The sequence below is a fragment of the Nuphar pumila genome, chromosome 10 (assembly GCF_984573655.1).
Source record: "Nuphar pumila chromosome 10, dmNupPumi1.hap1.1, whole genome shotgun sequence".
NCBI lineage: Eukaryota > Viridiplantae > Streptophyta > Magnoliopsida > Nymphaeales > Nymphaeaceae > Nuphar > Nuphar pumila.
The window spans coordinates 98,198,159-98,270,247 of NC_143258.1; the positions used below are offsets into that span (position 1 = coordinate 98,198,159).

Here is a 72,089-nt window from a genome sequence, read left to right on the forward strand (position 1 = left end):
TTAAATTTTCATCTGTCATTCGGATAAAAAATCAGAAACCTGTTGAATTTTCTTTCACATGATTTTACAGATTTTTGATCAACTTGATTATATGAGATCTTCCTTATGGAAGATCATTTTCTAGATCTGTAAATTGAAGATTTTTCCTTTATATGTCTAGTTTATCTCTCTAAATTTTCAAAAATTTATAAGAAGTTTTCATATTTGATTCTGATCAAAAGTCGGAACACTATCATTTTACCCTTTTAAGCATTTCTCAAGCTTCACTTCAACTTGTTGAATTTTCTTTCACAGGCTTTTACAGATTTTTGATCAACTTGATTAGATGAGATCTCTCTTATGGGAGATCATTTTCTAGATCTGTAAATTAAAGATTTCTCCTTTATATGTCTAGTTTATCTCTTTAAATTTTTAAAAATTTATAAAAAGTTTTCATATTTTATTCTGATCAAAAGTTGGAACACTATCATTTTACCCTTTTAAGCATTTCTCAAGTTTCACTTCAACTTGTTTTGATGTGTCCTCTTTAATGAAAACTCATTTTCAAAATTCGTAAAATGGGTTTTCTTTAATTTTAGTTTTAGTTTATCCATATAAAATTTTTGACATGTTTATGGATTTTTTTTTTGGGGGGGGGGGGCATAAATAGGCAAATCTTGGATTTTATTTTAATTTTTCAATAATTAAAGAAAATTCATAAAATGCCTATATTTATTTTTAACATATTTGTTCATTTTGCAAGATTTTCTTTTCTTTATTTTTAATTGATGTAAAGTGTTGTAATAATTCATTAATGAGAAATTTACTTTATACTAAGTTTAGAATGAATGAGCATATAGATTAGTTTCAATTTCTCATAATGAATTATTATATTTATTTATTTTATTTTATTTTTAATTCACTATGAAAAAACATGAATGGCACGTGCAACATTTAATAAAGGATAAATAATGTTAAGAAAAATTTGTATTCACTTCCATAGTCGGGATATGAATAATACTTAAAATTGTTATTCTTTGTTAAAATATAATTCATTTTAAAAGATCATCATATTTCAAATATATTTTTCTTCATTTATTACAATCTAAAATAAAGATTAAATCAAAGTATATTCATGGTCATAGTCATAAATATACGAAAATTAAATCTTGTTTTAATTCAAAAGCATAAAAATTTATTTCATTCTTTATTGGAATTTAGATAAAGATTAAAATTAGAATATGTTTGTGACCATAGTCATGAATATATTAAAGTTTTAATCTTGTTTTAATTCTATTAAAAATGAAATTTGATTTTAATTCTAATTTCAAATAAATTCTTTTTAAATACATTCATCATTCAGGATAGAATTGTATCATTTCATTATTTTTCATTCTTTTAAATCATTCAAAGTATTATTTCAAAGTATTTTCCAAGTGATTTTTGAAATATTTTCAAAAATTATTCAAAGTATTTTCAACTTTTTGAGTTTTTATAAAAATCCTCTTTTCAAAATAATTCTAACTTTCAATATCGATTTTCCACTTTAAATCAAAAAAAGAAAAGAAGAAATTCAAATTTTTACTTTTGATTTCTTTATTTTAGATCTCAAATTCAATTTTCTAAATAAACCTCAAATTCAATTTTAATTTCCAAACTTCCAAAATTCAAAGCAAATCCATTTTTAATTTCAAACTTGAAATTTTGATTTCAATTTTTCATTTTGAATTCTAATTTCAAACTTCATTTTCTCAAAAAGATCAAATTTCAAATTTCGATTAAACTTTCATTTTCAAATATTAAATCCAAATTCAATTTCAAATTTTAAATCTTTCAAAATCTCAAATTCCATTTTCAATTTCATTCTTTTCAACTTTCGATTTTCATTTGTCAAATTTTGAATTTAAATTTCAATTCTTAAATTCAAAAATTCAATTTTTACTTTCAATTTTAATTGCAATTTCAATTTTTAAAAGTTCAAATCACAAAGTTCAAATCCCAAGTTGTATTATCAGTCTCATCAATTTAATGAAACCTAAGTGATCTTCAAAATCATTCTAAAAGTCTTTAAATAAGTTTTCAATGCATATTTTCAGATCAAAATTTGAAATTCACTTGAAAATTAAAAATATTCTCCAAACATCTCAAAATCAAAGCAATTATCTTCAAAAAAGCATGCATTGTCATAAAACACAAGCTTGATTCAATATGCATCTAGGACTTAGAATAATTTCTTAAACAAATTTAGGCAAGTCAAAGGCATAAATTTGATCCTTGGTTCAATTACCCTTGGTAAAGGCGCCAGGAACGGTTGAACCTCATACCGATGAGTGAATCTTGTCTCACCATTTTCTTGCAAATTTCAAAACGGAGGCGAGTAATTTCAAAACATCTTTACAAAAGGTCAAATGAGACCTTGCGAGAGTTTTTTTCTTTCTTCCCCTAAAAAGGAATAAAAGAAAAAAAATTTGCAACGATCACAGGTTTTCCTTTGCCTGAGGAAGAAAAAAAAGTGTATAATTACAAAATTTAGACTTTAGGACCAATGTTGTAAGTATCAGTATCGGCCCTAAATCGTTTGGCCAACTATTCAGCTGTATCAGCCGATACTCAAGTGAATTGTTCTGTATCGACAAAAAAATAATAAAAAACACTGTGTCAATCAGAACATGACACATGTTAAAATCAACCATTAAAATAATATTTTAAAATAAAAATAATAAATTTTAGTATTTTTTTACATTTATTAAAAAATAGCCGATTCAAGGGTGATATGAATGCATCATATTAAAAAGCAATAAGGTGAGAGAAGTCCGTAAGCAGCATGTCCCACCTCTTTGCAAGGAAAATAGTTCACAAGAAAGGCAGAGCGGAAAAAGTTTCTAGAAATTTATACCAATCCTATTAATGTCGATTCCCTTATATGATAAGGAAACAAACAAAAACTTAAGGAACCCCTACAATTGCACTTTGCCTGAACAGTTCAGGCTCATCCATACAAAAGAAAATGGCTTTTTAGGTATTAGTCTCTAACTCGACACCAAGCTTGAGTTGATCCATATTATTTAATTTTGTTTCATGTTGACAAAGTAGAGGCTTATTTGAAAGAACAATGTAGCTATTGTTGTAACTTGAGTCTTTTTCATGTTGATGAACCCCGTGTGGTTGACCCATTAATGAACCTAGTCTCGTGCTCAAGTTTGGTTCACATGTTGTATGGGTGTTATGAATTTTAGACCCAATCTGAAAATATTTTAGAGATTTAAAATAGAAAATTTTAATGTGGTTTGTGATTATTACAAAGAGTTTGAGCCCTTACCACCAACCTCTTTCGGGGGTGCAGGCCCCTGCAGTATGGACCTGTTTAGTTTTGTAATTTTCTTTTTTGTGATTGTCAGTGTATTGTGTTTTTTCTAACATATATTGCCATCTTTGTTTTTGGGTGTATTGGAGATTAGGGATTTGAGAGCTATGCATCTTGCCATTGTATTTCTACACATCTTGCTACTGGATTTTTTGTTTCTTTTTTTACCGTATATATATAGGCTTGAGTGTCGAAATCTCATCTTTTTTTGTTTTTTTATTCAATTTATCTTGTGGCTTACTTCATGTTTATTTATGGTTTACATAACACAACCCATAAAACCAGCTCACTCAACTCATCTGTTAAATGTGCATCAACACACATTTAAATACATTCCTCTGAAAAAACTTATCTTTAAATGTGCATTAACACACATTTAAATAAATTCCTCTAAAAAAACTCATTTGTGAAATGTGCAAGATTGAATTTTTCAGCTTTTTGAAGCCCAAGCTACTTAAGATCCGTTTGGTGGCAAATCTACGTATTTATGGCATGTTTGGATCTATTTTTTTTATTGCTTACCAATATAAATTTAAGCACATTTTATAGAGAACACTACAAGAAAAAACCCTATTTAGCGACGGACATTTGCAACAGACAAAATCTGTCGCAAAGTGCCTACGAATTAGCAAGAGATTAATATTTGTCGCCAAAATAGCGATTATTTACGATTTTAGCTACGGAAACTTTTCTGTCGATAATCCGTCGCAACCGAGCGACGAATTAGCGATGGATTTTATTTTGTTGCCATATTCATTACAACTTAAAGATGGATCAACGACAAACCTATTTCGTCGTTGAGTCATCGCCAAATAGCGATGACTTAGCGGCGAAATGTGGCCTAAGCCAATTTTCTCGTAAATCCCTAATTTTTTTCCTTTCTTTCTCTTTTCTTTTCTCTCTCCGCCGCGTCTCCCCGTCCAGCATCCCATACCCCCCCGACCCACCTCCGGCTTTCCTCCCGTCGGCCTACTGTTACCCCACAGCCCACCGGTCATCGCACCCCTTCCCGCCGCTGTCGACCCCCCCCCCCCCTGTTGCCCCACGGTCAACCGATTGTCGCCTCTCTTCTCGCCGTCTATCAACCCACCGCCCCCCTTCCCGCCTGTTGTAACTCCCCCCCCCTGTTTCCCCACGTCCAGTCGCCCCTCGCCCCCCTTTCCGTCGTTTGTCGACCCGCCTCCCCCCTTCCCACCTGTCGTAACTCCGACCCGCCGCCCCGCTTCCCGCCTCCTCTCGCCCCCCATTCCCCTCTCCTCTTGCCCCCCAGCTCATCGCCCTGCTTCCCGCCTCCTCTCGCCCCCCATTCCCTTCTCCTCTTGCCCCCCAGCTCACTGCTCATCGCCCCTCATTCCCCTCTCCTCTTGCCCCCCAGCTTGCTGCTTGTCGCCCCCCTTCCCGCTACCTGTCCCCCCCCCCCCTTCCCCTCCTCTTGCTCCCCAGGCCCTTGGCCCACTGACACCCCCATCCAGACATCCCCTTTCTCCCTCTTTTTCGCTCGTGTTTGGGACATCCCTGATGCTTTTATCCCATCTCCGACGACCTCGCAGGTAACCCCTCAGCCCTTCTCCCTGTATTGTGTTGTATATTTGTACTTCACATGTATGTTGCTCAGCCAAAGACACGTGATGCTTAGTGCTAAGCATCGTATATGGCTAAAAATGCAATGCAAAAAGAAATAAGAAAAAAAAATGCAAAGGCATAAGCAATTCAAATTGGGTAAATACTCATGGTGAGTAAGTGATGTTAGTGCATCACATGTTATTTAGTTTATTGGATGTAACACTTTTTTGTTCACATACTCACTTAGTTGTTGATATCTAGGACTGTTTTGATGGAGTTTGGAGATCATGTTGAGCATGATTTTAATGCATGAGAATAGAAATGTTCTTATTTTTTGGAGTACAGATTTCATGCTAGGCATGGTAGTTGTTAGCAAGATATTGAAGTGTGTTTGTTGTAGGTACATGTTTGATATATATTTTGATATGAATGTATTGTAATGTTTGATGTTTCTGTATCCATGCTTGCACGAAGTTTTTTTCATTTGATTATGCCATCCATGTGGAATTCTATCATGAATTTTTTGTTCAAATGAATGTTTCGTTATATGTAATGCGATTTCAAATTTCTAAATATCCTTTTGATGTGTATAAATATGATGTGATGGTGTATTGCACACAAAAATCTACGTTTTAATGTAAACAAAAAAATTGCATTACAAACAATCACCAAACAAGAATTAATAGATAAATTAGATATTTGTTTCATCATAGCATTATTAATATTTTCTTTTAACTGGTGATGATAATATCTGTAATATTATAGGACAAAATGACTGTAAACCGTGAATGGATGTATCGTAGGATAGTTGATAATGAGATCTCGCATGAATATATGGATGGTGTTGACTGTTTTATTGAATTTGCAATGGCAAGTGTCAGTACAGTGGATCCCACCGGTCGGATCAGATGTCTCTGCAAGATGTGTAAGAACAATCAATTTGTAGAACCTCATGGCGTTAGACATCACCTATACAGAAAGAGTTTTGTTAGTGGTTATCAAATTTGGATGCTTCATGGTGAAGAATTTTGAAATAATTATGACGCAAGGGTAGATATGGTGCACAATAATTTATATGTGGATTTGATATTTGATGTCGCAGGACCGGAAATTGGTTATGCTGTGGAATATAGTGATGCACAAACTGGGGTAGAGGAAGAAGCAACAAATGATGTAGCTAGTACATTTTATGACTTACTTAGAGATGTTGATGAACCACTGTTGAATGGTTGTGAGAGTCATACTATCTTGTCTGCAGCTCTTCAACTACTGAGTTTGAAGTGCGAGTTTAATTTGAGTCAATCATGTTTTGACCATCTATGCTTTATTGTGAAGAGTATGTTGCCCAAAGATGAGAAATTGCCACAAAATCTCTACCGTGCGAAGGTCATAGTCAATGCTTTAGATATGGGGTATCAAAAGATAGATGTTTGTCTCAATCACTGCATGTTGTATTTTAAAGATTAAGAAAAAAGCAGATCATATCTATCATGTGGACATCCTCAGTTCAAGCCAAAGACAAAGGAAAATTGTAGAATAAGGTCAAAAGAAGTGTCATATAAGTTACTCTGCTACTTCCCTCTCACCCCTAGATTGCAACATCTTTATATGTCTTCGAGGACAGCTAAACAAATGATATGGCATGCAAATAAAGTTTGACATGATGAAGACAATATAACACATCTTGTTGACGTAGAAGCTTGGAGGCACTTTAATCGTGCTCATCAAAACTTTGCTTTCGAAGTGAGAAATGTTAGGCTAGGTTTATGTACAGATGGATTCAATCCATTTGGGGGTAGATCAACCCCATACTCGTGTTGGCCGGTATTTGTCACCCCATACAACCTTCTTTCAAGCTTGTGCATGAAGCGTCAAAATCTTTTCTTGTCTCTATTGATCCCTGGTCCGACGTCTCTCAGCCAAAATCTGGATGTATATTTGAGGTCATTGATTGATGAACTGAAAATACTGTGGGATGACGGTGTTCTCACGTACGATGCCCATAAAAAATAAAACTTCAATATGAAGGTTGTTGTTCTATGGACAATCAGTGCCTTCCCTGCATATGATATGTTATCTGGTTGGAGCACACATAGGAGGTTAGCATGTCCGTACTGCACGGAGGATACAAAATCGTTTAGATTGACGCATGAAAGGAAGTTGTGTTGGTTTGATTGTCACTATCGATTTCTACCCAGTGATCATCTATTCTGACGATAAAAGAATGTGTTTCGAGTATGCATAACTGAAATGAAAGGTTAATCAACAAGGTTGTCTGGCATAGAGATTTTAAGAAGATTGTAATACTTCCCATGTGGACTTATAGATGCCTGTAGGGCAACGCTCTTTATTGAATTTGGGAAGGATCACAATTGAATAAAAAAAATCTATATTTTGGAAACTACCATATTGGCCAACCTTATTGATACGATATAATTTGGATGTCATGCATGTGAAGAAAAATATGTTCGATAATGTGTTTAATACAATAATGAACGTGAAAAGGAAAACGAAGGATAATCCGAAGGCACATATTGATTTAAAAGTGGTATGTAAAAGACCAGAATTGAAACTCAAAGAGTACAATGGCAAAGTACTAAAACTAACGGTATGGTATGTGTTTGATCCAGATCAAATAAAGCTGGTATGTCAATGGTTGAGACAGTTGAGATTTCCAAACGGCTACGTTTCTAACATTTCTCGGGCTGTGAAGATAGATGATGGACAATTATATGGGTTGGAGAGCCATAATTGTCATATCATAATGCAATGGTTGATACCCCTAGCATTCCATGATATGTTAGACAAACCTATATGGTGGGTATTATTTGAGTTGAGTAAATTTTTTAGAACATTGTGAACAAAAGTTATAGTATCTGAGGTAAAGAATCTCGAGAAATCTGTTGTAACTACTATTTGTTAGCTAAAGAAGATATTTTTACCAACATTTTTTGATGTTATGGAACATGTGGTTATACATTTGCCATATGAACTTAGGGTTGGTGGACCTGTGCAATATCGGTGGATGTACCCATTTGAAAGATATATGTTTATTTAAATTTTTCTTTTCAATACTATTGAGAAATTCATTGTAATCCGAAATGTATATTGTTGACAGATGCATGTTTGAACTTAAAAAAAAAAGTTCAAAATAAAGCAAGAGTAGAGGGCTCTATTTGTGAGGCGTACACCTTGGAAGAGATTTCAAATTTCTCATCTATGTACTTTGAACCTCACATTCTAACACGTTACACATGCCCATCTCGTAATGATGATAGAGAACAATTATCTGTAACTGACAAATTGTCTATATTTCAACCATTTGAACATGCATTTGGCAGTTGCCGATCAAGACTCTTGGAAGATCGAGAGTAAGATGCAACACAAATATATATCCTTTTTAATTGATCAGCAATCGATCCATACATTGAGTAAGTATACGTAATACGTAACATTAAGTTCTATACGTGTGTACATGGTTCGGTAAAATAAGTTTATGTTAAATGCAGACAATTTGATCGGAAGTTGCGAAGAAAACTTCCACAACTCATTGATGCAGAAGTACAGAAAGAATGTGAAAATAAATTTGTGGCATGGTTTAAAGAGTTGGTAAGGACGATTGTATACATTCTTTCCCTTTATATAACAATAAGATACTTAATTTATCGTGATCATAGTCCTTGTTTGTGCTTGTAGGTCTGCCATGGTGATGTTAAAGATTAAGGAATATGTGATTTACAAAATGGTCCATCTAAAGTTGTGCAATGTTACAATTGGTATATCGTAAATGGTTATCGATTCCATACAAAAGACTATGGTGTCAACAAGTCAACGATAAATAGTGTCGTGTGCATCAAGGGTAGCAGCTATTGTGAAAATGAACATGACTACTACGGTGTTATAGAAGAAATAATGGAGTTGACTTACTTAGGCACAAATAATAGCTTAACTTTATTTAAGTGTCAATGGTTTGATCCCACAACAACAAAAGTCGACAAAGTCTCAGGCATTGTAGAGGTGAATCATAAATCAAGGTTTGGAACATATAAACCATTCATATTAGCCTCGCAAGCTCAACAAGTGTACTATACTTCATATTCGAGCACAAGGAAGTCAGATAGAAATAAATGATGGACAGTTTGTAAGGTGAAGTCTAAACTATACCCCGAGTATGATCAGTTACAGGAAGACAAGATTGCTGAAGAGGGTGAATACTATCAATCAGATGATATGTATGACTTCTCTTATGGTCATGATGTCGCACATGGTATGCATGGCATATCTCCATTGTCTGATGGCACATGCATGAAAGAATGTGATCCAAATGATATATGAAGTGGATGAACGCTAAATAAAGAAGAAGAAGATGATGACGAAGAGGAGGAGGAGGAAGAAGAAGAAGAGTATGAAAGTCAGACAAGTGATGATGAATCATTCACGAGCTAGTAAAATACAACTTGTAATACAATTTGATCTGAATGATCTAAATGATTAGAATGATTTAAATGTATTATATTGATTTGAATATATTGAAATGTATTGCAATGTTTGAATGCCTTGCATGAAGTTTTTTTCAATTTGATCTGAATGATTTGAATGATTTGAATGTATTGAAATGTATTGTATTGATTTGAATATATTGAAATGTATTGCAATGTTTAAATGTCTTGCATGAAGTTTTTTTCAATTTGATCTGAATGATTTGAATGTATTGAAATGTATTATATTGATTTGAATATATTGAAATGTATTGCAATTTTGAATGTCTTGCATGAAGTTTTTTTCAATTTGATCTGAATGATTTAAATGATTTGAATGTATTGTATTGATTTGAATATATTGAAATATATTATAATGTTTGAATGTATTACATGTCTAAGATATTTTTTGAATTAATTGTGTATGTTCAATAGGTATAGAGTTATGAATTGAATGTACATGTAATACATTAGAATTATTTGAATGTATTGCAATATTTGAATGCCTTGCATGAAGTTTTTTTCAATTTGATCTGAATGATTAGAATGCTTTGAATGTATTTAAATATATTGTATTGATTTGAATATATTGAAATGTATTGCCAGTATATTTTTATTTATTAGAATATGGTTCAGGGAGGACACACTCGTTGAGCACCCAATGGTAGCCAGTTTGAACCTTCATCTTTACGGGCTCCTTCGATAGATATATCATTTAAATAATTATATATTTGATTAGTTGAAATGCACATTATGTGAATTTCTAACTCATTGTTCTGTAGGTACTGTTTTGCCTACACATGACCCACCTACGCCGGATGCATGGTCTTCTCAGTGTGACCCACAACAAGTAATTCAAATAGTGTATATCGATGGTCGACCGTAGGTATTTCATTGTCACTTGTTCAATATTTAACTTATAAAAAATGTATATTGACGGTTAATTGTTAATGTGTATCTTTTCATGTGCAGTGCGAGGTTTGAACAGCAAGAAGTAATACGAGGAATTACGAAGTCATTACTGCATTATTTTCTAGGACCGATAGTGCAATGAAAAGAGTACCTGAGAGAGGTGTTGGACAACTTAATTTTCCCATTCATGGTATGCAATCATTTATCAAAACAACCAGTGTTTTATATTTATGTATGCTAACGTTCTGAAAGTATTTGTAGGTCTCCCATCGCTTCATGAGTGCAAACGAGGAGAATGACGCGAGGGTAGTATGGTAGAAGATGGCTGCCAATCAATTTATTGACATGCTGCACAATATGAAGACTGCAACAAAAAAATAGCTGGTGGGATAGATGATCCACTGCAGTGGAAGGGCCATGGGCCGGCTACTGCCAGGAGAGATTATTGGGAGGGCATGTGCGATAAGTGGGCGAGCAATGATTTTTGAAATCGCTCAACAAAAGCTGCACAAAATCGAGCAGTGATGCCCGATGCACAGCTACACGCAAGTGGATTTAAGACTTTTGGGAGCCACCAGAAGAAAATGATAAGTCATCAATATATATATATATATATATATATATTGTCAAATTTGTAAGTATTTCTGCATACTTATTAATCGATTTTTTATATCATGTCAAATTGCAGGAAGCAGAAAAAGGAGACATTGTGCCTTACAAGGATGTGTTTGTTGAAACACATAAATGTAAGAGCATGAGAGATTTTGTATCAGAGAAGGCGAGAGCGATAACGATATGTATTTATTGTATTAATAAACATTGTAATATACAAGTTACTTTGAATTATGTTATCATAAATATTATAATCCTTAATTATTACTTTGTAGGAGTCATACAAGCAACAAATGATATAGCGATACGGCGATGACTCCACTCAGCATCCGTCTTTTGATCCTGCAGCATGGGTGACTGCTACAGGTGAAAGGGTCGTGTGATCGAGTTTGGGAGTAACATGAACACCACACCAGTCATTGCCTCCTGTAGCCCGGGCTCACAGAGTTCTCCCGCCAGCATCAACTCTCAACGTCCTATTGACCCTGCTATGTCTTAGGATGGTGTCTGTCAGTGTCTTGACGAAAAAATGCAACAGTTTTTAAATCAAGCCATCCCCAACATTGTCCATAATGAGTTATGCAACTTTTTTCAGAACAGGAGAACTTCATGTGCATTCAACATGAGCTCAGATGCCCGTCAGGTATGCATGATTAACTACTATAAATTTTTCTTTATAATTTTGCTAATGTGCTTAAGTTTATTACTAGTCTATGTGTCATTCAGCCATTTACTTTGTTGCATTATATTAGGTGTATTACAAATAATTTATTTCATTATGTTTTGATTATAAATACTAACATTTTGGTTCTCTTTTGTAGGATGATGGAGATGATCAACGTAGAGGAGCTGATGGAGGCATGGAGGGAGGGGCAAATCGAGAAAATGAAGAGGATGATGCCCAAAATCTTGGCGAGGATTAGATTTTTTTGTTTAATTTGTTTGACAAACTTGTAACCAATTATAACTTCGCAAGGACAGTATTTGATTGTTAAAGTTTGCTTAACTTAGCATTTGTGTTTAATTTGTATGTATTTTTTATGTGTACTATTTTTTTATAAGCAAGATATATGATTTGTATGAGAATTTTTTCTCGAGTTTCAAAATATTTCAATTTTTTTTTTAAATTTTTTATTAGAAATTAGCGACGGATTAGCGACGAATAATGTCCGTCGCTACTCCATCGCTAATTTGAAGCAGTCGTCGGTTTGCGACGGAATGCAAGTCGTCACTAATAGTCGTTGATAAATAGTAGCAATGAAATAACGACAGATTATATTCAGTTGCATAACCAAATCAGTCTCTATTTAGCGATGAATTCGCGACGTACATGATCCGCCGCTAAGCTGTCGCAATATAGTGAAGGAGTGGCGACAGATAAATTCTGTCGCAATTTAGCAACTAGGGTTATGCGATGGATGATATACGTCGCTAGTCCGTTGCAAAATCTATCGCAAAGATGTTCAACGACAGATTAACAACGTATATCATCTGTCGCCAATGCGCATTTTCCTTGTAGTGGAATAATCTTGCCTTTACTTTTAATTAAGGTGAATGTTTGGATCATCATTATTTAAATTACAATAAAGAAGAAAAGAAGATTAGTGAGCGGGTGTGATGATGACGATGGCAATGGTGATAGTGGTGGTGGTGATGGCAATGTTAATGGTGGTGATGGTGATGATGATGATGTTAGTGGTAATGGTAATAGTTGTGGCAGTGGTGATGACAATGGTGATGGTGGGGATGATGGTCATAATGGTAATAGTAGTGGTTGTGGTGATAACAATGGTGGTGGTAGGGGTATCATGTGGTCATGTTTGGTTAGAACCTAGGTGGAATCAGACTTGGATTAGATTTTTGAGTATAGTATCAGGTTTAGACCCGAGTATAATCGAGTCTATTATAAGATAAACCATACTGGGACCTGATAAAAATTACATGAACCAGACTTGATAAAATAATATCTTTTATCATCTTTACATTGAAAATTTGCAGGGCATAATCGGAACTCAGGTTGGGCCTGGGTTTGGTATAAAATTTTACAAACTATACTTGGGTTCATGTATTAATCGGACATTTGAGTTCGGACCGGAGTCCTAATCGGGTCTTATTATTTGTCACCGTACCCAGACCCTATAGGGTTTGGTCCCAGCTGAGTCTGGATAAACCAAACCCATTGACACCCCTAAGTGGTGATACTGGTGAAAATTACAAAGGTGGTGGTGGTGGTGGTGGTAGTGGTAATGATAATGATAGGTGGCCGTGATGGTAATGGTGGTGATGGTAAAGGTAGTGGTGGTGGAGGTGGTGGTAATGGTGGTAGTTGTAATAGTGATGGTTGTGTGGATTATGGAAGAAAATAAGTGTTTCCGAAAAAAAAAAGGTAAACTTTTCCTTTTGAAACAAAAGGTGAAATTTATAAAAAAAATCATTCAAAAAAGTAAAAAAAATATCCTAACACCAAAACGTGCTCTTTAAAATAAGCATAAATGGCAACGAGCAATTTATATAAGGCGATAGAAACACGGGGTTAGTTTTCTTTTTTCTTTTTTTAGAACCTCGTACTCTTAAATTCAAAAGTGATATACTGCAATTCAAAGCCTGAAAAAAATATGAGAGGATTCTGTCAAACGCTGTGTGAGATTAGCAATCTCACCCAGCGTTGGTAGGATCCGCTCTCAAAAAGTATCCGGGTTTTAGTTTGATATATATTTTTGATAGCTTATTTGAAATCTCTCTCTCTCTCTCTCTCTCTCTCTCAAGTACGCAATTTGCGTGTCCGATAATAGTTTCGTGATGTATTTCACTAGGCATGATTGTGGTGTTCAAAATTGAACAACTGAACTCCACAGTTTTTAGTAACAGCTGATTATAACACGCTTACCTGGTGTGCTGGTTTCCTTTATTATTTAATGTATAGTAAAAGAATTACCTTCTTCTGTCTCAATTCTCAAACAGGACAACTTTGAAGCTGCCCTCATTCCTTGGTAGCATCTCTGTTTTCCTGTGATTTGCACCTCGCATATGGGTTCCACCCAACACTCAAACTTAGGCGTCCAACTGATGGCTAGGATTGGTCTGCATTCTCACCTGGATGTCGTCTGATCCCAGCCGTCCATATGCATCCGCTGGATGTCTAGGACCGAACATCAAAGAATGAGATCCTTTGGGTTTAGGGAAACCGGTAGGCATGATCACCGGCCTACAACTTTTCTTCCCTAAGCAGATGGCGGGCTGAGGATTTTACAAAGTACCCAGATCACACAACCCAGAAACCACTGCTGGCACAGGTTGTAGTTGTACTGTTAAGTAAAACACAGAAAATGGGGGTGAGAGTGTCCATTATTAAGTCTGATGCTCACAAATCCGACCACAAAACTGACTCGGATTCTATTATTTTTTGGGATTCATAACTAGAAGAAATCGCACCCAGCACTAAGACCTGATCGCGCTGGCTCAGCCACCTATGCTAAGTGTTGGCTTGCGTAGAAGGGCGACCCCCATGGGAATCGAAACTAGATCTAGCAGCCAAGTCCCCACCCCACTCAGATTCTATTCTACAATCAATATCCGAAAAACAAAATGCATCGTTCGCATTCGGGTCTAAGGTTCAACTTCGTATGATTCATTCCATTTGTAACCCGAGCCCTAAGACGTTCTCTCTACCTCACTTTTCTTCTTCTTCTTCTTCTCTAAGGCCTCTTTTGTGAACCTCTCTGTGAAAAAACTATGAACAACACACGGTCACAGTGCCAACAACTCGTTTGAGTTTTGGGGGTGAAAAAAGAGAAAAGTGCAAGGATGGCGTGTTACGGGTCGAAGGTCTTGCAGAGCAGACGGAGAAAGGGAATGCATTCGGAGGCTCCAAGCGAAGACGACGTGCCCTCCAAGCACGGGAGCACGAGAGGCAGCAGCAGCAGAAACAGGAAGCCCATGAATGGGAAACAACGCGCAGATGGGGACCAACCCACCAGAAAAGCTTCATCGGGAGGGTCCTCTCACCAAACCCACTCTTCGCAGCCGACTCCGAGTGCACCATCCTCTCGAGATACTGCTCTCAGGTTGTTCTCGTCCCTACGAAAATGATTCTTTCTTGAACATCATTTGGACATGCCGAGGCTATAGAGGTTTAGGCCTTTTGATGGCTGTCATTTTCTGTTTTTTTTTTTGCTGTGAGTCCACTTTTTGTCGTTCTATTGAGTTCAAACGTTCGTATTCATAATGCCCAATTTGATTCCCGTTGTTGCATGTCGAGTTCTCTTAATGTTAAGCATTTTGGTAATTTTGGGTCCTCGTAGAAAAGATGCGCTGAATGGGATGGTGATTCAATTGTTTGATGAGAGAAAACTGTGAATTTTGGCGTTTGGAAACGACACCGTTCACCCGTTCTGCTCCTCATCTTTGAAGCTTTTTTCCATGACTTTTTAGCATTCTTTGATTCTAGAAAGGAAAGAAAGAGGGGAAATCTAATGAGACATGTTGAAGTTTGTATGGTGTTAGTTTGGTTACTGGCCAGTATTTCTTTCGTTGTTAACTGAGTGGCTGCTACAATATGTGAACTTGGTATTGAAAAAGTCATTCTCTTACGCTTCAAATGTGTTTAGCAGGTGTATTGATAATTCTGATTTCTCTTAGTTTGGCTAATTTTGAGCTTCAATGTGTTAGCCTTCTCTTGCTTTGATATGATTGTTGATCTTAGTACGCTGGACCTTTTTATGTTGTGCCAATTTCGTCACATCGTCAGTGCGACTCAATTGATGCAATTTGGTATATACTTTGTGATTTCTTTACCGGGAGATGTGGTAGTAGCTTTGAGATCGTTGTTGATGCCTTGTAGCTGTAATATGCTACTTTTGCAGCGGCACAAAATGAGATTATTTGAAGGGTTCTTCATAATTCAGGTGTTAATTACTACATTTTGCATCAAATATGACCACATTTACTTCTGGGCAATGAAGATCTCAAATTTAATAAGTTGGAAACTGAAGCTAGTTCCCTTCTTCGCGTATATTTAATTAACATTTGATTGATGTAAAATGGATGGTGTCTGAGCTTAAATTAAACATGGTTCTGTTTACCGATATAAAATGGTTGAGCTCTGAGCTTAACTTAAACATGGTTCTGTATTTGAGGTGAATTATAGATGCAACATGAATGAACCAACCCTTTCAAAATCGATGTCTGGCTTTGCTACTGAAGAAAAGGTGCAAGCAAGCGAGATGCTTTGCACTGTTTACTTATTTTCTATAAAATATACTGTAGTTGCATTGACTATGGCCCGACAATGTTTATTTCAAAACCTCTAGTAAAGAGATTGTTAATTTCACCCCCGATCTTTTGAATTTCTTGTAACGACAATATTATCAACATAACCAGAATAGGAACTTTATGCTGCTGACAAACTGTGGTGGTCAATTGGTGTAAAACACGTCAAAAATTTTGATTCGTGTTGGATCCGGACCCGACCCGAGGCCACCCGCCTTCGTGCTTATAAAATGAAACGAGGAGGGGAGGGGTTTCCGGTACGAAACCCTCTCCCCCTCCGTTGCTCTCTCGTTTCTCTCGGTACCTCGACTCCCTCTCCCCTCTCACCTCGCGCCGGCGACCTCCCGTCCGGCAGCCCTCAGGTGACCTCCCCTCACCTCTCCTGGCTTCTCCTGTTGACGGGATCGGCACAGGCGACCCCGACCCGAGCTCCCTTCGGACCCTTCCGGAAACCCAAGGTCGGTAGCCCAGGTGCGCACCCCTCTGCCGCCTCCTCTTCCCCTTTTCTTCTTCCTTCCGTCGACCAACAGGGCCAGTCGGTCTTTTACGGCAGGGGCTTTAGCCCCTGCCACTTTGCCGACAGGTCGGCAGGGGTAAAACCCCTGTCGCATGTGAGAAAGGTTCCGTCTGGGGGTTTGGGGCCTCTGCCTGCCTTTTCTTTCACCAGGGAGGGTCGAACCCCTCATTGCTTTCCTGTTTTGATGCGCAGGGGAGGGTTGGACCCTCCCTGCCTCTGTTTGTCGCAGGAGAGGGCTCGAGCCCTCCTTGCCTTCGAGCTACGCGCGGGAGGGGACCCTCCCTGCCTTAGTAGTACGCAGGAGGAGGGGTCGAGCCCCTTCCTCCGTCCCTTTTACACAGGGGGAGGGGTCGAACCCCTCCCTGCTTGTCTTTTACACAAGGGGAGGGGTCGAACCCTTGCCTGCTTCCGTGTTTCGCTGGGAAGGGGCCGATACCTCCCTCTATTGGTCAGGGGAGGGGTCGAGCCCCCCTCACTGCACCCTCGTTGTTAGGGGAGGGACTGAGCCCTCTCTCTGCACCCTCTCTCGTTGCCTTCGCCAGTTTTAGGCAGGCAGGAGCGGATCCCCTACCTCTCTCGTTGCCTTCGTAAGCCCCTGCCTATGCTTCCTTCGGGTCAGAACAATGGCAGTGCCCTTGGCCTTCTATTTTGGTGTTAGCTTGCTAAGGATGTCGCTTTTGCAGCTCGGCTCGTACGATGGATCCCGCTCGCGCCCCCGTGGCTTAAGCCGTCAATCTCTTATGCCCGCAAACACCATCAAGCTCGCAACTTCATGAGGTAGGGGAAGATTGCACGGAGGATTTGGACAATTGAATTAAGTTCAATTAATTAAAAAGGATATATATATATATATATATATATATATATATATATATATATATATATATACGAGTATGCAGTTAACTCAAGGATGTGATTTCGCGATCTTTGTCCTTTACTTTCTCTCATGTCTTTTTTTACTGTCGGGCTTTGCGCTCAGGCTTTGCGTTTGCACTCCTGTTTTCAGTCTTTACTTTGCCGTTGCGCTTTGCGCCCAGGCTTCTGCTTTTGCAAATGTTTCGTTACTGTCTTGCCATTGTAGATGACGCTCAAGTTTTTGTTTATTGCATCCTCGTAAAGGATGCAAAGTCATTTACCACTCTTTCTCTTGCGACAAGAGTTGACTCGGGGGCTTAACGATACATCCTCGACTAAGGAGAGGGATCCCCAACAAGAATCCTGGCTTTTCGAGTGAGCAGTCTTGAAAAGTAGACTTGATAAATTAGGGAGCTGCTCAAAAGCATCAAAGACTGCCTAAATTGAAGTATTTGGAAGGATGTGATTGGTTGATTTTGTTTGTCTATCCGACATATCTCGGTTTACCCCGAATTGGGGCTTGAACGAACTTCTTAGCGGGGGTTATGTTGAGAAACTCGTATCCCGTTTATTGAGGCCAGTATCGAGTTATGCAAGGCATGTAGATACTACGATAGCGGATGAGATTCTGGAAACTCGCATGCCAAATGTTGGCACAAGCTGATGACTGTTTCAAAAGATAAAGAATGTCAAAAGTAAAGTTTGAGAAACATTAGATGTTTGCGAAACATTTCTGTTGAGGCTCATATTGAGGAATTATATCCCTTTCATCCTAGAGTACTTGTAGTCGTGCACTGTACGCTAGTACTGCGATGATCGGATGCGACGGTCGAGCGACCTCGATCAATGCTAAATGCACAATGTTGTAATCACATAAAATGGTGATTGATCGCCTTCACAAGCAAGATGCTCGAGCGGTTGAAAGACCAGAGCATGTAGAATGAATCGTTAGTTAAGCAACGCCTAACACACTCATTCGCCTTTTGTTTCTGTCAAGGGAGAGGATGGATCGGTACAAAAACTTCAATGAACAGATTGTTAACAACCACCTCACGGGCAAAGATCTGGCCTCCCCAGTCATTGGAGTTAGGAGAAAGGGGACTACCAAACATTATCTTAGGTGGTAGATCACATGAACTTCTGCAGAAGTTGGATGCATCCGTTGCCAAGTAACTGACTGCTTTTGGGGAATCCTTTCTCGGCTGAAAGCCGTCCCCTTAGGAGCGGACTCAACTAGCTATTCGGGTTATTGAAAATACATAGAATAACAGTCGTTCAAACTAGTCTCAGTTGTTTCTACAATTCGTGGCTGCGCGTACCCGTAGGCAAGTAATATCGAAACGTAAGTCTGTTCACACTGGTTGATGGGTCATAAGACTTGCTAATTGTTGGGTAGTTCACAGCTTACGATCAAATGAATTGTTATGCTGCGTTTTGACAGTTGTATTGCTTATCTGTTTAACTGCTTATCTGTTTAAATTGTTATCTACTTTAAACTGCTTAGCATACTGAATTAAATGTACTTAATTCAGTTTTCTGTAGTCTCTCTTGTGCACCTACTAGTTTTTCGCAAAACTAGCCTATTTTATGGGTACAAGTGTTGATTAGGTGCATCACAGGCGATGACATGATTGCGAGATGACTTCAAGATTTCTTTTTCCTGCTTTAGCTCGCGTCCTGGATGTTTTTTGGTTTTGTCACGGATTTTCCTTGGGATGTCCAAATATTGTAATTTTGAGAACTTATTTCAATAAAAGTGGTCTTTTCAAGTGTTTTGCAAGTAACATGTGAAGTGAGTTTTGGTCCTTTAGGCTAACGTGCCCAAAGTTGTCAGCTTGCCTTTCTGAATTCAACAAAAGAATCATCTTCCGCTGATTACATGGACTCTGAAAGGAAAGAGATTTTTTCTAATCTCTTGCTTGTTTTCTGAAAGGTTCACAAGTTTGAAATTTTGGGGTGTTACAATTGGAATGTTCAAGCTAAAAATTAGTTCCGCTTTTGTTTTGTCTCTTATTTATATTTTTTGTCAGTCCTTAAAGTAAAAGATTCATGGCCCATCTGAGTTTTTGGGTTGTCCTGCACAAGTCATGAGTTGTGACTGAAGGAGTCAAGTGAAATGTTACAGATTCCTGAATTTGGATAATGAAGAAGATTAGATTGTTGTATAAGAAAATTGAAAATAAAGTTCGACGCAATAATGCACGATCGAGATTGAAAAATAGTATTGTTCATGCATGGGAAATGTCTCTAGGAGATCGTAAGATGGCATTTTAATGATCCGGCCGTGTGTGTGGAGGGAACATATTGCTATGATTGAAACATATTTGGTGGAGGATTCTAAAAGATTGCAATTGAGCATGATATACAAGACTGAAGCAGGTTGCTTGATCTTGGAAGGATTTGGGATAAATGTGGATTCAGATTGTGATAGCAAAATAATGTAGATTTGAAAATTGGAACTAGAAGCACAGAACAAGATTGGATTTTAGTATTTAAAAACCAGGGAAATGTGAATTGCAAGTAAGAGTAACATCTCTCTCTCTTATGCGGGTTACATTTTTCCTGTTTTACAGAAAAGGATAACAGTGTGAGGGTAAATTCCTCATTCTTCCTCTTCTTTTTATATTTTCCCTTTCTTTATAAAGAAACTGCCGTAAGAAACTTATTGAGAACAAGCGAAATCTAACTGAAGATTTCAAGAATTTTTGTTTTGTTTTTTCTTTTTGTGAAAGCATAATTCATAGTTACTCCATTACATATTTGCACTTGTTTACAGAATTGTAGTGATCAATCTTTTATGATTCAGATTCTTACCTGAGAAACTTTTGTTGGATGGCCATGATCTTAAAGGAGGGAGTAATAACTAATAGTTTCCAATATTGTGTTAGGAGGAACTGAGTTCTTAAGTCTCACTTTTTATTTGAGTTTTATTGGTGTATGGGTCGGTTTTCGTTTTCCTTTATAATTGGGTCTAGGTATAATCTTTGAAGCTGAGCATGGGTTTGGTCTTGTGGGTTGGATCAGGGCCCAACTAGACAGGATCAATCTAGGGCATCACTGTTTAGTGATGTAGTGATGAGTTCTAAACTAAGGAAGACTGCTTTTGATGCCAAGGAGGCCAGGGTTCCCTCCAAGCACCCTCTCTCGTTCCCTCTTGTTTTTTCCCCTTGTACACCATCTTTTTCCTCACTCTCTCATGTCAGCCACCTTTGTGTCGAGATCGCAAGTGATTCTCTTGGTGCATCGGGTGCTAAAGATTGACCAATAGGTTGTGTTAGCCTGCTCCCTTGCTGTATTCACAGTTGGGTTGAGCAGCTGGTTCACCTACCAATAGGTTGAGAGAGGAAGGCTGCAACATATTTCTCCTGTTTATAGATGCAAATTGTGTCCTTTTCTGTATACAAGTGTTTTTTCTATGTTTATTCTAGAGCCTTTTATTCTTACGGCTAAACAAAGCATACCTCCCTCAAGATCCTTTATATCTGTGGTTGAGTTGCATAAAACCAATTCGGGTCCAACCATTGGTTTATGAGAAGATGCAATTGTTTTTACTTGGCTGCATTTGTTTAATTTCAGTGTGACTGATCCACTTTGTGCTTACCAAAAATTGATGTAGGAAAATGGTTGATCCTGAGGCTGCAAAATACTTCTCTGAGATTGCCTCTCTTCTTGAAGGGAGTGAAATGGATCTTGAAGAAAGAACTGTTGTATGCAGTAATGCCCTTGAAGAGACAAGGGGAAAGGAATTACAGCTTGCATCTGACAAGATTCTTAGCCGAGTAATGGAAACACTCCTTGAAAACTGCAACATAGATGAATTGTGTAGTTTCCTTCAAAGTTGTGCCAAACAGTTTCCAGCCATCGCCATGGACCAGGCAGGATCACATGTTGCTGAAACTGCTCTGAAATCTTTGTCTAGTTTTCTTCATAACGAAGATAATTATTCTGCTATTGAATACACATTGACTAAGATCTGCCAGGTGTGTGATTTTTCACTGGTTGTGCTGTATGCAACATTATTCTACTGGTAAAAAAACTGGTGGTATATAAGTGTAACGTGTTAGTTTTGTTGTTTTTTCTTCAGGAGCTGGCTGTAACTTCTGGCAATGTAATTCTTAGCTGTTATGGATCACATGTCTTCCGGAGTCTCCTCTGTCTCTGTAAGGGAATACATCTGGATTCTTCAGAAAGTTTCCATGTGACAAAGTCAGCCACCATTTTAGCAGAACGTTTGAGTGGGAGGTCAGGTCAGTCAGCTGGGAACTGCCTGGTCCAAGGTCATCAAGGATTTCCTGAGGAGTTCAAATGTTTAATAAGGGGCATCTTGGGATATGCCAGAGATGACATTGCAACTTTGCAAGTTAGTAGTTATGGTACTCTTGTCCTCCAGGTATGCTTACAAAATCTTGATATCATAAGCTATTTCAATTGAAATATGTTACAAACAAGGAGAAAAAAGGGATCATATTTGTGTTATTGCTTAAGCTTGTACTCTGTGATTTACTATGTATGAAGGTCTTGCAAAGCATAACTTTGTCTGAAATGCCAGCATTTTGGGGGCTTTATTGTGTTTCTCCATTCATACTTACTTTGACATAGACATATATACTAGGTTTCTTTCTTCTTCTATTACTCACTTATATGAGCACATTTTTGCTGTTTTTCTTTCTTGATTTTATTTATTTTTCTTTTTTTTAACTGTACTGTCTTTAGTAAATTCTCGAATACTATCTTGGTGCCTGGACTTGGTTGGAACTTGGAACCAGCAATGGTTGTTTTATAAGTTTACAAAAGTTCAATCATCTTTCCGAAAGTGTTTGGTTGTCCTGAAAAGTACATTATAGACTGTTAGAAAGTGAGTTGGAATACATTGGGTTCAATAATGAACCCATATTTATGCACGTGAAGTGCAAATATACCCATTAAAGGGAAACAACACAAGCACATAATGTGCTAACCCATAAAACCCATAACAAGGGAAAAATATGACATAAAGTCATAAGTTGCATATCATTGAAGAAACAATGGACAAGGGGTAAAAACCCCATTACAATGGAGCATAAGCTCCCTCAAGAAGTAAGAAATACAAAGGGGAAAGCCCCTATTTATAACAACAAAAAGGAGCCTTGGAGGGGCTCCACTCATAGACGTTGGAGCCCCTCCAACGGTCACAAATGTGACCGTTGGAAGGGGCCCAACGTCTATTTGAGTGGGCCCCCCAAGGTACCTTTTGGTACTTGAGAAAAAAGAAAAAGAAAAATAAAATAAATTACAATCACATCCATAAAGTGAATGTGCGTAAAACAGAGGAAAAGACTAAAATACCCCTACGACTAAACAAAAGGAAAATATATATTTTATATATATAAATAGGAGGATACACATACATATATACCATATATGTATATGTATCATCTTTTATATATATAAAATATATCTAATTACAACAATTGATTGGTACATTTTAACACCCCCCTCAAGCTTTGCAGGGAAACAAAAAGATTGAAAAAAAAAGGCAAAACTCCACGATGCTTCAGCGACTCCAAGAGGCTTCGGCAAGGATGCAATGAAACTTGAAATAGCCTTCCTCCAATTGTCTTCAAATGATAAACCCATTTCCCGAACCATCCAGGGTACTTCCCTTTGTCCTATCTCCAAGATTCTGAGAAAAGAAAACAACAAAGAACAAGTAAACAATATCTTTGCACTTTACTCAAAAAGGAACATTCCTAACAAGGTGCAAAATTTATGCATAATATGATAGTTACTTTAGTATGAAACGAAAAATTTAGAAAACCAAAGTTTCTAAAGCATACATTATGTTAAAACAAAATGAGCGGAAGCAAATTATGCAAAAATTGCAAGAATGCATAATGCATTCATAAGGTCCACCATTGGACAAATATAACCCCATAATGGGGAATAACAAAATGGTCCACTAAGGGACACCACAATAAGCCTACGAAGAGGCATGATATACATAAACATTATTGAATGAGGGCCCAAAAAGGCCATAAAGAGCATATGCATATACTTATCATGAAATGAATTAATACTCAAAGAACTCTTTAATAAACATGCTTCAAACATGTAATGAAGTGCCAAACAAGAGAACCAAAGTTTCCAAGCATACTTTAGGCAGAATAAACCCAAGAGTTCACAAGGTTTTAAAATCATTTATAAAAGACATACTTAATACACATTTTTGCATATAAGGGTGGCAAAAACCATAAGCACTTAATATATGGATTAAATGCTAAGAAATCAACTTGATATGCATATCAAAAATATGATTTGCTTGAAAAACACAAGTCATGAATGAAATTTTGCAAATTTCAACAAAAGTTTATCCATTACAAACATCTTCCTCATTAGTCTTCCAAAACCCATAAATCAAGTGTATAAGCTACTAGATCAAGAATATAAAGCCATTAAAGGCCAAAGACACACACAAAGGTGTGTAAAAGAACCTCTTGTCTACATATAATAATACTTGAAATAAGTGCATCTACGACAAGAACAAGAGAATACATGCCAACATGGACTAAAAAGTATCTCTTGTCTACGTAAAAAATACACTTAAAACCAAGTATGTTCAACTACTAGAACAAGAGTAATAAGCCAACCATGGGCTAAAACATAATACATCTCTTGTCTACATATGATAGCACTTGAAATGAGTGAAATAAGCCAACCATGGGCATACATCTTAAGCGACTAGAACAAGGACACAAACGCCAACATAGGCTCAAAATCACACACCATAGTGTGAATCAACGTGCCTTGTCTACATATAAAAACACTCAAGAAAAGTGTGTTCAGCTACTAGACCAAGAGAGCAAAAGCCAACAAAGGGCTAAAAACACACGAAGGTGTAATAAAATTCTTGTTTAAATATGATGACACTTAGATAATGGGCATAAAAGGAAAAGACTTTTGAGGCAATAAACTTGTAATGAAAATAAACCTCGAATAAAACAATGAATTCTCATAACAATAACATGCATGTAAAAAATATCTTCAACAAGATACTATAATCGATAAAATAAAATTCTTGAGAACAAATGTGTGAACATACACATACCAAGAATACTTGTGAAAAAACACAAGAACACGTGCACAACGAGCACAACATACGGAATCACAAATGTGCAAATGCACTCATAAGATTCATAAAATAAAAGGTTGGGCTATAATCCCAAAACATCTTGATTTTAAATGTACCTTAAAACATTTAAGGTTTCAAATACCATATGTCCATCACATAAAAGCATCCATAATATCAATGGCACAAGAGAAAAAATGAGTGACATGCTCATAATTAGAGATCAAATAACAAATCATTTTAGAGTCCCAAGGTGCCCATAACTCACCTCAACAACCATCTATAATATGGAAGGTGGACAATCTAAAAATGATACAACACGAGGTGCCCATAACTCACCTCGTCAAACATCTCTAATATAAAAATACTAAGGCCAAATAAATGATGCATTAAATAACATGTGATGGACAAACATAAATGCCACAAAAGGGCAATAAACACATAAGGAATCATTTTCTAAATAAAAGTTTTTACAAAGAGGACCGATTAACAAATTGAATCAAAGGTCCAATATAATCCATCAAAACAATTTTGCATAAACACGAATTATGCTTAATCTTCAAAAGAAGTCTTGTACACCAAAAAAGGCTTACTATGCAACATAATATGAAATATTAAGCAACATCATGTGTATGAACCGATTTGGAACAAACAAGCCTTAACTATGAAAGACATAAGGTGCAATTAAACGGTGAAGTTGGTGAAGTTCAAAAATAACAAACTTAGGCCAATATAGGCATTCATAAAGATGGTGAAGTTCGAAAAAACTTATGAAATCTACTATTGCAACTTAAAAATGATAAACAATCATGAAATCTTCATAAAAGAGTATATACTCACAAGAAGATCATAAGGACCGAAAGGCCCCTTAAGGAGAGTTTGAACAAAAAAACATATACAACTCCCAAGAAGGAGAAAACTCCATTAAAGTGGGAGAAATCCCAACAAAATAGATTCATTAACAAAACCTTATGATAAATAAGATTGTACTATGGCTTAAATAAAAATTAAACATTTATTGAGGAAAAATTTAACACTCTTAAGTTTTATAAAAAAAAAACATGACTTAATAGATTATTACCTATTCCTAATGAAATAAGTACACACTAGACATTAGTGAAGACCATAACTTTTGTAATGAAATATGCGGAAAAGCAATAGAGTGCATTAAGCACTTACAACATTCACTAATGAGCAAACAAAAGGGCAAACACCAAAACCCACAAGAGACAATCACAACATAAAATTATAAATGTCTCTTATTGAAAAGAGAGAGAACTCTCTAAATGTTGAAAACATCCTTAAGAGTGTAAAGATGAAAAGAAAATCATCATATTCCATAAGATCATTTTAAAACTTAATTCAACCGGTATTATAAAAAAAAACTTTCTTAATTAAATGTTGCTCATATAAAACGGACACATAATATGGAATTTTTCATATATGCCAAACATTTTTCAAAAAACTATATTTCACAAGCATTTTAATCTTAACATACCTTTCTTTAAAGACTAAACATTCATATAAAGGTATTTTCATAAACAAGATTAGGTTTAAAATGTAAATTCAAAGTTCCAACGGTCATAAATTTTTACCGACCCATTAAAGCAAGTTTTGAGCAATCATATATCTAATTTTTCGCCAAACAAGTTATCATTTAAAGTTTTTCAAAGAAAAACATACGAAAACGATTCAATGGAGTAGCAAGTAACTCAAAAAAGACATAATGACAAAAAGCACACATAAAGAAAAGGACATATTACATTCTTCATACAATACTCAAAGAAATAAAATGCATACCGAATAACTATAAGAAAGACAATAGAGAGAAACGAACACTTCACCATTTTTCTTTAACAAATTCTTGAATACCACGCTTCCCGATGCACCAAAGAGCAACTCGATCTCAACCTTGCTCTGATACCATGTTAGAAAGTGAGTTGGAATACATTGGGTTCAATAATGAACCCATATTTATGCACGTGAAGTGCAAATATACCCATTAAAGGGAAACAACACAAGCACATAATGTGCTAACCCATAAAACCCATAACAAGGGAAAAATATGACATAAAGTCATAAGTTGCATATCATTGAAGAAACAATGGACAAGGGGTAAAAACCCCATTACAATGGAGCATAAGCTCCCTCAAGAAGTAAGAAATACAAAGGGGAAAGCCCCTATTTATAACAACAAAAAGGAGCCTTGGAGGGGCTCCACTCATAGACGTTGGAGCCCCTCCAACGGTCACAAATGTGACCGTTGGAAGGGGCCCAACGTCTATTTGAGTGGGCCCCCCAAGGTACCTTTTGGTACTTGAGAAAAAAGAAAAAGAAAAATAAAATAAATTACAATCACATCCATAAAGTGAATGTGCGTAAAACAGAGGAAAAGACTAAAATACCCCTACGGCTAAACAAAAGGAAAATATATATTTTATATATATAAATAGGAGGATACATATACATATATACCATATATGTATATGTATCATCTTTTATATATATAAAATATATCTAATTACAACAATTGATGGGTACATTTTAACATAGACATGGTAGTACTTTTCTTGTAAACATAATTTTTACAAGTATATCAATTAATGCAAGGGATTGCCATGCAATTTTGAAATTTGTGAGGTAACAAAGGTTCACAAGCTGTTAATTTTTTACTACAAGCTGTGAATATATGCAGCACACTCCAAGCTATATGTGTGGAGAGAAACACAGGAATGCCAGGGTAATATAACATTACACCACATTATAAATAATACAAGTGTTGGCTGGAAATTTTCAGAAATTCCAAACCATGTGTTGACAATACTTACAAAAAAACTTTTCGGAAAAGGAATTTAAATACAGAAACCCAGTTAATGATGCAGACCAAGAAAGGGCAAAAGGACCATTCTAGCATGGAAAAAATTAAAATTCTGCTCTATTTTTTATTAGAATATTCTTGCAGTTTCATCCAAGTTTCTTCCTATTTGACAAATGCTATCTCATTTGAATACTACATGGGATTGTTAGTAATTGCATCATTTTCTTGTAGACAATACTAAAGTTACTAGCAGGAGATGATCAGGAGTTGTTCCATGTAATCCCTATCCTCCTTGGCTGCCATAAGTCTAGCACATCTAAACCAGGTGAATATTTGGAAGCTGCAAAAGTGCGTGAAATCTTGGGTTTGCTAAAGGATACTGCATTTAGCCATTTAATGGAGGTAATTTGCTTAATACTTTCTTGTGTATATTGCTTATTAAAGCTTCATAAGCATGTGTTGCAGAAACATCCTTTTTGTTTATTTTTTCGTTTGTGTGTATGTCTGTGTGCACATGTGGCATGCCTGCTTGCTATTTAACTTATTTTGCAAAATGTAAAAATACAGCTAAGGTGAGAGTTGCAATTTTTCATTTTTGATATTGTACACTGTCCTCCTAGCTCAACATAATGCTATTATTTTAGTGTTTGTGTCAGTGGCCAGTACCAAGGGTCAGTGAGATTTTGAGAAATTGTCTATGCTGATGCATTTAAGATGGTTGAGAGATGGCATTAAGAAGAATAGCTACTTGTGATTTCTCAAAAAAAAAAAAACATTTCCTTCTCAAAAAAGACTAATATTTACCTGTTGATGGTCTTCCTAAAATATGTATCTATGTGAGTTTTAGCTAGCAAATTATAGGGGAGAGCTTGGTCTACAAAAAATATAAGAACATCTTCCTTGTCATGCACCCTTTGAAGATGATAGTTGGTGGTTCATTTCTGTCTGGGGAAGTGCAATGTGCTAAAAAAAGACGTGAAATTTCCTTCTTCAGACTTTATGAAATATTTTGCACTTTGGAGAATGTTGTAGACTTGTAAGTAATGAAAATCTTCTTGGGAAATTTTATTGCTCCTACATGGAGATGGGGCACTCTGATTTTGTGTCTTAAAAATGTTTGTCTAGTTGTTTCTCCTTTCCTTTGGAGATGCTCTGGGGCATGAGCCATTGCTTAGTTAGCAATTTCTGGAGTGGACTTGATAGAAAATGACATTTAAATTATAACACTCAGTGTAGATTAATCAGATGGTTTCTTCATTAGTTGAAATGACACTTCAACTTCATTTGTTTCTTGGTACACTATGGAAGTGCTGCTTACCATGTTCACCTTGCTGGATGTTTAATGCACTTAATTGGGTTAGCAAATATCTTCTCTCCATTGCTGTAATTTTTTTTAACTTCATTCTGGAGAAAAAGGATTGTTGAAGCATTCTAGGATCCCTGATCATATGATATAAAACATAAGTAAATACTATGTTAAACTTTGTGGCGTATGAGATGAATTTTGTTACTTCACTTGACTGTCCTACATGTGTTAGAAGAAGAATCAGAAAAATTGGAAGATCAATCTCCCAAAGACATAAGTACATATGCTTGAGGAGAAAATGAACAATCATGGCTGACCTCCTTGCTACACACCTAAAGGTGTACCTACTTAGGAGCCAACTAATCCTATTTCCAAAAGCATACGTGATTCCAGTGAAGCTCTTGCTGATAACCTTCCAATTACTCTAAGAAGAGGGGATCAGTTGTGTGCTTGCCACTTTCTTTGTCGTTTTGTTTCTCATCATGTTGTTTTTGAACCATACAGAATGTTTATGGGCAATCCAAAATTGAATCCAATTCGTAAAAGTATAGAAGAGTCAACATCACATCCAAAATGGACTGAAACCATGATGAGCAAATGAAAGCTCTAAAGAGAATGATACTTGGAGGGTTACTATGATTCCAAATGTAAGAAAAGCAGTGAGGCCCAAATAGATCTATAGTCTAAAGTCCAAATCAGATGGATCCATGGATAGATACAAAACTAGATTAATTGCCAAGGGGTCCATTCAGATGCATGGTATCAATTATCATGAAGGCTTTGCTCCCTTAGCTAAGTTGAATCTCATCAGACTTATCCTTGCCCTAGCTTACAAAAGATGTGTCTCACATGAGTTGGATGTGAAAAATGCATTTTTACATGAGAATATTTAGAAAGATATCTGTGTCTCCTCTTCAAGGGTTCTACCCTCTAAGGGCAATAGAAGTGAAGTGTGTCAATTGAATAAAGCAATTTATGGGTTAAAACATTCATCTCGTGCATGGTTTGAGTATTTTAGTAGCCATCATTCAATTTGGCTACAAGTATTAGTGATCACAACTTATTTGTGTAAGAGAGAATGCTTCTATTATGATATTGTATGTAAATGATATAGCAATTACAGCTATGTCACAGGGATTCTGCATAGAGGCTGCCACACCTGCATCGACGCGACGTGGGATTGGATGCAGCACCCGGTGTGGTGAATGTGACCCTGAGTGCGGTCAATCCACACTCAGGGTTATTTTTGTCCAAAATAGATACATTAAAAAAATATTTATTTAAAGTTTTGTCTCATATACAAAGCTTTGAAAGTTTGAAACGTTGTGCACTAAATGTTTTGAGCCACACACATTCTTTTACTGTTTTTAAAAAGCTTTGTCATAAAAAGTTGAGCCATTACATTCTTTTATACTTTGTATAGAGCTTTATCATAAATGCATTAATAAAATAAGTGAAAACTGCATTGGAATGAATTTCTATATTAATTGGAGAGAATCGAGTAGGTCGGATTTTGTATTAAATGGGGAGAACCGAGTAGGTCGAACTTTTGTATTAAATGCATTAATAAAAAAAGTGAAAACTGCATTGCAATGAATTTTTGTATTAAATGTATATAAATTTAAATATGATTAAGCAATACCTGATTAAACAATACTTCTAAATTTTTATTGTTTCTTCTGAAAAGCAGATTTTTTTATTGATTACCCTCCTGAACCCCCGCACCCAAGTTTTTTTAAAGTGCCGCACCCGCACCCGCACCCGCACCTATGTGACATAGGATTACAGGAGATGATGTAGATGGAATAAAAAGGTTAAAAGAGAGGATACAAGAGGAGTTTGATATTAGAAACTTGGGAGCACTTAACTACTTTCTTGGGATTGAAGTTCTTTGATCAAGGTGTGATCCTAACTGAAACGACATGTTCTAGACTTCCCAAAATTACTGGAATATTATGTTGTAAAGCTATGGACAACCCCATCGAGCCTAATCATAAGCCAAGAGGATGTTGAGATGTATCAACATATATCTCACCATTACATAGCCAGATGTGGCATATTCAATAAGTGTGGTGAGTAGATAGGCGTGCCTGCCCCCCAGAAGATTTTTTTTTTAATAAAAAAAAATTGGACACAAATGACCGCACCTAGGGTCGGGTTGACCACACCGGGTGCCGCACCTGCGTCGCGTCGCGTCGACGTGGGTGCGGCACCCGGTTTGCCGAGTCCCTGTGACATAGGGCATTTCTATCTTTGTAGCCATTTTCACTATGCAGGGTCACTTTTGTTATTTATCCACCCCTTTTGCGATTAATGTGTATAATGAACAGTGTAACCCGATATGCAAATCTGAGCCTCATTTTTTCCCTTCATCGTTGTCTTCTTCATTTTTTCTTCCTTATCCTCTTCCCCTAATCTCAAGCACTTATTCCTTTTCTTTTTGAGACAAAAACTCAATCACTTATTCCTAATGTCAATAGTGTATGAATACTGTGGATTGAACATATCATATGGTACTTCCAGATCTGTGTGGAGAATGATTGGTTTGATTGATGACAATATGACAGTATATGAATTCATTTTGTTGTTTACTTGCAAATATATCTGGTCTATTGATCTATCTTGTATCTGATTTCTTTTTGAAGATAAAGATGAACTTTCTCTAAAGAGGAGATAATCAGTAACAAGTCACAAAAAAATATAAAAGAGTAGTAACTTCAAAAATGACTGAAATCTAAAAGAGAGTAAAACAAGGTATATGCTTAGCTCAATTTATTTGCTATAAAGTCCCCAGCCTACTCGACCAGTCCCATTGTATAGCAATACCTGCCTACTTTGCTTCAGCATAAAGTTGTAATTGTGACTGTATTCTCGTGTGTATTGTCGGCGGGTTCTCTTTCTTGTCATTATAAACCCTCTTATTCATTCTTGCCAAATATATGCCACCTTGCCAAAAAGATCCGTCATCTCCGATCTGTTTAACATTTCTTGCCTTTTAATCTGGTCCATGGGCCTATAAGGATGTATCTAAAGGATGTGATATCCCATGTGCTGAAGTTTCATTCCGGCCAGGATAGTTGAGAATGTAAGAGAAAGAGGAGTAGGCCCAAAGTAGGTGCCAGGATGTCTCTTCATTCTTGCCACACAGTTGCAGGAGACCAAGTGAAAGCCTCACTTTTTAAAGCTTCCCTGGGTCAATATGCTGTCTAGCAAGACTAGCCAAGCAAAAGTTACTGATCTTGAATTTGATGGGGCCCCAAATGTTTTTTTTTTCGGAGTAATGAATTTAGGGATTCACTCATAGAAAAATAACTGGATTTTGAAGTTAAAAGCTCCCATCTATTGAGCATTTTCTTTTAATAAAATCCTCCAAAGAGTTCAAAAACCGATTTCTCAGTTTGTGGGCATGGTGACAAATGTTAAAAGCGACAAAATCTCGTTTTTCAAAAACTCATGAGAAATTGAAATTTTTTCATAAATCTCACATTTTTTGGCAAAATCTCAGCAATAAAAAATTTAATTAAAAAAATATAAAATTAGTTTTTATAAGAAAATATTAATAAAAAATATTTAAAAATAAAAATACATGGTTTTTTCACTATAAATAGCTGTTTAAAATGTAAATATCATGTTTAAATCACGGTATTTATGTTTTTTCATAAATCTCATGATATTTTGAAAATCTCACGAGAAATTGCCGTTTTAGACTTTCAGGCAATTTCTCGTGATATTATCACAAGATTTTCATAAATCTTGCGATATTTGTCACTATGCTTGTGGGTAGGATCTAACCAATTTTCAACTACATTAAGCGATGACTCTTATGGAATGATATGCCCCATTCTCCTCCACCAGGCCAGCAATCAGCCATCATACTCTGTTTATTGGTAGCTGGTTGATATGGGTTATGAAATCTCAATCTTAGTTTTCTTTTCTTGTCCATGGGTCCAACCAAAACATAGCATTATGGCCATCTTCCAGTGTTGGACTGATGCACTCCTCAAAGTCCATCAAAACCTTCCATATGCCTGAGTAATTGTTTCCCTGGGTTCTATTCCCATGTGAAAGATAGTCCCATTAGCCCACATGTTTTATCAATGATTACCGCCAGCTAGTATCATAAAACAATTCTGACCTTCATTTTGTGGAAAAAAAGAAAGATATTTTGCTTCTACTACTGTGTTCTTGAAAATAATAGTTTTTAATAATTATTTATTTAAATACATGCCAACAAGCAGACAGTGTATGATATTCTTGTCATGCCACTTGCATCATGAGAAATCTTTAGAAACATAATAAGGATCATGCATGTCAGATCATGTCTTTTTTAGTCTTTCTTTTTGTGTAAGCCTATCCATTCTGTGTCAACATTAACTATAGGCATTAATCCCATTTCAATGCATTTTCAAACAAATATTTGACATGTAAAGAAGATTATGACCAACTATTTCCAATTCATACTTTAATAGGGAGATATTCCGGCTTTTTGCATGTTGCAGGTCATTCTGGAAGTGGCACCCGATACTTTATATGATGAGATCTTCATCAAAGTTTTGAGGAGTTCCTTTCTGGAAATATCATCTCATCATTGTGGCAACTTTGTCATTCAAGCTTTAATTTCTTCTGCAAGACACAAAGATCAAGTATGTGCTGGTTATCTATTCTTTGGCTGATCTGCAAATGTTGTTTTCATTACACACGAAGATTTGCACAAATGGAAGATTTATTAATTTTATTTGAATCTCCTGTTTTGTTTTTCAAACTTTTGGTGTTAAACTGTTGACTGCCTTTATCAGAATTTAGTTTGTATGTGGACTTCAGTTTTTGTTTGGGCATCTTGATTAATATGTCTAATTGGATTAGCAGCTGCCTTAGTGCTATTCCTGGCTTAATGCCAACCAAATGTCAGAACGGGTTAAATATGAGGATCATGACCCACAAAATTGTGAAGCATTTACATACCCTTTGTTTTTGGATTGTTGATGTATGTATGCTGAGTTGTTTTTCTTGAAAGGTATGTGTATAGAGATAAAGAAGTAGAAATGGACTCTTATCATGTTTCCTTATTTGCACTTTGTTGTCCTAATGAACATCAAAATAGCCCCCATCTGTCATGGAGTTTACACAGTGTCAAGAGACAAAGTTACGGCTAGAATATCTAAAATTAGAGGTTGCAGGAATAGAAGATGGTATGTGTATAGAGATAAAGAAGTAGAAATGGACTGGTATCATGTTCCTTATTTGCACTTTGCTGTCCTAATGAGCATCAAAATATCTGTCATGGAGTTTGCACAGTACCAAGCGTCAAAGTTACAGCTAGAATAGCTAAAATTAGAACTTCATGCATCTGGGCTTATCTTGTTTTTTAGGGGAAGAAAATTTTCATTGGAAGATGAATGGAATATATGACTAGGAGCCATCCAAAGCAAAGAGCAATTATTGCAACGAGAAGAACATGTGCCTACCTCTACTGTTTGGATTCTTTTGAGCATATCCCTCAAATACTAGTATCTTGAATGGGGTTCCTGAGATATTTCTTGAAGAGCTTGAGTAGGAGTTTGTGGCTTGTCTTGTTTTCCCTCCAGCTATGTGTACATATATGGAAAAAATATGTATGGGTCTTTTTTCATGGAAAGTAGAGATTTCAAGTGGTGAGATCTGAGGTGCGTTTGTTATGATGGCTTCCTTAAGGGAGAACATTACCATCGTTAGTTACATAACTTCTCAAGTGATGAAACCTATTGGAGGGGTTTCTTCATTCTCTAGTAAGAGTCAAAGCTTCCAAATCACCAAAGTGAAGTGCAATTTAAATGTAGTTTCTATCCGTCAAGGGAAGCTTGCTTAGGTCAATGGTGGAGTCAAGAATCCCAATGAAAGTGATCCTCATTGTGTGGATTGGGAGAATAAAAGTTACCTTGCCATTTGCTTACTTCCTATAATCCATGGACCCATCCATTAGAGAAACCTTTTTAATTTTTGAGACCCTAAAGGGATTTTGGATGCATGTTTGAAAAACAAAACTGTGGCAAAGAAGTACGATGTTATATATAGAATTTGGAGATATAAGCAAGAAGGCTGGTCATTGAATGACTATTACAATGACTTGGTAAATTTTGGCAGGAAGTGAGCCTCTATCAGAGCTAAATGTCCCGTGTAAGAAGGTAAGAAAGGTCAGAACTCAGAAGAGGTGTGATTTATTGTATAAACTTGATATTGAGCATAAGCATATCAGGTCAAATATCATGTGGCGTGAGGAATTACCCTCACTAGGTGCATGTACACCCTTCTTTAGAGAGAGAAAATAGAGATGTGGCTATCTTTGAAGAACAAGGCATTAAAAGATCCACTCTCCTTTGTGAGAACCCCTCCCAAAAGTTCAGTGAAAGGGGTAGAACCACAGAGGTAGAGAGAGAGTGTCTACTTAAGGCCGTGGTAGAGGTCTCAACTTTGTGAATTAGAAAATAAACTCAAGTGTACTCATTGTAGGAAGGCTAGGCATACTAGGAATCAATGTTGGGACCTAGCAAGGATGCCTACACCTAGGGTACTCAAGCATAAAATGATGGTCAAGAGAAGAAAAACCTTAAAGATTGTGAAATGGCTCTTTTCAGGAAAAGTATTTAGGAATTGTAGCTCAAGTCTGCTGATCATACTAAAGAGGGTGTATCCATCTCCATGCATCTTAACTCATCTGGCATCTATTTCTTAGATTATATATTCAAAATATACAAATCACATGGGATTGAGATGTAATGAAACAAGGTACAATAGAACAATAGGGAAACAAACACAATGCCAACAAAGGGCTTTAATAAACTCACTTAAAGTTGGTCACTAATGGACCAAATACAATCTCAAAAGAGATAAAAATACCAAACAGCACAAGAGGCATACAAGCCTATAAGATGGGAAAAAACTCTAGAGAAAAACCCTCAAATGCTTCTAAAAGCATTGAGGAATAACAAGGGAGTGAGGCTCTATTTATAGAGCCTCACTCCAACACATGGGAGGCAGTCCAGCTCTTTGGACTGCCTTCCAACAGTCATTATTATGACTGTTGGGTGGCAGTCCAACGTCTGCTGCCCAACAGTCATATTTTTGACTGTTGTGCCCAACAGTCATATTTTTGACTGTTGTGCCCAACAGTCATATTTTGACTGTTGTGCACAACAGTCATAAATATGACTGTTGTGCCTAAGCTGTATGACAGTTTATTTATTTATTATAATGTTAAATTACATTTCAGTCCCTAGTGGACTGTACTATATGATAAAAGACAAAAATACCCTTATTGGGTATTTGGATACAATTTTATTTTTAACATGAGATGTCTATTCTCTAGGTATCAATATCATGCATCTAACCATAGTGTAAGTTTAGGGGGCGTTTGATTCACGGACGCACGTGGACAGGACACCGCATCCTGTCCTACGCTGTCCATGGATAGGACAAGACACACTATCCCGGACTGTCCAGCACCCTCAATTTTTTTTTCTGAGTGTGTTTGGCATTTTCTCTTCCTCCCTATTCCGTTGGGTGGGGGAACAACAGTGGGCACAATTTTCCTGTCCTCAGGGCACACCACAAACGTGTTTCCGTGGGTGCACGGACGCGTGTGAGGCCTGCGAACACGTGGGGATGGTGAATCAAACACCTCTTAAGATTGGTTGATAGGTAGTCTCCATTGCCCACTCTTCGACAAGGAATAGTTAACATGGTTGATTTTCTTACATTCAATGTTGCATACACCTAAATTTTCAGTTAGCTTGCTATCTATAAAATTCCACGTGAAAGACCTTAACTATTGCATAACCATTTTCCAAACTACTATATATTTCAAGACTTTAAGACAGGGAAAATCGTTGATCATGAACTTGAGAGAAAGTGATTGTATACCCTTAGTGTTCCTTGTGCTCTGATGTCCCACAATGCCAAGTTGTCATGTAATTAGAAGTCAATTCTGTTGATGCATTTGAGGTTAGGGTATCTGCCTTTGTCTAATTTGCTAATTTTGTACCCAAATATAATAATTGTCAATAATAGTCATGTTATCTATCATGGAACTTGTCGAAAGGCCAAGCAGTGCAAAACCTTCTTTCCAGTCAGATTTCTAAGAATTTTGCACCTTTTAAGCCTGTCCATTTTGAGGTGTTAGGACTGACCTCTATAGTATCTATCTTCGATTATAGATGTTTTATTTCATTTGTGGGCGACTTTTCAAGAATGAGAGTTGCTTAGTTGTTAAGATCTAACGTTTGTATCTTTTTTCAAACTTATCACAAATTAGTTGAGACTTAATATCGAAAGTATCCCTCTCAAACCTCTTATCATAACACCCCTCAACAAAGTGGGGTTGCTAAGAGGAAAAACAGACATTTGTTATATGTTACTCATGCACCGTTGTTTGAGATGAATGTTCTTAAGGGTATTGGTCGGAAGATGTCTTATTACTACTTACCTTATTACATATGTTTTTTGATGGCCTTTAAGGGGAGTCTCTTATTCATATTCTCAGACCGCATGATTTTGTCTTTTCAGTCATCGGTATAGTACTTGATTGCGCTGTTATATTCACATACCTAACGTCTCTAGAGATAAGCTTAACCCTAAGGCTATGAAAGGTAATTTTTATTGGATAAAATGTATAATCGAGACTCATCTGTTCATGGAAACTTGTGTCATTCTGTATGACCATCTAACACTTTGATATTCGATGTCCCTGGAATTGGTGTTTGCCTTGAAAAATGATCTGTTGATACTTTAGTTGTGTTGGGTCCTGATTATTGTGCTGTACTTGAATTTTACAGATGAGCTTAATCTGGGAGGAGCTTGGTCCAAATTTTAAAGAACTGTTCAAAATGAGAAAGCCTGGAGTGGTTGCTTCTTTGCTAGCAGCATGCAAACGATTTCATACACATGAGAAAGAGGTGCCTTTCTCTTCTGTATTCTTTTCTGTAATCATAATTGTATGATATCCATCTCATGCTCCTCTCCCATGGCATGCTGTACATTCAGTATCATCATGTATTGGGTCTATCCAGTTATTTAAATTTCTTAAATAAAGACCACAGTATTAATGTAGCGTGGATGATGAATCATCTAGGCCATCACATTTGCAAGCTGGCACCATAAAATTTGTAGCTAGAAGACTCACAGTTTCGTGAAAATGGCTAATTGAAGTCAGGCTAGGATACCATAATAAGGAACCAAAGATATATCAGGCTGGAATATCATAATAATTTCTTCTTCACCATCAAATTTGAAACCTCTATTACATGATGGTTGGTTCTAGTTGGATATGGCCAAAAACTTGTGACATTTTGAAGCAGATGCAGATGAGATAATGAGATCAAATTAATGCCATACTCAATGATATTCCTCTCAATCTAGTGATAGTGGCCCGTAGTCTGTATCCGTTTCTTGAAACAACTGTTGTATATAGTGCATGTGTATGCTTGCAACCTTTGGAAAGTTAATGGTGGCAAGTGTTCTTAAATGCATAAGGTTTTTTGTTTGGATTCAGTCAGTTTACTTGTGTATACTCCTATCCTGATTGGTCAAGACTGTTTTAGTCCAATGTAAAATTGTAAATTATATTGAACACATGATCCAAATCAACCAGGATAAAGGTTAGTGAATATAAGCTTTAAAATGCAGCCTCCTCAATTACTTGATTGAAATGTAGCATGTAAGCTATGAACTTCTTTCAGCTTGAAATTAAGTCACATTCATTTAGGTTGAAGTCCAACACTACTTGACTAAAAGGATGAACTTACTTTAATAGGTATTATATTCTGTATTAATGTCCTATTTAATATTATAATATAAACAGTCTCTTTAGTAGAGGTTATATTACTCAATGAAAAGGGTCAAGCTAGCCCAACAAAAATTGTTGCCTCGCTATGTCATGAAGAGAGAAAAGGTGAAAGTATTAACTGATATTTTTTTTATGTTATTTCAGAATATCTACATACATCATTTTACATCATAATACATGAAAAATCCTATTGCAATGATAACATGTAATCTGTTAGTTGTGTGTTTGTAACGATACTTTCTTATTTGATGTGTTCTTTGTCTATAGTTTTTAATCTCTTAGTTGCATGTTTGTAATGATACTTTCTTATTTGATGTGTTCTTTTGTCTATAGTTTTTATAAAACAAAAATGCAAAGTTATACTTTTTGATTGCACAAGCTATATATGTTTTCTCTGCGACATGGACAAAAGAATTTAGGGATTGGCAATTAACCTCTTTGCAAACTGGGTTTAGTGGAGATATAAAAAACCCGAATTAATATGCAAATTATGGATAAAAAACAACCTATTTGTATATATGTTTGGGAAGAAATGTGAAATTCTTCAGAGGTGCATAGTGCCTTCATTATCAGCAAGGGGGAACTTGGAAATTGCAAATTGTGTACGTGTATGTGGTATCATTAATCGCAGAAATGTATATCAAGTGAAACCAGTTGTTTTAGCGAGCTCTCAAAATAACATATAGCAATTTTTTCTATCTGTTTGGCTTTTAGTTTGCTTCTGTTAATTAATTTATCTTGTGTTAATGAGCTCTTATTACCATTTATTGTGATTTTCAATAAAATTTTAGTAGAATTACTTGTTAGCAATCAGATTTTTGTCATTCACCTTTTTAATTTTAAAAACATTTGCTCTGCAGTGTTCTCGGGCTCTGGTTGCTGCAGTGCATTCCGATTCTGAACCTCTAAGTTGCATTATTCAACGAGTGCTCTTTCTGGAGAACTACTTTGGCTCTGAAGAGATGGCCAGTTGGACATGGCCAACAGGGATGAAGATTTCAGTTCTTGGATGTTTGATTTTGCAAACTATTTTTAGTTATCCAAGTGTATCTCTCTCTCTCTCTCATGCACACATGACACATGGTGTTCTCTGTTTCCTATTAGTTTCTGTGTCATATTAGTGTTTATGCCCATAGCAGTGAGGAAAATTTTAATTTTCTTTGTGCTCGTTTATGAATGCCATGATCAGTATGTTTTTTTATCATGTGAACAGTCTGACACTTGTTGGTATGGGCCATAGTGTTTATGCCCGTAGCAGTGAGGAAAATTTTAATTTTCCTTGTGTGCTCATTTATGAATGCCATGATGATGTGAGCAGTCTGTGGACACTTGTTGGTAAGGACCATATATATGTGGCCGCTAGAATATGTTAACTGGAAATGTGTGAACTGGAGTATGAACCGATATTTTCATGTGGCTTTTTATTTATTTTTCTTAAATTTCATCATACAGACGTGATCTAGATGCTTGGTTTTATAGAAACAGACTCTTGGATCATCCGATTTCGATGCATAAGGATCTTTTAAGGCTTGAACATCAATGGTTCAGAAGTTTTGTAAATATTCAAGCATCCGAAAATCACATTTATTTTATCGAAAATACATGATCCAACAGTCGATTCCTAGCAAATGCACCATGCCAAATGCATCTGCAGGGTTGGGTTTGCAAAAAAGTGTGGGAAATGCCTAGTTCACACAACAGTTTACATATTTCTAATTAACATTATTCTAGTGACCCTATATATATCACTGTTACCGATATCGCCAATATTTTGAATATAGCGCTATATTATCGGCAATTTCAATCTTGCTGATAATATTGGGAATATATCATGATATTTTTAAAATATCGGCAAATAAAAAATATCATGATATTTTTTAGTTTTTTTTTTTAAACTTTTCATTAACTATTTTTTGTTTCTTTTATATTTTAAAACTTTTAAAACATGTTTCTTTATATTTTTAAAAGAAAAATAATACAAAACTTATTATTTTCTTAGGTTTTTTTGTTGTTATTTATATTTTTTTCAATTTTTAAACTCCCGAGATTTATCAACTTTTGAAAATCTCTCCGAGAAATACCCTTGCCAAGAAATTACCTTTAACAATACAGGTGACTATGATATATATATATATGGTGCTTCTATTGTGTAACTGTATCACCATAACATGTGATGGTTAACACTTGCTTTACATAGTTCTAAGCTCCAAAAGCAAAACCTACCTTTGGAAATGTTTGACATGTTTCATTTACTAATTTCATGTGTTCAAGTTGACTCAAGCATGATATTTTGTACCATTTTTAAATCACCTTAATCTTTATTAACTCTGAGCAGTTGATTTTCACCAATTCAAAAACATAATCTCATGGTGTATTAGACATGATAAAAGCTTATAACATAGTAAATAAACCATGCTAAACCCATTTATTCTTAGATCTTTGGAATTGCTGCTGTATTGCTCAAGGATCAGTCACACAAGAAGAGTATTTGGGGCTGAAGATAGGACGATACCCAATATGGGTCGTCCTTTAGAATCTCACTATTTATATTAAAAGCACAAGACATATTATAAAATTGCCTCTAATGAGAATAGGGGTTACAAGCAATAAAAAATTACAGGAATACCTTTGTACACATTAAATAAAATACAGCTATTCTAAGAGCCTCTCTCAAGTTGTAGATGGTTCACAACCATGGACAACTTGGATTTCAAGAACAAATATCTTTGCTTGGTGAGACTTTTAGTGAAAATATCTGCAATTTCATCTTTGGTTCCAACAAACCTGGCCTCCAATTCAAGATCCTTAATTTCCTGTCTAATGAAGTGCTGGTCTATATCAATGTGCTTTGTCCTGCCATGCTATATTGGATTTAGATAAATCTTGATTGCACTTTGGTTATCACAATACAACACTGATCTCAAAATTCTTTCTCTGATCTTTCTTAATAAATGGTGAATCCATGTCAGTTCTGATGTGGCTGTAACCATGGATCTATATTCACATTCTGTATTAGATCTGGCTACAACCTTTTGCTTCTTATTGCTCCAGGATGTTATATTTCTGCCAACATACGTATAATAACCTGAAACTGATTTTTTTCATCTGGATCACCTGTCCAATCTGCACTGGAAAATGCCATAACAGAAATCACTTCATTTTAAGATCTTTTAATATAAACTAACCATCTCCAATCATTCCTTTTAAATAGCTGAGGATCCTGATAAATTTCTCCATCATATGAGCTTAGTTTTCAACTAAGAGCACTTGGAGTTGGTGAAGGCTTACAATCCATCATCACTGTCTTTGCCAAAAAGTTAAAGAGTATATTTATGTTGTGTCAGCATAGGTGTCCTCTTTGTGATGAACCTCCACACTAAGAAAATACTTTAATTTCCCTAAATCTTTCATATGAAAACATCTACTAAGGAGAGTTTTTATTTTATATGATTCTCACGACTCCCTATGACTATAATATCATCGACATAGATAAGCAACAAAGTAATCATATTGATGCCTATATATAAACAATGTCTAATGCTTGACCTTTTGAACCCATGCTTTTGGATTTCTTTAGAGAAGCTTTTGAACCATGATCTTAAGGCTTGCTTCAGCCCACATATGGACCTTCTCAATCTGATGACATGAGAAACAAAATCCTTCTCACTAAACCTAGGCAACTGCACCATGTACGCTTCTTCTAAGCTCTCATGAAGGGAAGCATTATTCACATCCAGTTGGTTTAAGGACTAGCCATAGTCCAGAGCAAGGGTTAGAATAATTATTATGGTTTTCATCTTCACCACATGACTAAAAGTTTATTTAAAATTCAATTCATACTCTTGAGTGAAACCTTTCTCTACGAGTCGTGCTTTATATCTTTCGATGCTCCCATCTCGTTTGTATTCGATCCAACCATATTCTTGTCCTTTGGCCTTCTCATGACTTTCCATGTTCAACACTCATTTAAAACTTTCATTTCTTCATTTATGGCTTCAACTCATGTGTGATTCTTATAGGATTTTGTAAAAGACATTAGCTCTTGACGTTTTTCAATTTCTGAAATGAAAACTCGGTGATCAAGACTGAAACTTTCATAGATAACCCATCTGTTGATAGGGTGATGAACTCTTGTGGATCTTCTCACAACCTATTCCTTATTAACCACACTTGGCTGCTCATTATCTTGTTGATGCCCATCATGAGCATTACTACCACATTTGACGGACCTGACCATATCTAATCTCCTTGAATCGGTGAATCTCTATCGTCAAATTTACAAAAGATACCGAATGCATCAATTTTATTTTTTCATAAAGCAAATCCAAGAATAACGGGTATAATCATCAATAAAAATAACATAGTATTTGCTGCTAGACAAAGATGCATTGGGAGCTGGACCCCAAACATCAGAATAAACAAGTTCAAAAGGCTTCAAAGCCCCACCATTCCAAGACTTGAAAGGCGAGACGAGACTCTTACAAATATGACAGCTAAGATATAAAGAATCTTTATTACAGGCTGGATTTGGGAATTAATCCATCAGACACAAGTATCTCAACAAAACCATGATTACAATGAGCAAGACGAAAATGCCATGTAGATTTATTGGACTCTGCAACATTTGAAATGGAAACAACAAGAGAAACTGACTTCAAAGTTGAGACACTAACATGCGACTCCGATGAATGATGATCTTATTGATGGTTCATATATTTTTACGTCATTCTCCCTCAACGAACGTATTCTTCGCGAGAAGATCTTTTACATATACAGAAAATGAAGTAAATACAATGTAGGAATTTGTATCATCAACAAGTTTAGATACAAAATTTAAATTCTTCTAAATATTAGGAACACAAAATATTTGACAAGGATAAAAGATTACAAAATTGGTAGAGGAATTTGAGCATTGCCAACTAGTGTGATTCCTACCAAACTATGGAATTAATTTGAACACTTACCTACATCACCTGTAGTATGAGTGAGGGTTCCAGAATCAATGTACCAATAACCTTCTTCACTCTTTTTGAAGTTAAGACCCACAAGAGCAGCAATAAGAGAATCCTTTTTAGTTCCTGGTTGGTTGTTAATACACTGTCTCTAGTTGGAATTTTGACCTTGAATATCTGTTTGGTTCTTATTTTGGACAATCTTGACCTCAAGATTGTAGTTGGGGTCATCCTTCAACCAGCAGTTGGCCTTTAGATAACCCTTCTTCTTGTAGATATGATAGGTTAGAGCACCTCCTCCTCAATTTTGATTAGGAACTCCTAAGGGCTGCATATTAGGCAAGGGCAAAATACTCCTGCCTCCTTGATTGTTTCCATGACCATGACTGCGAGGCTCCCCTCAAAAGATTCCATGTCCTCGACCTTGTCCAGCAGCAGTATTAAGAACATCACTAGAAGACCCTACACCTTTGCTTTGATCCTTCAAACTGTTCAGAGATAACTCATAATGCAAAAGCTTAGATGTAATCTCATCAAAGGTAGGCAAGGCAGAGAGAAGAGACAAAGTAGTGGATAAGACATGAAACTCCAGTTCAAGTCTACCCAAAGCTTGTTGAACTTTTTCCTTTTTCTGTATCTCACATCCAACCATGTCTAGTTGGTCCGTGATAGACTTCAACTTGTTCAGATAATCAAGAACACTCATGGACCCTTTTCTGAAATTCCTTCTTTAATTTAAATACATAATTCGGGCCTTTGAAATCTGTGAATAGGTCTGAACCAATCTTCCCCAAAGCTCCATGATGTTGCAATCATCTCGTATGCCGATGAGCACCTCCTGCGAGAGAGTAGAGGTGATATAGGAAACAGGGGTCTAATCCCTCTTCATCCAACTGATATATGTTGGATTCTGAATGGTGGATGACAACACAACCACCCTTTTATCATCCTTTTCTTCTCATAATGTGAGCTCTGGTGGGATCTTGACTGATCCATGGAAGTGCCCTGCAAGATCCTGACTTCTAATGAATGGTGAAATCTATATCTTCCAATTCACAAAAGTGGAATGGTTCAATTTTTTAAATACTAGCTGAGGTAGAAAATTGGAGGATAAGGCTAGATGAGGATTTGGATCCATGAAAACAATGAATATTGTGTAAAGGATGAACAAAGTTATACAAGAGAGAGGAAATATGAAAAACGTGAATCATGGGAACAAATGGATTCCATAGGCACAATAAAGAAATTGTTTCCTCAATATTTCATGTCACAATAAGTAAAGAAATCAATCAGAAACCACCGAGAGAAATAAATGAGATCTGCGTTTTTTTTTGTAGATTAGATCAATGAAACAGAAACAACAAAAAAATATATCAACAGATCAAACGGTCTTCTATTTTTTTATGATGACCTGAAATAATATGCCATGCGGAAAACTCAAAGAGATATATGGCAAAGTATGGGGATCGATGGAAAAAAAATCTTAATATTTGGGACGTTTTTCAGATTTGTAACATACCCAAAACAGAAAACTTAGAGAATGAAGGAAAACATATAGATCGATTTATATGTTATGATGAAAAGAGAAAGAAGACGATGTTGGGTCAAGAAAATATTAAGAAATAGCAACAAGAGTTGGATTAGAAACAAGAGATAATGAAAAGAAGTGACATATCAAAGAGAAATAAGAGATATGGATGACTTGGAGAAGAAGAAATCTAAGTCAGGGTCTTTCAAGTACCATAATGAATCATTCTTCAATCCTATACTCTGATACCATCTTAGATTTTTGGAATCTCTGCTGCATTACCCAAAGATCTGTCACACGAGAAGAGGAAAGATGAAGAAGAGTATTTGGGGGCTGAAGATAGGATGATACCCAATGCGGGTCATCCCTTAGAATCTCACTAGTTATATTAAAAGCACACAACATATTACAATATTGCCCCTCATGAGAATAGTGGTTACATACAATAAAAATTACAGAAATACTCCTATACACATTAAATAAAATACAACTATTCTAACATTTATATGGTTAGATTTAACGTTTAGTGGCCAGATCCATTAAATAAGAGTATGCACCACCATATGGTATCATGGTACAGAACTACCATATATATAAATTCAAGGTTCATTTAAAACCATTAGGACTTCTCCAACATTCATGATCAACTTGCATAACTTTATGCAGCATACTTTGTTGCATTGTGATTCTGGATGAAACCATGGATATGTTTTATAGGCTTATTCATATGGGAATCTTAGTCGAGGAACCTTGATAATCATCTTCTTTACTGTGATTACATTTTTGTTATGCCTTCACTTTTCATTACTTTTGTTTACAATATAATTAGTGTCAATATCAATCTCTTGTTTGTGTCATAAATTTGATGTAATACAGAAATACGTTCAGCCATTTGTCTCAAGTATTGTAACAATGGAATCTGGCCAAGTCCTTGAAATGGCAAAAGATGCTGGTGGTGGACGCATTCTTGAGGCCCTTCTTTCTTCTGATGTTTCTGCAAAACGGAAGTACAAAATAATAGCTAAGTATGCTCTTGAAACTAAGCCGAGAATATGCTGGCTTGATTTTCTGATTGTGTTAGTCAGTAGCATTTATGTGGATACTTTTATCCTGACTCAAAGTTATGTGTTCATTTTGTCTTTGTCCTGAAAAAGATTGTCCTTGCAGTGATGAGTTAAGAAACCCTATTTTGATGACCATGATTGCCATAACCGCAGGAATCATTAAAACAAGCCATTTTGCGTTGTTTGATGTGACTGATGGAACTACTTTCACATAGTTTCATAGCCAATTTTGAAATATTTGATTTGATACATTCCATTCAGATTGCAGATTAACTAAATGTGTATTCACATAGACAAACATGCATAAAGTTTTGTTTGAGAATTGAGGACTAGTTTATATAGGAAATTCCCGCACATGATGCCATGACAATGAGTATGTTTAGTTGGGGTTTGCCTGATACAACCTTGGATAAAGTGCCATTTCATTATTTTCATCAGTAAAGCATGTAAGATGTGGGTTTTTCCCTGGCACTTATTTTGCTTTTCTGTTAACATTTTTTGGAAGCACATGCGGCCTTACCTAGATGCTTGCTGCAGATAGAGGATTGAATATTAGTTTGTTTTATTCAAGATGCAGTTGCATTTAACTAATTGCTGACTGCGTTTATAACTCTTGCTTTTATTGTTTATCTTTTTAATAGACTTGAAGGCCATTTTGGTGAGCTTGCGATGCTGCCATCTGGCTCCTTCACAGTAGAGAAGTGCTTCAATTGTGGATCATTGTCCTTAAAAGAGCTGATAGTGTCCGAGTTGACTTCTATGCAAGTAGAACTTTTCAGGACAAAGCATGGACCCCATATGTTAAAGAAATTTGATGTGTCCAGGTTTCTCTCTCTCTCTCTCTCCATTAGAATATGTATTTACTCTAACCGTCTATTGCTGTATTGAATTTGGTTGTGAGCGGAGTGTAAGGTCATTTCAACGAGTCCATGGAGGAGTAGAGGGACGTTTGAGTTCTTTGCAGTTGGGCTGAACTGCTATAGTGTGCACTAAAGTTTCTCACATGTCCGTCTCTCTACAACCATGCAGTTCTGTCTTTGAATCTTTTGTGCTTGAATAGTGTTGGAAATTAAAGTTGTAGTTTATTTTTTATTGTATATTGTTTGCAACAATGTGCAATGACTGAATGACCCATCATAAACTCTGATGTGTGGCCAGTGTTTGCTACATTGTGACTTGAATCTAGACGTGGGAATTGGAGTTGACCTGACTGGTCAGTTGCTTTTCCTGGGTTCTCTTTTGGAACATGGAGTTACCTAGTAGTTTACACTACCTGTCCCCTGACATGGGATCATGATTTTCAATATCATGAGCAAAGCCGAAGAGAATAGCGTTGAAGTATTACTACAATTCAAATATCAAATGATACAGTGGGTACTTAACCTTGCTGTTGGCTGATACATTTTCTGCTGGCAACAGATTTGCCAGCCGACCCGAACAGTGGAGGTCCATGCAATCATCAAGGCAATCAACGCAAAAGGAGTTTTCTAAGCTGTTTGGATCCAACAATACATCTGAGGGAAGTGGGCTACCAGTGTCATCTTCTCATTCATTAGATGAAAGGATCGGAAAGGATAAAAAAAAGGATGGCATCCCAACTGATGGAAGTGATCGTGCTGTAAAGTTCTTGGGCACAGATATGCCTGGTCTTGATCTATCAATGGCTAAGTTGGGATTCCCGATGAAGAAACTGGCTAAAAAGTCTGTAAATTTCGTCACCAAACCCACAGTCAGGTTAGAAGAGGAAGGGCAAAACTCTGTGTCCAATAAAAAAAGAATGGTGGGGGCGGATACAAGTGGAGTGACTAATAGTGATGAGACTGACATTGAAGTCAAGAGGGAAGATGAAGTTGGACTTTCAGTTACTAATATGCAAAAGAAAGAGAAAGGAATGAAGAGAGAAAAACATGTAGCTTCCTTATCCCCATTCAAAAGACAAAAACTTGGTATAAGGTAACTCCAATTTCCTTTTTCTATACCATAATTTGTTGTTGCCTCATTTTTTTTTCTTTAGTCTTCATATCTGTTTTCTAAAATCAACAAGTCAATCTGGCTTTGATGGTTTTTCAAGAGATATATATCGCCAAACTGTTTCTGTTGTATTTCTAGCTTCCAAATATAAGGTGCTTATGCTTGTGTATGAATTGTTGGACATCTGCATCTTGCATCTCTGTACCTGATGCCCATACCAGTTTTTTTTTCATGAAAATAAATCTGGGCAATAACCCTATGCATTAATTTGTAGCATTAATAGCACAGATTAAATGAACCATGAGTTCATACATCGTGCCAAATCTGGAAGTTTATCCTTCCAGTACATCAAGTTCCATGAACTAGAAACAACATTCTACGTGTTCAGGACCACCAAGTTTTTCACTTTGTTTTTATCTGACGTAATACCTCTTTGCCTCTCGAAGTGCTATAATGGGCTTTGCTCTAAGACCTCCTAGCTTTGTACATGTTTAACTTTGCTATAAGAAGTTTTTGCTTTCTTTTCTTCTTGCTCTTTGCCTTCTTTCTTTTTATGTGATCATGTGTGTATGCTTGTGTTACTGTGTCTGCACATCCATCGAGAGGCCAGCCCTTGGTGTTGGGGAGCACTGAGGCGTGTTGCATGGGCCTTCACTTTCAGCCCATGATACTACATTTGACATTAGGTGAAGAAAATGATTGATGGACATGGTAGAGCAATTATGATTCAATGTTAATAAAATGTAGACAACGTAAAATCGACCATCTTCATCCATCTTCCTTCGTGTTGATCTCGTTACACCATCTCTTGTTGGATCTTATGTTAATCCTATAAACCTGGCTCACCCCTTGCAAGGTGATATTTAATTAAAAAATGATTGTATTGTCCTTATAAAATATCGTGTTTTTAAAAAATGTCTCACAATTTGTTGAAAATCTCTTCATTATCAAATTTTTTATTCTCTACTGTTTTTGGACACTTTTTTTTGCAAATATAACATGATGTTTGCAAAAATCATTTTTGTGAATCCTTAAAAATGTGTGAACCTCTTTTTACTAAAAAAAATTATGTTTGAGGACATTCGTAAATGTGTATGTATTTAGTTACAAGTCTGCAAATATAGTACAACCTTCGTAAATCCTGTAAATCCGAATGTCCTTAAAATGTAAATTCTTTTTACTAAAATTGCATAAGAGGCACACGTAGGAGGACATTCCCAAATGAGTAAGGACATTTGCATGCCAAGGTCAGGATATTTGTAAATGTTGGAGTATTTAATTAAAGGAGGCTCACTAATATGGTACATTTTCAAATTATGAGAATCTCTTTACTAAATATTCACATTTGTGATTGTCCTGACCTCATGCAAATATCTTCACACATTTGCAAATGTATTAAAATACTATTTTTTTTGTATTAAAGGAGGTTCACATATTTTTGGATGTTCACAAAAATTATTTGTGAACGGTGTGCTATATTTGAGAAAGGGGAAAATGTTTTAAAAAAAGTTGAGAATCAAAATTTGAATAGGGTTAGGATTTTGGTAAATTGTGAGGCATTTTGAAGATCCCACCATTTTACAAAGAAATTATGGTCATGTTCCCCCTATTAATCTTTCAAGTAAATCAAACTCGGGATAGACAAGGCCTCTCCCTGTGTTAATAGATTTTTCTGTGTCTTTTAAGGGCTAACAACTTTTGTACTCATTGCAGTCCCTGCCACCAAACGGCATTTGCAGCTCACAAGGTGGAATCCAAGATTCTGTGTTAGGACATGTCCTGCTTAGTCCGCTTCATCTTTTCTATTCTCTTTACAAGTGTCATGCGTTTGAATTGCATGCATCGACAGGACACACGCCCGTCTGTGGACAAGACACTTCTTACTGTCCTACCCTATCCACGGGCCAAAAAAACTTTCTTTTTTTTTGGGTGCGTCTGTGACTGTGTGTCTGCCGCTGTTCTGTGTTGTTGGTGGGGTGGTGGGGGTGCACGGGCATGGAGCAGCAACCTGTTTCAGCCACTGTGGGATGCACCAAATCCCCATCCTTGCGTCCTGCATTTTTGTGGGCATGCGGATGTGCATGGGCGCACTCTTGGTGTGTCCTGCGGACGGGGATTCAAATGCATCTCTTTGTCACGCCACCTTTTTTCTAATGGTGAAAGCTTCTATGCAAAAAGGTGGAAAACGATTTCCCAACAAGTCTTTACCGAGTTATCTTCTCGAAAAAGCAAATCTTTCCCGAGTTCTAGTTATGACTTGTTGAATCACCATATAAATTCTATGATGATTCAAGGAGGAGCCCACAACGGGCCTGCTGAAGCTTGTTCAGCCTTACGACCTATAGCGTCTTGCTCTGTTATGATCTTGGGGATTTTTTGATGGAGTTCCATAGCCGAATTCTGTGTCTGTAGGCTTGTTCCTCTTGTAGCTTCTTCTTCATCTACGCTGGAGTCACTCCTCACCTAAACAAGGGTGAGACAGTAGAATAGGGGAAAGATTGAGGGAAATGAAGATGGGCTGCTAAAGGAGTTTAGAGAGAGAGATACTTTGTTAGTCCTCCCTCCGAGGGCGAAGAACCTCCATTTTTTATCTTAATTCAGCAGAGAGAAACATTACAGCCATGTTCCATTAGTTATTGCCCTAACTAGCAGCTGACAAGAGATATCCAAATACTACTTCCGTTTTATACAATCGACTAAAAACATGACCTAGCTACTACTAGTATATTGTGCCTTAACCATTCAATGTTGGTGGGTTCAGCTCAGCTGAGCTGTCCCTAAACTTTGGATGGGGCAGTTTGCTCCCATCTATCTAACCAATTAGATCACATGTGAAAAGGATGGATGTGAATTGGGATTCCCATAATAGGTAATTGTGATTGATAAGAAATGATGAAAGTTGTTAAGTGGCTGAGAGGGAGATATTGATTGGCATACCAGGTTTATTTTCCATAACTAAGCTTACCAACGATACAGATGATGATTGGAGCCATACAATCAGGAAAATTTGAGCCCCAAATGATGGACTTAAGTTACTAATATTTACATCTAGTGGTTTACTATTACCACCGAGGTGGTATCTGAAATGAAATGGGGATCTTCGAAACACGAGCTTAGATTAACAAGGGCAAGTGTCAAGAATGACACTAAAGCATAACCCTTAAAAAGGGTATAACTGAAAACAAAATAAAAATAAAAATGTATTCTTTATTGATATGAAAAACCAATTGCTTAAGAAGCATTGGAATAAAATACAAGAGGGGCTGCACCCCTTTATATACACAGCTGAAAGAGGACTCAATAGAGCTTTTGGACACAGTCCAACAACTCTATTTAGAGCTGTTGGAATGTGTCAGTCCAACAGCTCTATTAAGAGCTGTTGGACTGTGTCAGTCCAACAACTCTATTGCTAGTCAAGTCTGGACAGGACTTGACTAGCAACAGTCATTCTAGTTCAAACTGAACTAGATGACATAAAGACAAAAAATAAAAATAAAGGAAAAAAATTACAGAAAAGAAAGAAATGAAAAATGTATTTATATATATATAATAATATAATATTATTATATATACATATGTGTACAGTTTTACATTTTAACAGTCCCCCTCAAACTTACGGTACAATGAGCGAAAGTTTGTCTAAGAGAAAGTGAAATCGGGGAGTAGCGAGAGGCTTTGTAAAGAAGTCTGCTAACTGATATTCTGAAGTGACATATGGCAGATCAATTATCTCGTGTAGATATTCCTCTCTGACGTAGTGACAATCCATTTCGATGTGTTTGGTGCGTTCGTGCAATGTTCTGTTAGTGGCAATGTAGATCGAACTTTTGTTGTCATAACACATTTGTGAAGCCTTTGTTGCTTCAGCTCCCATGTCATCAAGCAGTCGTCGGAGCCAAACTACTTTCATGGTCGTGGTTGCCATGGCTCTGTATTCAGCTTCGGTGGATGAGAGAGATACCTTCTGCTGCTTTTTACACCTCCACGAGATCAATGATTCCCCTAAAAAGACACAAAAGCCAGTGGTTGAGTGTCTGTTATTGGGATCACCTCCCCAATCAACATCAATATATGCAATTAAATCAAGAGAAGAGGAGGAAGATAAGAAAAGTCCTCGTGAAAGAGAGGACTTGATGTATCTGATAATACGTATGACTGCTCCCATATGAATAAAAGTAGGAGCATGTTGAAATTGACTTGCTGTATGAACAACATGTGCTATATCTGGTCTGGTAATGGATAGATAGGAAAGTGCCCCGACAAGCTGTCTATAAGGAGTAGGGTCTGCAAGAAGTTCTCCATCATCAATCTTCATTTTAACATTAACAACCTCTGGAGTGTCAACTTTCTTATCATCAGTAATACCAGACCTGAAAACAATATTAAAAGCAAATTTAGTCTGAGATAATAAATATCCTCTAGGAGAATAAGCAACTTCAATGCCTAAAAAGTATCTCAACAAGCCCAAATCAGTCATTTCAAAATGAGATTTAAGAAGTGTTTTGATTGTTTCAACTCCCTGTTTATCGCTTCCGGTGATGATCATATCATCCACATAGAGAAGAAGCACAATGATCCCTGCATCAGAATTCTTAATAAACAAAGCAGTGTCAGTTAAACAGAATTGAAAACCAATATCAATCATAACACAACTAAACCTATCATACCAAGCTTTTGATGCTTGTTTAAGTCCATAAAGAGCTTTTTCTAAGCGAAGGACTTTACCCTTAGAAATACTTGACCAGGAGGGGGTTCCATGTATACTTCTTCAACTAGCTTTCCATTTAAAAAAGCATTTTTGACATCCATTTGAAAAATAGACCATTTTTTGATAGAAGCTAAGGCAATTAAGGTTCGGACAGTAGTCATACGAGCCACCGGAGCAAAGGTTTCTTCATAATCAATCCCATATTCTTGGGCATAACCTTTGGCTACTAAACGGGCTTTATATCTTTCAACAGTACCATCACTCTTGGTTTTAATTTTATAAACCCATCGACATCCTATAGTTTTCTTCCCTGAAGGAAGATCTTGAATATTCCATGTAGAAGCCTTTTCAAGTGCATCTAATTCAGCTTTCATGGCTTCTATCCATTTGATATCATTTTTTGCTTGAAAATATGTGGATGGTTCTTCATATGAGTGAATTAATGCAATAATTGCCCTATATGTGGGTGAGAAAGACTCGTATGATACAAACTTTCCTGGAGGCCTCGAGATTCGGGATGATTGTCTAGTTGGAATGTTAGAATATTTTTCAAGTGCACATGGAGGATTAGACTCTTGTCGCCTGGAATATTGAATACTAGTATCTCTATGAACTTCTTCATTTTCAACATTAAGATCAATAATTCTTTGATCATCATCAAAGTTACAATCAAGGTCATATTTATCAGATGTTGATATTAGATCTAGCAAAAAGGAGTACTCAGTGACGTCTTTTAATTTTCTAAAATCAAAGAAGCTCTCCTTTTCAAGAAAGGAAACATTTCTAGACACATATAGTTTATTATTTTTGAAGTCAAAACATCTATAACCTTTCTGGTTTTCAGCATATCCTAAAAAGGCACAGGGAATCGCACGAGGGGAAAATTTATCATTTTTGTCAGTAAATATGAAACATTTGCACCCAAATATTCTTAGTCTAGAGTAGTCTGGAGAAATGTTCATAAGTTTTTCAATGGGAGTGATATTTTGTAACGAAGAAGATGACATCCTATTAATGAGATAGGTGGCAGTTAAGGCAGCTTCTGCCCAAAAGTCTTTCGGGACTTGATTTGCTATTAATAAAATCCTAGTGGTTTCTATAATATGGCGATGTTTTCGTTCTGCCAGTCCATTTTGTTGAGGTGTATAAGGACAAGATCTTTGATGGGTGATGCCATGCAATTTAAGATAATTTTGAAAATCTGTGGATAAAAACTCTCCCCTTGAATCTGTGCGAAAAATAGTAATATCATTTTGAAACTTGTTTTTAACCATATTATGAAAAATTTGAAAGTATGAAAATACTTCAGACTTATGTTTGAGAAAGTACATCCACGTATGTCGGGAGAAATCATTGACAAAAATAACATAGTAAACAAATCCTCCTTTAGAAATTACTGGTGCAGGACTCCAAACATCCGAGTGTATTAATTCAAGTGGTCTTGAAGAGAAAAAGGTTCTGTTCTGAAATGGTAATCTTTTCATTTTGCCGAGAATACAATCTTTACAATCAAATGATTCAGAGTTACAAAATTTCCCTAGATTTGGAAAATGTTGGATTTTGGCTATATGTGGGTGACCAAGTCTCTTATGCCACAGTTCCAACTCTATTTTTTGAATATTATAACAAAAAGCTTTCTTCGGCATTTCCAAAAAATCCATGTAATAGAGTCCTCCTTCTCTATGGCCTTCCCCAATCAGCTTGCCTGACTGGCGATCCTGTACCCAACAACCATGAGAAGAAAAAGAAATATTACACCTATAATCAGAAATTTGAGATACAGATAAAAGATTTAAATTTAATTTGGGAACATGTCTAATTTCTGGAATAATTTTTTTTTTTGTTTTATAAATTTTTTCAAAATTTCCTATTCCTTCTATTTCAAGAGAAGTCCCATCAGCAGTAAAGACCTTTGACACACTTGTTTTATTTTTAACACATTTGGATAGACTTTGATTATTTGGGGTCATATGAAAAGATGCACCAGAGTCAAGAAGCCAAGAAATTTTACCTAGATCAGAAAAAGATGAGGCTGCTGCGCCGGTTGAAGCTTCAGATGAGGAAGAGACACCTTTGATGAGAGGCTGAAGAATCTCCATTAGTTGGGCCAGGAAAACTGGTGCATCCTGATCTTTAGGCTCCGATCCAGCAATTGCAGCTCTTTTTTCTCTCAGCTCCTTAAGTTTGAGACATTGTGGCCTGTAGTGTCCCGGTTCATGACAGTGATGACAAATAACTTTCTTCTTATTATAGTCACCATTTTGTCGGTTAAAGTGAGGAGGCCTATATGATCGAACATGATTCCCTGGTCTAGACACGGCTAAAACAGAATCATCTTCAATTTTTAAAGAACCTTTCCGGAGACGATTTTCTTCCATTGTTAACTCTTCAATAGTTTCAACAATAGAAGAAATTTTTCCCCGGTGAAGTAGGGCCGATTTAGTGGTTTCAAATTTCGGCCTTAATCCAGTGATAAACTGGTAAAAATGTTCAGCATCGAGTTGTTTCTGACGAAGCTCGATGTCTTCAGCACAATGCCACTTTGGTTCTAAAAGAGAAAGTTCTTCCCAAAGTTTGGACAACCCATTGTAATATTCACGAATAGTTTTGTCTCCTTGTGTCATCATTCGAACTTTTTCTTGGAGGTTGCACACGTGTGCAATATCTTTAAGGGAATACATATTCTTAAGGTATTCCCATGCCTTGTCAGCATGATCAAATTTGGCAAGACTTGAGCATTTTTTAATGTCAACGCTATTGATAAGCCATGACATTATCTTTGCATGAGATATTCTCCATTCTTTCCATTTCTTCTCGTATGAGGCAATAGTCTTGATTTTCTCTTCTTCCGATAGAGGGACCTCTTTATCTCCCTCCTTTTTAGTAAGAGATAGCTTAGGTTCCGAATCGGAACCATCCACAATCCCCCATAAGCCTTTTCCCCATATATGGTGCTTCATGATTGAAGCCCATGTTACATAGTTTGTATCGCTTAGTTTCATAGGCATGATGGTGACTTTATCATTGCCATCCATCGATTACAAGGAGAGAAAAAATAGGGATAGAAGAGAAATAAGAAGGAAAATGAAAAAGAAAAAAAAACAATACAACAAGATGTGAAATCTTCTCTAATGAAGTGATAAAACACTTCTCTTCAAGTGGCGAACACTTGCAAACGGGCACGGAAACCGAGGCAGCTTCTCTAATGAAGTGATAAAACACTTCTCTTCAAGTGGCGAACACTTTTGCAAATGGGCACGGAAACCGAGGCAGCTTTTCCTCAAGATTTAGTACTTCCGCGGCTCTGATACCATGAAATGAAATGGGGATCTTCGAAACACGAGCTTAGATTAACAAGGGCAAGTGTCAAGAATGACACTAAAGCATAACCCTTAAAAAAGGTATAACTGGAAACAAAATAAAAATAAAAATGTATTCTTTATTGATATGAAAAACCAATTGCTTAAGAAGCATTGGAATAAAATACAAGAGGGGCTGCACCCCTTTATATACACAGCTGAAAGAGGACTCAATAGAGCTGTTGGACGCTGAAAGAGGACTCAATAGAGCTGTTGGAATGTGTCAGTCCAACAACTCTATTGCTAGTCAAGTCTGGACAGGACTTGACTAGCAACAGTCATTCTAGTTCAAACTGAACTAGATGACATAAAGACAAAAAATAAAAATAAAGGAAAAAAATTACAGAAAAGAAAGAAATGAAAAATGTATTTATATATATATATATAATAATATAATATTATTATATATACATATGTGTACAGTTTTACATTTTAACAGTATCCCGAAGGCTCAGGATCGAATCCCTCTGCCACATGGGGCAGCTGTTGTTCTGGTAGGGGGTTCGCCCAACCCCAGCTTGCCTTTCAAAAAAAAAAAGTGGCTTACTATTTCTCGAAAGAAAAATATTTACGAGTTGGTAAAATAGATGAGCACCATATGTCTAATTTTGCTGAACAGATTTAAGAGGCGTCCCGTGTACCAACCTTCACACTGGCGGCCAGGGCCAGCTGCCCTCTTTGAGATTTGAGGCCACTGCCTAGGGCCTCAAATGAAAATATATATATAATGCTTATATTTCACATGCTGAGGGCCTCCAATGAAACATAGCACATGATGAGGGCTTCCAATGAAAAAAAATATGGAGAAATATGGGCCTCCAATGAAATATGTCTAGCGCCTCAACTTCTCTTGAGCCGTCCGCCCCTGCTGGTGATCTTGTCCATTGTCTTGGACTTGCCAGTTGTACCCGCAAGGGTGCGATTGGCACGTCTTGTGCAATGCTTTATAAAGAGTCTGCACAGGACACACGATGTCCTGTACTAAATGCTGTGCACCCTCCTGTGTATCAAACATGGGAAAGCACCCGGGCAGGGACCAGCCGGTCCCGGCACAGGTGTGTCCTGCCTATCAAACACACCCTTATATTGCAAAAGATTAACTCTTTCATTCAAGTTGGTATCTCCCAAAGCACCAAAAAGAGGTCAAATGTTAAGCTTGTGTTAATGAACTTTGGCCAATATACAATAATTAAGGGCAGAAGGTGACTGCCTTTTTCTTTTCTTTTGGAAGGAGACCAAAGAAGGCACAACTAATTGTGGGATATGCTAGGCCAGACTGGCCCATTGCCAAACCCAAATTATTATATAATGTGGACAACGGGTCGGGCAGACCATGGGCCGGTACAACAGCTCAATCGATCAGTCCAAATTGCGGGCCAATTTCCCACGAGAGCCGATCATATGATCTGCCCAATTACAATGGATAAAGACTCTAACATCCCCACCTTCTATTACTCCCATCGCACCATTCCTTGTGTATATGGTGGGCCCAACCATGAAGGTATTGATGTCATCCTCAATGGCAGTAAGGGTGTAAAGGGGTTTGGGTTTGGTTAGGACCCAGGTGGAATCAGACCTGATCCCAATTTTTGGGTATGGTAACGGGTCTAGACCTCGGTTTAATCAGACCCGCCGTAAGAGAAACCAGACCGGGGTAATACTCGGTAAAATACTATTTTTTTTCATTTTTACAGTGAAATTTTGTGGGTCTTGATCAGAACTCGGGTTGGGTTCAGGTCTGGTATAAATTCTCATAAACTATACTTGAATCCATGTATTAATCGGACCTTCGGGTTTGGACCCAAGTCTTAATTGAGTCTTCTTATTTATCACCATACCTAGACCCTATAGGGTTTGGTTCGGGTCTGGGGTAAACCCGATCCATTGACACCACCCTTAATTGGCAGTCACGGGGACGCAAACCGTTTGAATCCACAACAGAGAACCAAAATTTGCAAAACCTCCATCTTGGATTCGACCCATTTGCATCCTTAGACAGCCATCATGGTGGTCGTTGGTCAGCCAAATGGATGATGGGGTTAGAGCATTTCCCAGTGGTGATTCGGTAGATCATATGATCTGCCGTGGTTGCCCACCCCTATTTCCAATAGATGATAATTAAGCTCGAGTCACATGATCCAATCGAAATCTGACTCTTTGATGGTCTTGGGCCCATCATCAAATCAGATCCATACCATAGCTGTTCTAACTTCTAGGGTTGTGGAACGAGACGAGTAGCTTGTTGTTTGGCTTGGCTCATGTAAGACCCATAATTTTTCAGTAAATTTTTTTGAATAAATTAATGAGGCATTTCATATGAAAATAGCATATTAACCTGAAATGTGAATCGAATCGATTTCTACGAACCAGTTATACTTAGGATATTCATATCTTTATGAATATATGCTCAAACAGTTAGGGAGCCATAACTTTCTCCTTGAGTAAAATCAGGAGATTTGTATAAGCCAACTTTCTTAGTTATATCGATACGAAGAGAATGACGTACTCAGAATTTTTTACAAAAAAACTATCGAAAACCCAAAATTTTTGCAAGACCCACAAAATGTTAGTAGGACCCACGAAAATATTTCTCAGAAAATATCTTTTGGGACCCACAGAATATTTTATGTAGGCCCCACATAAAATGAACCTTCATTCTTTATCCTGAAAGCCCAAGGCAAATTAAAAAAAAGGAAACTTGGAGACCAAGTTTCCTTTGGTTATAAATAGCCCCATCTCTCTCTCTCTCTCTTCTTATAAAATCGCCCTCCCCTCTCTCTCTTGCTCTCCTTCTCTCTCTAAAATCTCCCCTACCTAGCTTAGCCCTTTTGAGCCTACCTGACCTGGTTTGAGTCTGCCTGACCTGGTCAGAACCCACCTCACCTCATCCAAACCTACTTGATTTGGCTTAAACCTAGTTGGATCTAGTCAAAGTCAAATTCCTTTTTGGTCCTAACCCATATTTGGTTTACCTTACCTAGACCTAGCCTACTTGGGCTAAGTCTGAACCTACCTAACCCAGTTGACTTGGATCGAACCCAATTTTATTCAAACTGCTTGGGTTTAGCAGCTTAACCTGCTCTTCATCTTTCTCAACTAGGACAAACTCATCTGACCTAGTTTGACCTCTCAAAGAAAGTTTTGAACCCAATTTAAAGCAGACATAGCGTTCTAGAATCATTCTTCACCGATCGAAGGGTAAGTTTGATTCATCGATCACTCTCTCTTAAGTATTTGTTGATTTGTGTTGTGATATATATTGTATACGTTCTGAAGTAAAATCTGAACATAATCTTTGGTTTATGCTCTCTGAGACACTTTGGTGTTTACGTGCATCTTCTTGTGACTATCGTTGAATATTTTATGATAAAAAAACTCTTGCTTAAGGCAATATATCTGTATTTGAGATTGCCATCATGTCGAATAATACCAAAGCTATTCTTTTCTGCATATTACATATATATGCATTTGCTTATGCTTTTAAGATTATCGTCACGTCGAACGATGCCAAGACTCCTACTTTCTGCAATTTGCTTATGCTCTTAATATTGGTGTCACGTCGAACAATGTCAAGACTATTGCTTTCTGCAATTTAAATTACGGATTTAAGATTGTCATCACGTTGAACGATGCCAAGGCTCTTGTTTTTGTAAATATACATATATATTTGCTTTCTGCAAGTTATTTAGTTTGGTTTCTCCCACCGAATATTAAATATGTATTCATTTACGCTGTTGCATTATAAAGCACAGGCTCTTGCTTATATTATATATAGTGCGCATAAATGAGTGTTCAAATAGAGATCAATTCCAAATCGCCAATGTGATTCCATTGTCGCTCTTCGATCAAGATTTTGTTTGATGAATGAATCTCCTATTGAAAAAGCTTTACTTTTGCGCAAAACTACTTTTTCGTAAAAACCTAAGTCACTTGCGCATGGCCTAGCTATGGCCTAAGGTTCCAACAAGCTTCGATGGATACAAAGTACGCACAGTGGTGTGCATCCATCCTCGAGTTAAAGCCTAGCAATTTCTTCACCAAAGAGGACAAATGTTGAAATTTCTGAAAAGATATTCACCGAGCTTAAAAGAAACAACACTTTCTCCGTCAAAGAGAGAAACTGTTGCTGAAATTTTTGAAGAAGCTCAACCTGCTCAGAAAGAGCGTAGCATGTTACTCCATCATACAGAGGAGGTGTCAAGTACTTTGTACAACTTAGAAAGGGTCATCACACTTCTGTCGTGAAAGCAGGAGAAGTATTATCGAAATGGTTAGCAAAAGAATTGCCTTAACCGGTTGAATGACACAAGGATGCCCTATTGTCGAAACGCTGCCAGAATGACTCATTCTCATGTTTACTTCTAAGGGCACTTTACTCGTAAGGGTCGAAGAGCTAGAGTAGTTGTTGCGCCTTGACTAGGCCAAGTACTCATTGCGGTAATATACATCGAGCAGTCGATCCGTTGAGATCGTGTCATATGCATGCTCATTGAGATACTGTTGCATAACTAGACTTGTAAAGGCCGGAGAGTTAGAGTGCGTTGTCTACCCAAAAGAGGTGAGGTGCTCGTGATGGTCGTAGATGCTGAGAGCAAAGTCAAACATGCATATGAATAAAACTTAAGGTCACAGACCCTGCGGTTTTGACCGCACTGGAGAATACTGAATGGGGTCGGGTACATATGTCCTCAGTAAGGGAGGCACTGCCTTTCTGAATGGCATGCAAATATCCGACAAGTAACAGTTAGACCGGCAGACCCATTCACGACTTTTGCTCATGTGGTAGATGGTGATGGTACAACTGCGAGTGACATGTATTTGATTATGAACCTAACAGAGTTCAAGGGGGCTCTCATCACTCAGGGGGTATGGAGGTCATGGTTATCCTTAAATATCTAAGGATTAAACCCAACTACTGTAGCATAGAATGCAACCCAATCGGTTTGGTAGGGTTATCCCAGTATGAGTTCTACTGCCCTACCATGGAGAGGGTCTCTAATGCTCCCAAAATTTTAACCTTAATTATTGTTCAAATTTTGAGGCCATTTTTTTTATAAGTCCAAGTAAATCGGATCTTATAATGCGGAAATGATTTCAAAAAATGGTTAAGACTTTTGGCAAGGTTATACAAAAAACAACAATCAAATCAAAATGTATGGGATATACACATTTCAAACGACATACAATATAAGACTGAAATATGAAAAGTTTTAATTTCATTTCAAATCAGAGTATAAAAACAACACTTCAGCCTCTACATTATCAAGTACTTAAAATGAAAAGATCATGAATACCAAGATCGCAAGGTAAGAGTGGACCCTCAAGGATGCAGCTCGACCAGCCCTTTGTTCAAACTACTCATTATACTTTACCTACATTACCTGTCCCCCATAAAACGGGGTCAGACTCACTAAAGTCTGGTAAATTAACCCAAACTCAAACTTATAGAAAACATATCAAGCATTTAAAAGTAAAGACATGATATATTATTCATCAATTGTCAGGTGATAGACCAAGGAACAACGTCCTATGAGTCATTCATTTTAAGCATTCGAACATAAATCATTTCATCACTTAATATTTTATTCAACATTAACTCACACAATAAAGCATAATCTACATGCATTTAAGTCATACAAGTCATCGCATAAATATATATATGCATCTAAGACATTCAGATCATTGCATCATTTTCATATGCATTCATAATTCTTATAAACAATAAGTCAAATCACATTTGATTATTCCTGCGTGAAATACACGCACATACATTCTAACTAATTTAGTTAGATATTCATGATACACATCAATCATGATACATAGGTGTGATATATTCACTCAAACAATCATAATGCAATCATTTGCAATAAAACTATGTAAGTGTGATGTATCATTCACCTAATAACTCAAAACTAGTCATTTATAGGCGGGCCACCTATACGCTAACATAAGCGTCACAATTATAACCTCATATCAAGATTTAAAATCAATAAAGATCTAATTCTCACATTTGAGTTCAGCATATAATCATGCTATAACAGAAAATCCAATTCTATAGATTCATAACTGGGAATCTTAATCAACTCAGAAGATCACCACAATTCATCATACTATTTTTTTTAATCATAATAAATATTTACAAGATCTATGCCAGATCACTTGGTCTGGGAAATGTACAACCTCACAAGGAGTTATCGCCCTAGACGGATGGTCTGCCTGGTCTTGGACAATGCACTTCCTCACAAGAATATACCATCTTCGTGAGCTACACGCTCTTGGACAATTCATTTCCTCATAGAGACTTACCGCTCTAGCTAGATTACCTGATCTAGTCATGCATACCATCACATAGAATCATTTGGGAGCAGTTCTTCAACAGGTACCATATTCAATAAAACTATTGTGATACCTGCATCAATATAATTAACCACTCTCAGGGTCGATAGCCACCAACACGGCACAAACATGTATACAATCAATATGCTTCACATCATACATCACTTCATATAGCACTTAAATCATAAAATCACACATTTAACCAATAACGTTTCATGAACCATAGTTCACTATTGAACTTAAACATTTATCGCATGCCTTCATAATTTTATATCACAGTATTTAAATCATATCATACATAAACATATTATCCTACGCACCATATCATCGCTACAAGAAACATTGCATTTCGTAAATTGAACCTCGAAGCATGCATAAACAAAAGATGAGTTCTATGCATGCATACGTGAACATGCACATTTCATAATACGAAGCAACTAAATCTCAACATACATAACTCCTACATAGTTTGAGATTTGCACACACGATAAAAGTCATATGCATTGTTCATCACATGAATCGATATATCACTTTAGATATAATTGTATAAGGGTAGGTCAAAATCTCATTGACCATCCCACCGTACATCATACACATATATTTCTCAAGAAAATAAGACATACAAGTTCAAGACAATTTATAACATTCATAGTATGCATCGAACACAACTTACACAAATTCATAATAGTTATATGTGCACCATGTATCAAATTCATGCAAATACACAAAGCAACATAGTATGCACAAACCAAAGTATAATGGCACACATTGCGTACATATTATACATTCATAAGTGTATGGGCATTCAAACTCACACACAGGTGTACCTACAACAAACACACTCCATATTTCGCTCACTACAATCATGACAAACATGATCTCTGAACTATAATCACAAGAGTCCTAGATATCCATAACTAAGTGAAGTGTGTGAGCATAACTTGTATTTGCAATTTATTTAGATATTCAGTGCAACAACATCATGCTTACAGAATTAGTGCCTAAACATACTCTCTATAAGTTCAGTTAAGGTATCTTACCTCAATAATGTTAAGAATAATTAATCGATATCCAAAAGATAGAGGGGTTTCAAAGTTTGTAAAGACCGCTACCCAAGCAATACAATAAACCCTTCGTGTGTGATCGTAAATGCCAAAAAACTCAAAAAAAAATCAATTATATCAAGATTAGCCAAAAATAGCAAATTACACTATAAACCATTACCAAGAGCCACATAACGCACAAATACACTCCAATAATTTATAAACTTCATCAAAAATATATTTAAATATAATATATATATATATAAAAATAGTAATTTGTAGTCCAAAATAGTTCTATAAATATAAATTATGCTCTGATTTGCTTGAATAGAAAAATAAACAGGTAATATATCAATAAATAAAATTCAAAAGCTAGAAACACATTTCTAATTTAGAAATAAAAAATGAGTTCTTTAGTTATTAATAGTTCTTAAAAATTATGGGTTTTACAGGGTCAACAAGCCTCTGGGTATTTAAAAAACATAAAATAATCAACCCCAGAACATCACGTTAATGCCTGGGCAAAACTTCTCCCGTGTACCAGGGGGTGAACCGCTAATAACGAAATAATGCATTAGTTCTAGGTTCAGTGATGTATGAATATATGAGTGAGTGGACGTTGTTCTGTCAAGTCCTGCATAACCTTGAGAAAGGTGTCATGATCGGTATACTACTGGACCGATAGGACAAATACACATGTTATATCCGCACGACTAAGCTGTAATATCCTAAAATTTCTAAGTTCTTTTCTATAGCATTGTGAAATGTCTTGAATTTCGTGCTAATATAGAACCCTAATTTCTTTAAAAATTAATGTTCGAGTATATTTGTAAGGCATAGGGGGTTTAATAAGGTTGAATTGTAGTAAATATAAACCCTACACGGTTTGAATAATTGATAAAACCCTAAGTGATGCCTAATTGAAAATGTCTCTCTTAAAAAGAAAATATTGAATTTTCTTTAAGTAAAGTTAATTAAATAATGTGAATTAACAAAAGTAGGTTGTGAACATATACTTATTAATATGCTTAATAAGTTGTAATTAATGGATAATTAATGTCTTTACATTTTATATGATTTGTGGTTGTATAAAACACAAAACGATTTTTGTTGGAATTCTATGGTTTTTTAATTATAGTTTAATAAAATAGATTTTTGTTATAAATTAAACCCATTTTATTAGTTTAGTAGGAGCCAATAGGTGGGCCGTCCCATCCTATGTGGCATATTACTTTAAATTTATTTTGAAATTTAATAACCTAACTTAGAGAGCGTTATAAAACCCTCCCATAGCCCACGCCTCCCTCATTTTGGGCTGGAAAAATTTGAGAGCTTCTCTCTCCCCCAAAAACCCTCTTCTCTCTCTCCTCTCTTTCCCTTCCCTCTTCTCTTCTTTTTAGGGTTTCTTTTGGTTCTTGAGTTTAAGATCCAGACCTCAAGGGGTGTGGAGAGGGATCTAAGGTCCTCACCTTGCTGGAAGGAGGAGCTGGTCGGTGGATCGAGCAAAAAGAGTCGTTCATCCATCAAGAAATACATTTTTTCAACAAAAGTTAGGGTTTCTATGCTTTTATTGCAAGAACGGAGTTCTTGGCATGGATTTTGATGCTTTTTTATGAGTTTAGATCATGATCAAACCCTCCTAATCGTGGGTTTGACTCAGATCTAATGATCCATGGCAAAAACACGTTTTTCCCTAAAGAAAACCATTTTTGAAATCGGGTTTATCATAAAAATCAGTTTCTTAGAAATAGATTTGTAAAATATATTTGTATTTGATTTATTCCATGATTTTTATGCAAATATTAGCTTGGATTGATAGATTATGAATTGTTCCATCTACTGTGAATATTTTAGAATTTTTGGAATTTTATTTCATGCGTATTTTCTATTTCTTTTAATTTTTCTTGGGATTCGGGTGACTCAATTTGATTCACCTAAATGCAAATCTCGAAATTTCAGGTTTTCCACTTGACCTTTGTTCAGTAAAATGGTTGTTTCTCCCTCGTCCTGAGGAATTTTGACGAACGGATTGTTGCCTTGGAAAGCTAACTCCATTGTGCATCCACTGTAGAAATTTGGGCTCTGTTCATGGACCGAGCACGTATCTGTGACAGCCGAAACAAAAATTGATAGGTCTGTAGTAAAACATGCATAACTTCCTCATACGAAGGAGTTTTTACGAACGGTTTGCGGCTATGGATAGCTGACAACAATTCCTATATACTGTAAAAATTTCAGCTCTATTCATGAAGCCAAAAAATTTCTGTGAGCTCTGTACCAGTAGGACAGAGTTAAGAAATTGGAAAAAAATTAGGGCAAATTCATAAATCAAGGCTCAAAGGGTGCATAGTATATATGTTTTTATTCAATTTCTTTATAGAATTAATATGCATTATGTGAATGATTATGTAGGTCTGATTTTATGCAATCTTATATGATTATGGCATGAATTGTAAATGGAAGGTTACACATTAAAGATTTAGGATCAAAAGGTCCAATGAATACAAGTTTATGTTTTAAATTCTAAAAATGTGTTGACTACATGTATGTTCATGATATCGTGATGATATGATTGTTTCATTGATATGGATGTTCATATATATTCTCTTTGTTGCATTGGCCATGTACATGTATGTGCCTTATGATGTGTGAAAATGAATAAGATATTTATGCTACGCATGTGTTGAAGTGTCTGTTACAAGTTTAATTAAGTGATTTTGTTCAATGTTTTATAAGAATACATCCATGACCATAAAAGTGGTTTAAGTTTATTGTTGCATAAAAAGTATGACTGTAATCAAGTAATCATGTGACATTAAAACCCAAGATATTTGCTGGGAGAGTAGCAAATGATACAAAACTTCGTGGGGCAAGTCTGTTATGGGCACGGAAGGTTGCTCCTCCCCTCCTACGATTTTAGGGGGAAAACCTCTGCATTGGACTGCAACGTAGAGGTTATTGTACTCATGAGGAAAAACTGATGCATCGGGTTGAAAGGTGTTGGGAATCTCTATCGTATTAACGTCCCTCACCCCGTCTTAGTGAATGGACCTGACCAGGCTAAAGCCACCCTTGTATGTAAAACACGTCCTGTGTCATGGTCCTGATCTGAGAATGTCTGCCTGTGTCGTATCAGCAGGGCTAAGAAGTGATAACTTAAATGGTGTGTGCATTAATTTGGCATCGCATGCATCATCTAATTAAGAAAATGTAACTAAAGATAAGAAAATATGCATGCATTGAAAGAGCTTTTGCATATGGTAAGTCATTCATATTATCTGTTCATGCATGGTGTATTTTAAATGTATGGATTTATGTTTTTCTGTTATATATGAAAATTCTAAACATGCATGAGTTGTTGTATGATTGTTTAAGTTAAATTAAATGTTAAACCATGAAATTTCTATTGAAATCTTTGTCTTGTTATTCTGTCTTACAAGTTTAGCATATTTACTCTACTGACACATGTTGTCTGACCCTATATGGTTTAATATTTTTTAGGTAATGAGTAAGTACTTACGTGCGAAGGCGGAAGGTTGCGACGGGGACTGAGCCTACCTTTCCTCTGCTTCATGAATTCTAAACTCTGATTTTTACTTTAATTTAATTCAAGGACAAATGTGATTAATTTGGATATTTGTGAAACCTAAATATTATTTCATGCATAGTTAATTAGTTGTTAAAGTTTAAATTCTATAATTGTATGGTTGCAAGCATTCATCTGAAGTAGCACGCCAAGTTTTATGCCCAATGTGTTTTCCGCTGTTAACTGCTAAAAGATTTAAATGTATTTCAAAAAAAAAATTCCACCAATTTCGGGTTATAAAAATTGGGGTGTTACATAAGCAAAGCTCGAGGTGCTCGCGTTGGGGTTCGTGGGATATGGATATGCCAAGTCTTGGAAGCTTGAGCTTGACATCCCAAATGAAGTGCTAAAGAGGCTCTTGCCAAGTCGTGGAGACTTGAGCGAAATGTTCAACTCATAGCCCTATGGAGGCTCTCACGATATACACTAAGTCGTAGAGACTTGAGCGTCGTTGCTGCGAACTGGGACCCTGAGTGATCTTTGTATGAGTTGATACTTGTTTGAATATGTGAATTAATGCTTACTTACCAGACCAAAAGTGGTTTTGACCCTGTTTAATGAGGATTTGAGGTGTTGAACCTGCGATGCGATATATGGAGCAAGGCGATATCGAGTTCCAGAGTTTCTCTAGACAGTTGCACTGCTTCTTTTATAAAACTAAATATTGATTTTCCAAATAGTGACATTTTTAATAAATAAGTGGTTTTGACAAATGAAACACCTTGGTGGTCAATGAGTGCTTGGCCACATACTTGTGACTTGCTCGGAGTTTTCTAAAACTGGTGACCCATTATCGTCTATTTTCGTTGCTAAAACCTTTCTAAATTTCGCTACAAAGAAAAAAAATGAAATTCATGAAATTTTTAACTTAACTTTGCTTTAGAAATTTGGGACATTACAAAAATGGTATAAACCTTTGTTCGTGGTATCGCATTGTAAGTAAAATTTTATACTTTTTGATTCGGTAAACCCATGTCAATTATATATAGTAACTCATGATTAACGAGGCTATTGTTATCGATGCAAGTTCATATACGATGAATAGATTTGCCCATACAAAATCCAAGTCTGTCAGTATTGTGGTGAAGATGGGCATTCAACCAATGAATGCCAAAAGAAATATATTGTCGACCTCGTGCATCAGTGGACCCCATCACTCGAGGGTTGGGAGTAGCAATACCCTATCAACTTTGGATGAATCACCGAGTCTAAGCTACTTCGACTTGAACTTCCTTGCAGAATTCAATAATTCGCCAAGCTACCATCGGGCATCATGTACACCTAGCATAAATGATCCAAATGAAGGATACAACTCCTTCTATTTGCCAATTATAATTTTGGATTCCCTGAGTCATGATACTGACACATCATACGCTGAACCAACATCACTAGTCTATCAGCTAGATTCGCTTGAGTGTGCAGAAGTGCTGCTTGAGCCAACTCCAACTGCGCCTAAGTCAAGGTGATGTGGCGATCAACGGGTCTATCTGAGGTCATTTATGTCAAAAAAGAAACTCAGTTCTTAGAAACTGGTTATGTTTGGAGTCGACAGACTCATATGTATGGTTTTTCGCCGCCAATGTTCGACGATATGGCATGACACTTGTATTTAAAGGTGATGTATGTATGTTGTGTTGCAGTGTATATATAAAAGTAAATAAAATTTTACTTTCCTATATACATCAAGAAACTGAATCACATTGCTTTTATGTGATTAGATAAATGACTCCTACAACAAGAAGAACCACATCGAGTGAGGAGTCTCACATACAGGAGTTTCTGTTAGAGACCATCAACAACCTTATGACTGTCATTCGTAAAATAAGGCAGGAATCACGATCACTTGCCCAAAAAAAAGGATTTTTGAGTAAAGAACTTCTCTCCACCGACTAAGAGACCATTGCAGATGGAAGAAGTCATTCAGCTCTACAAACAGTCCAAACTTTGTTGTCCGAGGTGTAGCTCACATCACCCCAGAAGGGCTTGTCCTCGCGATACAGGGGGTTGCTTATATTGCGGCAAACAAGGCCATTCTGTAAAAGAATATAGCGAGAAGGCCTCATATCATCAATGGAGGAATATGGGATCTGAATGACCATCTCAACAAACACAACAACGTCTCCTATCCCAACGGCTGTCACTACCTAAGGCAGAGCAGAAACCTATGGCGAGCCATGTCTATGCGGTGTCAACTGAACAACTCATGGATAATGACTGTATCAAGGAATCTGAATACCTTGATAACTAGAGTTATGTTGGATAAAAAGGTAGTCTGAAGACAAAATTAAAGGAATGCTAGAGCCTAGACAAGTGACTCATGACCTTATGTATGGTCATCAGAATCGATATATATTTTTGTTCTCCAAAATAATCTTAGACCTGTCAAATCGAATTTTAAGTGCTTATGTCTAAATTGGTAGCTATCGACCCTATGAGTGAGAAATTGAGTTTGCGTAATTAGAATGCTAAAAATCACTTAATAAATTAAATCATTGAGGAATTGTTCTTAAGAAGAGAGTCTTGTGAGGTTTTACATATTCAAGATCAGATAGTTTATCCAGGGTGAGTATGTGAGGATGTACCGCTCCGCGTGAGTGTACATGTTCTAAAACCAGTAAGTTTGGCTAGTATGATTCTGTGAGGGTGTACTAATCCAATATCAGGTAAGTCTGGCAAAGGCGAACTTGTTAGAAAGCACGTTTCTAAGACCAGGTAATCTGACAGGGGACTTATTCCAATATGGTTAATCCTTTTGAAAATTATCTGTGTGTATGAAATAGTTACACAGAGCGACTATGATTAATAGCCAGTTGGAATGAGATCGATTTAACAAAGTTGTCATTGTTGTAGCAAAATTTGAACTCAGATATGAGAAGCATACCCTCATCGATCATAGATTATGATATGAGGTTATGAATGCGATGTCAAGATATGTTGATAACATTTATGAATCTGATATACAAGAGAAATATCTCGAGTTATTCACGCGACACTCTTAACAGAATTTCGAGGATGAAATTCTTTTAAGGGGCTAACGATGTAAGACCCATAATTTTTCGGTAAAAAATTCTAAATAAGTTTATGAGGCATTTCATATGAAAATAGTATATGAATCTGAAATGTGAATAAAATCAATTTCTATGAATCAGTTATACTTAGGATATTCGTATCCTCGCGTATATATGCTCAAACAGTCAGGAAGTCATAACTTCCTCCTTGATTAAAATCAGGAGATTTGTATGAGCCAACTTTCTTAGTTATGTCGATACGGAGATAATGACGTATTCAAAAAATTTAAAAAAAAATCACCTAAAACGCAAAAATTGTTGGTGAGACCCACAAAATTGTTGGTGAGACCCACGAAAATATTTCTCAGAAAATATCTTGTGAGACCCATAGAATATTCAATGAAATATTCTATATAGGCCCCAGACAAAAGAAACTTCCAGTCTTTATACAGAAAGCCAAGAGAAAATCAGAAAAAAAGAAACTTGGAGACCAAGTTTCCTTTGGCTATAAATAGCCCCCCTCTATCTCTCTTCTCATAACCCCCCCCCCCCCCCCCCCTCTCTATCTTGCTCGCCTTCTCTCTCTAAAACCTCCCATGCCTAGCCTAGCCCTTTTGAGCCTACCTGACCTGGTATGAGTCTGCCTGACCTGGTCCAAACTTACTTGACTTGGCTTGAATCCAGTTGGGTCTAGTCAAAGTCTCTTTTGGTTCTAACTCAGGTTTGGTTTACTCGACCTAGACCTAGCCTACTTGGACTAAGTCTGAACCTACCTGACCCAATTGACTTGGATCGAACCTAGTTTTGTCCAAACTACTTGAGTTTAGCACATTGACTTTCTCTTCCTCTTTTTCAACTTGGTCGAACTCATCTAACCTAGTCTGACCTCTCAAAGGAAGTTTTGAACCCAGTTTGAAGCAGACAAAGAATTCTGGAGTCATTCTTCATCGATCGTAGGGTAAGTTTGATTCGTCGATCACTCTCTCTCAAGTATTTGCTGATTTGTGTTGTGATATATATCGTATACATTCTGAAGTACTATCTGACCCTAGTCTTTATTTTATGCCTTCTAGAACATTTTAGTGTTCACGCGCATCTCCTTGCTACTATCATTGAATATTTTATGATAAAAGCTCCTGCTTAAGGCAATATATATGTATTTGAGATTGTCATCGCATCGAACGATGTCAAGGCTCTTGCTTTTTGCATATTACATATATATATATATATGCATTTGCCTTTGCTTTTAAGATTATGATCGCATCGAATGATGCCAAGGCTCTTGCTTTCTGTAAATTGTTTATGCTATTAAGATTATCGTCGCGTTAAACGATGTCATGACTTCTGTTTTTTGTAATTTAAATTATGCTTTTAAGATTGCTGTAACGTTGAACGATGTCAAGGCTCTTATTTTCTGCAATTTAAATTATGCATTTAAGATTACTGTTGCGTTGAACTATGCCAAGGCTCCTAATTTATGTAAATATACATGTATTTGCTTTCTACAAGTTATTTAGTTTGGTTTCCTCCGCCGAACATTAAGTATGCGCTCATTTACGCTGCCGCATTATAAAAGACAGGCTCCTACTTATATTACATATAGTGCGCATAAATAAGCATTCAAATGGAGATCAACTCTAAATCGCCAATGCGATTCTATTGCCGCTCCTTGATCAATATTTTGCTTGATAAATGAATATCATATTAGAAAGGCTTTGCTTTTGCGTAAAATTGCTTTTTCGTAAAACCTAAGTCACTTGCACATGATCTAGCTATGGCTCAAGGTTCCAACGAACTTCGATGGATGCGAAGTACGTATAACAGTGTGCATTCAACCCCGAGTTAAAGCGTAGCGATTTCTCCATCAAGGATGAGAAATGTTGATGAAATTTCTGAAAAGATACTCACCGAACTTAAAAGAAATGCGCGCTTTCTCCGTC

The 72,089-nt window shown here is 36.5% G+C and overlaps 1 protein-coding gene and 1 pseudogene across 1 annotated transcript; both read left to right on the forward strand.

Annotated features, from left to right (window-relative positions):
- The first annotated feature begins 14,568 nt into the window (after positions 1–14,568).
- LOC149827530 (pumilio homolog 23-like) lies at positions 14,569–46,089 on the forward strand. The gene is made up of 7 exons (XM_090019443.1): positions 14,569–14,972; positions 21,165–21,528; positions 21,633–21,938; positions 27,703–27,873; positions 33,277–33,420; positions 37,585–37,704; positions 39,455–46,089. Exons 1-7 carry the CDS (start codon positions 14,713–14,715, stop codon positions 39,713–39,715), a joined length of 1,626 nt encoding a protein of 541 aa, XP_089875569.1. The 5' UTR covers positions 14,569–14,712; the 3' UTR covers positions 39,716–46,089.
- Positions 46,090–47,951: 1,862 nt separating this feature from the next.
- Positions 47,952–72,089, forward strand: part of LOC149827531 (ubiquitin-conjugating enzyme E2 34-like) — a 34,566-nt pseudogene continuing 10,428 nt past the window's right edge.

Excerpts from the sequence above, each read along its gene's own strand:
- LOC149827530 (XM_090019443.1), top strand. The coding sequence starts at position 14,713 with ATGGCGTGTTACGGGTCGAAGGTCTTGCAGAGCAGACGGAGAAAGGGA. Across the intron at positions 21,939-27,702 it reads ATGGTACTCTTGTCCTCCAG|ACAATACTAAAGTTACTAGC; the intron begins GTATGCTTACAA and ends ATTTTCTTGTAG. Across the intron at positions 33,421-37,584 it reads CTGCAAGACACAAAGATCAA|ATGAGCTTAATCTGGGAGGA; the intron begins GTATGTGCTGGT and ends TGAATTTTACAG.